The sequence below is a fragment of the Macaca mulatta genome, chromosome Y (genome assembly GCF_049350105.2).
Source record: "Macaca mulatta isolate MMU2019108-1 chromosome Y, T2T-MMU8v2.0, whole genome shotgun sequence".
Classification (NCBI taxonomy): Eukaryota; Metazoa; Chordata; class Mammalia; order Primates; family Cercopithecidae; genus Macaca; species Macaca mulatta.
The window spans coordinates 7,538,960-7,611,048 of record NC_133427.1 but is presented as its reverse complement, the minus strand read 5'-3'; the positions used below and the strand labels follow the sequence as shown (position 1 = coordinate 7,611,048).

The 72,089-nt window shown below is 40.2% G+C and overlaps 1 protein-coding gene across 1 annotated transcript; it reads left to right on the top strand.

The window, feature by feature from the left end:
* Nucleotides 1-22,829: 22,829 nt before the first annotated feature.
* LOC106995380 (BCL-6 corepressor-like) lies at nucleotides 22,830-66,095 on the top strand. The gene is given in 21 exon segments (XM_077989815.1): nucleotides 22,830-22,952; nucleotides 35,386-35,391; nucleotides 36,263-36,461; nucleotides 36,464-36,525; nucleotides 36,527-36,939; nucleotides 36,941-37,054; nucleotides 37,056-37,762; nucleotides 37,765-38,295; nucleotides 38,298-38,635; nucleotides 39,058-39,547; nucleotides 40,552-40,601; nucleotides 40,994-41,177; nucleotides 46,443-46,706; nucleotides 47,178-47,417; nucleotides 47,741-48,066; nucleotides 48,423-48,677; nucleotides 54,328-54,494; nucleotides 62,268-62,413; nucleotides 62,994-63,071; nucleotides 63,283-63,439; nucleotides 64,672-66,095. Coding segments are annotated over 21 exon segments (5,142 nt in total). The 3' UTR covers nucleotides 64,964-66,095.
* The last annotated feature ends 5,994 nt before the right edge of the window (nucleotides 66,096-72,089 follow it).

Below are 72,089 nucleotides of genomic sequence, written 5' to 3'. Positions count from 1 at the left end.
TCCCACCCCTTTTCCTGCTTTTGACCAATAGGGCACCTTGCAGACAACTTTAAGCAACTCCAATTTTGGCAATAAAAGGTCACTGGAAAATCCTCAGTAGGAGAGGGGGAGAAACAGTGTCAAAGGCAAATGATATAGTAAGCTTGTGTTGAGTGCTGTGAGAATATAAAAGTACAGTATATAGTTATAGGAGAAGTGAACGTGCATAAGACTAGACTGAGAGAATGATGCCAAGTGATAAAACTGTTTTGAGCTCTAGGAAAAATAAAATAGTTTACACCTTAGAGAAGACAGAAGCCTCATGCCCAACGGGCAGTACTGATTCCTACTCATGTGACACAATCCTCTCTATGTCAGAGATAACTGAGGGAGAGGCTTCAGAGATTACCAGAGACATGTGAGAATTCCGAATTCAAGGATTAGGCAGGGTAAATGACTTGCCCAAGGTCACACACGGAGGAATCCAGCATTAGAATGTAGATCCTTTGTCCTTTTTTAAATTAATATTTTTATTTTGATTTTTTGAGACAGGGTCTCACTCTGTTGCTCAGCCTAGAGTCCAGTGGTGCAATTACAACTCTCTGCTTAAGAAACCCTCCCAAGTCAGCCTCGTAAGTAGCTGGGACTACAGGCATGTATGACCACATGCAGCTAATTTAAAAAAAAAAAATTATAGAGACTTTTAGTGTAAAATTGGTTTCCATATTAGATTATTAATATATTTAAGGTGTTGAGAACTCTTCTAGGCAGATATAAAGCCCTTAATAATTTATACCTATTGTTTTTCTAAGAGCTAGAAAAAAAAAACTAATGACCCTCCTCATTCAAATTTCAAGAACTTTACAGCTTCAGAAGGGCTGTATGGTGGGTTCTTCCTATATATTTTCTACTCAGCACTAGCTCTTCCCATAAAAAGACCATAAGAAATCTTCATCAAAGTTGAAAACAGAGAAAAAGTATTGCCTAGAATTATATTAAAAAATGTGTTTTATAATCTTCTTGACACTAAGCCATAATTAAGTATTGGTAGAGGGATACACATAAACCCTCTAAACAGGGACAGACAATTTACCTGTTCTGAAAAGGAAGCCCTTATCTTGAACTTCTTGGCTCCATACTTCTCAGGGCTTACCTGAGAGGAAGGCAACTCTTTATATGAATAATACTTCCTTGTGTTCCCATCATGAACATAACAGACCATTTAAGAACTACTAATATGAGAGAAAAATAAACTCCCTCTATAATATTTACTGAAGTAGCAATTTTCCAGGATGACTCAGAAGGACACAACTGGAGAACCTACATAGGATCTGATCCTAGATATAGTTTAGAGTTTGGAGGAACTGTGCATATGCATGGGGTGAAAACAACACATACTATTGAAAAAGTCTTTATTTGGAGTTAGGTAGAATCTCTTCTACATTAGCTATATGTGTTTTGTGTAACTGTAAAAGCTCATTTTTCTCTAATACAAAATGTGAATACTAAGACTTATTCTATAGGATTAGGCAGTATAACTGAGTGACTTAAAACAATAAAGACTCTCAATAAACAATAGGTACTTTTATCATATGAGAATTTTGCAAAATTAAGAAGAGTTTTTTTTTTTTGTTTCTTTTTTTTTTTTTTTTATACCAAAAGCACTGTAGATGTAGAGTTGTTGTTAGTGGTCAAAAGGTATGACATCTTAGTTAAGAGGACAACAGTTGTCCAAGGTCATCTGTGACCAGAACCCTCTCTTCTGGTCTCAGAGAGTCTCAAGGAAAAAGATAGTCTCAGTCTTTTTGCCAGCAAGTAACAAACAAGTGGTTGGCCATGGGCAAGAATTATTGGCTTTTTTCCTCTCTCTCTTGTCTAGGGTATCTCTCTCAAATCTGTTGGGGATGATATTCTCTGACAGCTTGCAAAATAGAACTTCCAAGTCCTCCTGAACAGCATGCACACACACCACTGTCACATAGTAACTCTGGCAGTAGAAAGATCATATACATACACACTGTGCTCTTATGCATCTCTTTTGGGCTTTCCCAGCAGATAATGGGAACTTTGACATTTGCTTTCTGCTTTCTTTCATTTCATTAGAACTACAGATGCTCTACCTGGAAGCACAAGAACTCTCATTTTCCTTTAACACATATCCACAACTAACTTGTGTTCTGAAATGCAGCTTCTCTGAACATGAGTCAACAGAGTAGGCACTATTTAAAGACATGAGTCTTAGTGAGATGATGGTTGGGTGAAGGAAAGGATCAAGGCCCAAGTTAATGTGTTGAGTATAGAGGCGATTAGGGAAGAGAAATGTTAAGAACCCTGAGGAATCAGAATCTAAGACTATCCTATTTGCACATTTTCATCCAATGTTCCTACTTGGATGACTCTTACTTTCCATTTTCCCTCACATGACTTAGACAGATTCACCATCTTCTTTCCTAGATTATTTTCTCCCATTATTATTCTAGTTGATCTCTGCTTTATCCTCCTCTACTGTATCATCCACATCACATCTAGAAAAAAGTCTTCTAAAATCATCAGTCATCATTGTCCTGCTAATTCCCACCTCATTTAGAACATAACCAAAAATCCTTAGCAAATCTTACAATCCCTGCCACTGCTTTGCCTGCCGTGGTGTACCTCACAATCTGAGGGACAGCCACAGATCTGTTGTTATTTCCTTACTAGGCTCTGAGACTTCCTTTGTGGCCAATCATCTCTTCAAGATGGTATGCATCCTCTGTAGGGACATGACTGGTGCATGCTGAAGCCAAGACAATCAAGGGATTTAACTAGGAAGTGGTTATACATGTGGCATGCTTCTAAAAAGCCAAACAAGGAAATAACTGGGAAAAGCTCATTATTCCTGGAAACAAAAAAGTAACTAGTGGTGTTGGCACTTTCTGCAGAATGAGAAATGACAGCATAGTGACTTAAAGATCTCTTCTGTAAAATTATGTGACCAGGCCTGGTGCAGTTGCTCACACCTGTAATCCCAGCACTTTGGGAGGCCGAGACGAGCAGATTATGATGTCAGGAGATCGAGACCATCCTGGCTAACACGGTGAAACCCCGTCCCTACTAAAAACACAAAAATTAGCTGGGCCTGGTGGCGAGCGCCTGTAGTCCCAGCTACTCAGGAGGTTGAGGCAGGAGAAGGGTGTGAATCTGGGAGGCGGAGCTTGCGGTGAACCAAGATGGCACCACAGCCTGGGCAATAGAGTGAGACTCTGTCCTTAAAAAAAAAAAAAAAAAAAAATTTATGAACATTCTCTGAGCCTTGGTAAGGATAAATTTCACACAGGAGATACAAAACAGCAAGTACAGTGGGTTCCTATTTATCAAAAATAGAACAGGGTAGGGGATGCGGGTGAGGAGGGAAAGGAGACATGTGTTTATGCTTGTTTCTGCACTACATATTCAGTGAAGGCTACAAAGAAACCATTGCTGGACCTCCCTTTCTCTGTTTTCTCAACTTTTTGCTTATCCTGACTTTTATACAAATTGTTCTGCCTCTGTATTTTGTTTCATTAGCAATAGACCTTGGGATCATTCCCAAAGAATTAGTTTACAGAGTAGATCATCATTTTTTAAGAAGTAGCTTCAGAATAATTGCATTGTATGAAAACTTCAAGGTCATTGCTGGACATTTAGGTTACTTATAATCTCATGCTACAACAAACAGAGCTGCTCAGAATAACATTATGTGGCCGTCTTAGAATAATTTAAAACTTGTATGAATTTTAGAGTAAATTTGAGATAGGGAAGCAGACTATCCTAAGAAATGCAAGCAATCAGGCTACTGAGGTGGTTCGTTAATATTCAAGCCAGCCCTGAGGGCGCACCGTAACCTAATGAGCCTGGCTGGAAAGATACAAGGAGTTATCAGGGACTTCTGGTAACAACGAAGAGACCTTGGTGGGACTGCCTCCCCTCTCTTCATGAACCCTTTCACTGGCACATTTAAGACTCCCAATACATCTGGGTGCTGCTCCCTTCACAGGCCAGTTAATGATTGATTTACTGGCTCCCTATGGCTAGTGCTCTTCTACTTATTTATCCAAGCTGAGGAGTTCCTGGCAAGCAGTGAAGAGGCAGAGGAGAGCAGCTGTAGCTGGGGAAGGAAAGCTACACTTTGGACAGAAAGGAGTGGCTACTTGATTTGCCCCCATAAGGCACCTCCAGCTGAGTGCAGGGCAAGCCTAGAGAGAGTCCAGTCCAACAGAAGGCAGCATTGGGAAGTGTCACTTGTAAATGTGTTGAGAGCTGCTAATTAGACCTCTTTGTTTTATGTGCAGACATGGATGCTCTGGTGGTCCCTGATCGCCAAAGGATTTGCCTAGAATTTGGTCTTATTTTTCTCAATGGCAACACAAATACCGTAAATCAAATAGCCCCGATAACCAAAGGTACTTCAATAAGGATTCTGAGGCATTTCAATGCATTGAAACACACATTCTATATTTATGCATATGTCACCACATACAGATCCTGCAGATCCTTAAGAGTGGTGGAAAGAGGGATGGTGCTGCTCCACCCACGGGACAATGAGGAGGACAGGATGCTTAGTCTGCATTTGAGAGCCAGCAAGGTCCCCAAGGCAGCTGAGTTCAGTTAACCTCAGCAGGTTGAACAGACCACCTGCCCTGCGCCTGGAGGTCTTCTGTCAGCATCTCCAAAACTATTCTGTCTCCAGGGTGCCTGCAGAGGCAGATGAGGAAAGAAGAAAACTGAACATGTGACTAGTCACAGAGCCTGGGGTCAGAGGACCAAGACCATGTGTGACTGACAGGATAGCCACTGGCTGAGAAAACAGCAGGCCTTGTTTAATGCAGCCTTTAAAATTTGCCACCTTAGCAGCTCTAGTGCTAATGGTTCTGGGAGTGCATGAAGGATTAACATTCCACAGTAAGGGTACTATGCCCCTGCCTGCAGAAAAGAAGTTTGGTATCTTTTGAATGAGAAGCCTGACACTCACCTCTTCTACAATGTAGGGTGGCCCTAATTTGGAGACCAAATGTGGCTGAAAAGGCTGGTAGGGTAGGATCCAGTCTGCAGGTCTAGCTTTCTGATCTTTTCTCTGGGAGTCCACATTCTCTGCTCTTGCCATAATAAAGGAAGCAGTCTCCTGTGTAATGGGTTGAGGGATACCAACAAACCCTTAAAACCACATATCTAAAACACTTTCTTTTTCTTCCCTGTTATTAGATGCAACACCCAAGTGGCCAGGGATCAAGAATAACCAAACTAGTCTTGAAAAGGAATAAGGTTGGAGGTTTCTTCGTTCCTAATTTCAAAACTTACTACATAACTATAACAAACAAAACAATGTGGAACTGTCATGAAGATAGAGATGTGGACCAATGGAATAGAATAGAGCTCACAAATGAGCCAGTGTCAAATGATTAGTGTACCAACACTATTAAACTGGGAAAGAACAGTCTATTAAACAAATGGTGATGGGTCTTGATGCCTCATCAGGGCCATCTATGAAATCCCTTCAGGAGGTTCTTGTGCAGAAAACAATAGGATCTTTTTAAAGCTTTCTGACCGTTGAGTTCTTCTGGGAGTTCTCTGTTTCTGGTGATTTGATGCTTTTTCTATTGCCTAAGACATGAAAATGATTTCAGGTTATTTCTTCTGTTGTAAAGCCAATTCATGCTGACGTAGTTATGAGTTCCAAATGCAAGGGTGAAACACAAACACCCATCTATAATCACAAAAAGTTAAACTTGTCTCCAAACTTGAGGTTGGTTGGAGTATAAATTATCTTCTAGTTTTATTCAGCCTAAGTAAACAATGTCCCCCAAAATGAAAAGACTAAATCTTTGAAGTTTGAGGCAAATTCCCTAATAATTTCCATTCCTCCCTGCCTTTCCACTCTCTCAGCTCTTGAGGTATCAGGAGAGTGAAGGTACAAAGGGAGAAAAGAAGAGGAAAGAATTGTACTCAGCTACAAAGTCTTCAGGTTTTGAGGCCTCCATGGGGTATCTTAGCTTCAAATCCTTAATGACAGTAGAGTGTTTGGGAATGGTGAAGAGGCTGGTCTTGTTCTCTAGCTTTGTGAGTCATTTCTCCCAAATGATATCATCAAATCTGTTTCAGGGCTCGGAGGTGTAAGTAAAAATTTTAAATGTCAGAGATGGGTGAAAAAGTCTCATATTTTAATTTTCAGCAAGTCACATTCAATCCACAATTTAGAGTTTCTCTTAAAATGATATTTCAAAAATCCCACAGAGTTGGAAAATATATTCCTGAGAGATCAAGAAAAACTCTTTTAATTTACTAGTCTATAAAACATATGGTAGATGCAAGTGTAGTTTTTAAAAGAAAGGATAATCTAAAGAGCTAATTATATCAACGGTGAATTTACTGGCCTGTTTTTCTCCAGCACCAATTTTTTCCCCATAGTCAGGCCTCTCTGTATAGCAACACTCTCCTCATTTATTTTAATTCTAGAATTTTAAAGTTAGATGTGCAGATCCCTTTATCTGTGGCTTTAGCAGCCTGCAGACTTACAAAGGCTACAGGTTCCAAGCTCTACTGGGACCTGAATTTCTCTGTGACTCTAGGAAAAGCTTATGGTTGAAAGAAGAATTGAGGAAGACAGGAAGTGGCCCAGCACCAAGCTAATGCCTTCATGGTACAGGCCCAGCATTAGCTGGGAGGCCCTGGCATGTTCTGTGCTAACATGGGCCAATCAGTGCTCCCCTGTAGCCCATAGGAGCATGGAGTCTTCTCACCTGGGGCCACATTCATGGAATTTCCTCACAAATACCTTACTTCAGTCATCTTATTTAAGAATTGTTTGGAATACAAGGATTCACTTAAAAATTGAATGTCACCGTATCACACAACCAGAGTCCCTTCTCCAGTTGTGCCTGTATTCATTCAAATAACTTTTAGTGTCTGGCCCTAAAACATCTTAAAAAAAAAATAGCTTTGCAACATAATAATTCAGGTGTCTTTTTGCTTGTTAACAGAGACTGACAAATATATACATTATCCTTGAGAGCCACTCCCAGAATGACAAGAAAGAAAAATGTCTGCATTCCATTCTGCCTCCTGGCTAGAAGTATGTACAACTGCCTGCACTGGCAGCGTAACGCAACTGTGCATTGCTCTGGAGGCACTTATCTACCTACCTACCTATTATTTGCATAAGTTGTTATAAGCAGTTCTGGAGAATAAAGATTTAGTTGTGCTTTAAATTTAGGATTTTAAAGAGTAAAGATGTGTTAGCCTGAAAGGAAGAAACTTAGGCAAATTAATGTAGAGTTTATTTGGGCCAAGCTTGAGGATTGCATCCTGACAGCACAGATTCAAGTTGTCCTGAATATACATGTGTTACAAGGGAATGTATAAAGGCAAAAACAGGGACAGGGCATAGTGTGATACAAAGCCATTTGTCATGGTTTATAGAAACATTGATTCAGGATTGGCTAGACATTGTAAGCTCTAGTGTATGGATTTTGGTTTCTGGTGCATCATTATTAGGTTAATTCATAGTTGTGTCAAAAGTAAGCAGTTTCAGGAGATGAATTCATAGCTCAAGTGGGGAATAGAACGTGATTTTGGTGTTATTTTTATCTCTCTGGGCCAGATAATTTAAAAGGGTTTTCATTCCTCAGATAAAGGCTCCTTTTTTTTCCCTCAGAAGTTTCACTTTTGTTCTGAAGAACTGTTCTTGCAGTTATGTTGAGAAGCAAACACAAAAAATACAATCCTACCTGGTATCAGTCCTGCAGTCAGTAGTAAGTACAATTTTTTTTTTCTGTTTTTCTTCTTCTTCTTCTTTTTTTTTTTTTTTTTTTTTTTTTTTTTTTTTTTTTTTTTTTTGAGAGAGTATCACTCTGTGGCCCAGGCTGGAGTGCAGTGGCAGGATCTTGGCTTACTGCAAGCTCTGCCTCCCGGGTTCACATCAGTCTCCTGCCTCAGCCTCCCAAGTAGCTGGGACTACAGGCGCCTGCCACCACGCCCGGCTAATTTTTCCTACTTTTAGTAGATACGGGGTTTCACCGTGTTAGCCAGCATGTTCTCGATCTCCTGACCTCGTGATCCACCCGCCTTGGCCTCCCAAAGTGCGTAAGTATAATTTTTAAGGGAGAAAAATGTGTGCTTAGAAGAACTGGCTTTGGTCTTAATATTGACTTAGTAGTAACCAAGACGTGTTGCTGTTTATGATTTTTGGACTGGGGACACTACCAGATAATTTTGTTTGTTTGTTTTTTCACTTGGATTTACATACTACTCCCATTTTGCACTGATCATATGTTGGAGCCTGCATATCTTGTTCTGAGACACAAAGAAACTTCACCTATCCCCTGGCATAAAGAAGACCTTAGTTAGCAACCAAGCGTGAATACTTCTGGTTAGAAGTCCCCAACCATTTTGGTACCAGGGACTGGTTTAGCGGAAGTCAATTTTTCTGCAGACAAGCGGTGGGTAGGGGTAGAAGGCGGCGAGGTGGACACGTTCGACAGGGGGCGTGGGGGCAGGGCCCCGAGGGGCACGGGGTGGAGGGGGGCTTCGGGTTGGAGCAGTGTGACAGGGGGCAAGGGTGAGGCAGCGGCTCTGCGAGAGGGACAGGGAGGGACAGCGGGGGGATAAGGGAGGATAGTTTCCGAATGAAACTGTTCTACCTCAGGTCATACTCTGGCATTACATTCTCATAAGGAGAGCGCCACCTAGATCCGTTGCATGGGCGGTTACAATAGGGCTCCTGCTACTTTGAGAATCCAGTGCCTCGTCTCATTCAACAGGAGGCGGGGCTCAGGCGGAGCGAGCAGTTCACTACCTGTTCTACAGCCGGATTCCTAACACGCCACAGACAGGTACCAATTGGAGGCTATGGTTTGGTGATCTCTGATTTGTACACCTTTTGGGTCTGCAGTCTGGGGATCCCTGATTTTGCACATTTTCTGGGTCTGTAGCCTGGGTGTGCTTAAGATAGAACAGTCATTTCCACTCCCTTCTAGGCCATCTTGGCTCCTTCTCTAGGCTTTAAGCTCCAGGAAGGCCTGAGCCTCCTTTCTTCCCTTCCTCCTCCATAGCTCGCCAGTCCCTGTTTCCCCCACTTCCTACCCGCCAACGTACCCGGTTCCCAAGGTAATTCAGAGTCCACTGGAGAAGTTAAAGAAACTGCTGTGTTTTAGGCTGTACTCTGCTACCCTCACGCACCAATTAACACCGTACAGAGTGAGAATTTTTGGATCCAACAGTGTAGACCAGAAGTCCCCCTGGCAAGTAAAACAAAACGCAAGAACTAACCTCTTGACATCAGGGTATACTCTCCAACTACCTGAGATGCAGACGAAGAAATATTGCAAATCAGTAGAAATTAAGGCGGATCTCCGTTCCTTTGCTATCTTCCCCTCTTGTGTCCCATGAGATGACCCCATTCTAATCGCAATATTTTCTCTAATTCCTCCACGATTGAAATGTCTGGGAGATTCGGACAGAACGACTACTATCTCCTGGAGTGAAGTGCACATCAAGTACATACAGCCTCTTGAAGGCGAGATGCAAAAGGGTTACTCCCAGAGGAAGGAGCGACCAAGGGTCAAGGTGGTTGCAGTCGTGCAGTTCGTATCCTCTGGTTCATCCCAGACGGGACTCGAAGCCGGCAGAGCGAAGTTCCAGTGGTAACAGGCCGCAGACACTGGCGTCTGACAGCTTTGGCTGAGCTTGGTGAGAAGCAATTGCACTTTAAGGTCACGGAAGTCCTCTATCGACCTTGTAGATACCTAGGGAAGTCTCTGTGCGCGGCTGCAAAAGCTGCCCACTTGCCCTGGGATCCGGCTCTTCGGGTAGCCCTTGCTGCCGCCGTCTGAGTCAACGTCTTGTTCGCCCCTGACATGTGCCTCGGGCGGCTGTCGCAGCCAACAAGGTCGGATCCGATGAGGAAAGCCATCGGACGAGGGGGGCGCCATTGCAAACACGCCCAACAGGAAATGGATGGTTCCCAGGAAATTCAGGCCAACTTTTTGCCAGGGAGCCCTGCCGAAAACCGAACACTGAGACGTTGCCGCGGAGGGTGAGCGAACACTGGGGAAGTTCAAACTTGGAAGAGCTGGCGAAGGCGGTTGGTGAGAGACTGCTTACCAAGCGCAGTGCTTGCAGGTGGATGAGAGGTGGCCACTGGGTGGGAGGAAGGAGGGGGGCGAGTTAGGGAGGAGAAGAGGGAGTGGCGGGAACAAGAGAAGAAGATATCCTGTCAGGGTCGTAGTGTTCCGCAACCATCTGACTGAACTAGGTGCCAGGCGGGAAAGGTTCCCTAGCAGTAAGGTAGGTCAGCTTCGCCGAAGTAGGTCGAACTAGACCCGCGTTAGCTTAATCCGCAACGTAGAGCACTAGAGGGGTAGTCGTTTGAGAGAAAGTGACTGAGCCTGCGTGAGCCATCCGCTGTGACGATGGCGCGGGGATATTTCCACCACCTAAAGGCGCGAAGTCCGGTGCATCCGGATAGGGCTCAGCGCGTGCACCTTGATGGGGCTGATTCACGGAGCAGCTGGTTGACAAGAAACAGGCGAAAGATGCCTATGCGGTAGTTGCGGTTGGAGAAGTTAAAGTACTGCCCCTACTTTGCGCTTTCTCAGCAGGGCGCTTCCGCCAGCTAACATCTCTATTCCCATCTACCCTTTCCCCAACAACTCAAGGCACTGCTGCGCTTCCTGTGCTTCTTGTGGCCTTGAGTCAGCTCTAGGAGAATACATAAAAGTAGTGGTTCGTAGGTTCTTTGTGGACTCCCCTGTGGGGTCTGGAATTTCGCATTAGGACCGAAACAACTTTATACCCCTACAGGAAGGCCGGCTTGTGCCCCGGGGGCGGGGGGGGGGGTGCAATTTAGTCCATTTCCTTTCGGTCCACGCTAGCCAGCTCACGACTCGTTTATCCGACTATGCTCGTATATTCCACGAAAAATTCGTTTTCGCACTTTCCTGTGGCTTCTATGTTACTTTTTTTTTTTTTTTTTTTTTTTTTTTTGAGGCAGAGTCTTGCTCTGTCGCCCAGGCTGGAGTGCAGTGGCGCGATCTCGGCTCACAGCAAGCTACGCCTCCCGCGTTCCCGCCATTCTCCTCCCACAGCCTCCCAAGAAGCTGGGACTACAGGCGCCGCCACCGCGCCCGGCTAATTTCTTTTTGTATTTTTAGTAGAGAAAGGGTATCACCGTGTTAGCCAGGATGGTCTTGATCTCTTGACCTCGTGATCCGCCGGCCTTGGCCTCCCAAAGTGGTGGAATTACAGTCGTCGGCCACTGCGCCCGGCCCTATGTTACTTTTTGTCTTTATTTCATTAAAAATGGGGGGATCCTAAGCGGCCGCATGATCATCAGGAAGGAAAGTGTGAGGAAAGGGGCCTGTGGCTTCTAGTGCGGCTGGGTCTCCTAGAGTCATCCGCCCTCCGGGATGCTGGCTGGAAGCTGAGAAACTCTGGTTAGGGTTCGCAAGCCAGCAGAAAGGGGACAGCGACGGGTTTCTGTCTGCTTTTTGGATGGAATGAGGAGAACTAAAAACCTGCGGCTGCCGCTGCAGTCGTCTCCCTTGGCGATCCAGTTCGGATAGTTCTTCCAAATTGCAGCTACCACCAGTGTATACGCTGTGCGTTGTCAGGCGTCACCACGAAACAGAAGAGCTTAACCTGCAGTGGCTGCCATGAACAGAATTTTTCTCGGTTTGCCCCGAATTGTGAATCTCATAGAGTTAGAATAGAGACTCCCACTACCAGGAAATGAGATCGTAAGAGGTTCCAATTGAATTGGACTACCATCGATTTAGATGAGTTAAGTAAACATGAGAGTTCAATCCTCAGCACCTTTTCCCTCCTTCTTCCCCTCTCACACCCGCCGCATTGCTGGTTGTGTTTTACTTTGGACACTCCCAGGACTGGTCACAGAATACGCGTTTGCCGAGGAAGAATGGAGAACGCCGGCTTGCAACGTGGGGCATCAGGATTTGGATTCGGAGGGTATGTTTTGTTCTTGATGGCTTTCCGAAGCTCCTACGTTATAGAGTGTGTACCATAGCAGGTTCTGATTACTGCCCTTTCCTTTGCCAGTTTGTATGCGGAGGCTGTAGAAAGCTTAATTTACTGGTTTCTTCTTCTTTCTTCTCCTTCTTCTTCTCCTTCTCCTTCTTCTTCTTCGTTCTCTGCCGCTTGCTAGACTCTGTGAGGTCCACTGCGCGCTGCAGAGGATGGTGCTTGGGGAATGGAGGAGGTGATAGAAAGGACAAAGAGAATTATCTAAAAGTCTGTGTGTATTTGAATACAAGGAGTAGTGTATTAAATAAATAAATAAATAAATAAATAAATAAATAAATAAATAAATAAAAAACTTTAAAAAACGCTCTTCAAATAGGTAATTCTGTAGACCACTGAAGTGAGCAGCCTTGTTGCTTCCAGACTACACAGCTCCAGAGTTCAGTGGCCTTTTTTTTTCCTGAGAGAAGTTTGAGGGAGGAGTGGTGTTATTTGATTCTAGCTTTTTGGCTTGGGAGTACAAGTGAGAAATAGTCCATCGTAGACGTTCTATTGGTTAGCCAGAACAAACACGCTTCAGTATTTACAGCCATTTAGCACTTGGAGTAGCTCTGAAAATGGATATTAGAGACTGCAGTAAATCTTTACAAAATGTTGGATTCGGTCGCCGACAGGATTTGTGTATAAAGGTCATTTAAACGACCTGTCACAAAATAGTTTAGATTTCTGCATATAAATATCCTGCTTTACTCTTGACCTGTTCTCTTGCCAGGGTTCTGCAGGGCTGGTTCTCGTGAAATTTTGGGCACAGTTTTACCGGAAGCAAAAGTGGAGATAGCGATTTTTATACTGTTCTCGTTTATTTTGAGGCAGGTCTTCAGTGTGCTGGTTTACGTTGCCACACGGCAGGTTTTTCCTAGCCGTTGGGAAGGAGATCCTCCCTGGTTCGGGTGCTCTGCTAGCAGGTCGTTCCTTCCCAGCATTGTCCTTCGAAGTACTATCACCAGTAGGTGACACAGCCACTTAAGTCTTTTTCTGGTTCACAGGGTAGTACGGCTTATTTGCAATTCCTTGCAGCGCTTTTCAGTACCTGTAGGATCTTTGCTTCCCTTGCATGTGATGCTGCCTCCCGCCTAGCTGCCGACGGCGCGTTTGGGAAGTAGAGAGGGCCAGTTCCCACTTCGCAGGGTAGCGCAACACGTATGGCACAGCCGGGTCCTCCATTCTGTTTATGGCCGCGTTAATTGTGCATTCGTCTCGCACCACATTGAGTTCCTATCTGGCTCCTGTTTCTCGCTTCGCTCTTCCGTCTGCTGTTCTCTAAATACGACATTATTACTTTCCGCCCAGTTGGCGATTCAACTAGATTTATAAATTGAAAAACAAAACAAAACAAATACAAGACACAACAACAAAAACGACAAACAAAGCTAAACAGCTCTGCTCGGGAGCTCTGACTGCCTCAGAACCTTCACAAGCGGTGCTGGCCAGAGCTCCAGAAACCAGGAATGGTGAGGACAACTCAAGATTTTCTGTTCTTGCTCTTGAGCGGATGGATATGAGTCCTTTCGTCCCCCACCATACAGGCGCCTTCACCCTGCGCAGGTTCTGTCCGCTATGTACCATGAGGGCCGGAAGACCTGGGTAGGGTCTCTCTGATGTCTCCGATGTTACTAGTCTTCCTGTGACAAATCCTTTTAAAGGCTTTCTTTTGGTTGAAGTAAGGTGGTGGGAGGCTGGGGGCGGGGCAGGAAGGGAGTGGGGGGCGGAGCAGGGAGGGAGTGTGGAGTTGGGGATTGGAGTTTGGAAGCCAGAGTGCTGATGGGATGCAGAGGAAGGTGGAGAAATAGGAGAAGGCTTATGCAGGCGAGCAGATATTGCGCCAGCTAGTTTGTGGTTTCCTATAGAATAAATTGGAGGGAAGAATAGAGAGGTTTTTTTTTTCTTTTCAAATATTTGAACATAGTGTGAATTGTGCAAACGGCAGGGGAAGAGAACAAAGCCTAGAGGGCACAGGAATGTGGGTTTAGGATTTTCTGTTCTCTGTGCACTTCATAGTCTACATCGTGCTTGGTAATTTGGCAAACCCAAAGGAGATGCCACATGGGCTAGTTTGAGCTTATCAGTCTTACTGCGGGAGCTGTGAACAAACATAATGGGCACACTTAAGGAACTAATTTTGGGAGATGTAGATGGAAACCTGTTTTCGGAGAGGCTTCATGCTAGTGCTCAAGTAGAGGAGGGTCTGCTCAGCCTTAACATGTGTACACGCCCTAAGCAAGACATATGCACACTGAGAACATGAGCCTAAAGTGCCATGCCAATGTCTGCAGTTAGGCATTGGAGAGAGCAAACGAGACATAAATAGACACCTTTTGAACTTATGAGGAGACAGAATCAGAAAAATGGAGGGAAAAAGCCTTCATTCAGTAGCAGGAGACTGATGTGTGGATGATTTGGGGTGCCGATAATGGATTGGTCTAAAAACTTAATGACCATGCAGACATTAGTACAGTACTTTGCAGAGCTGCTCATTCATGGATGGATTACAGATCAGACATTGGTGCCCTATAAATGTTACTAATTCGTAAAATTGTTTTTTTTTTTTTTTTTTTTTTTTTTTTTAAAAAGACATGTTCTGGATTATCATGTTATTGGTAGTAGGTAGAACAAGACAATTTGAATAGTTAGGGAGCTGTATGTATCAAGAATGTTCAGCTTAATATGTATGTCAGGCTAACATGCACGAAGACAAATCAAGACACTTGGCACTCAGTTGTCCATAAAGAACTAGAAATGTAAACATTGATAGGCAAATACAAAGACAAAAAGTGTAACTGTATTTGAGAGAAAATATGGGATTTTGCTTAATTTAATACTGGGCAGAAATTTTATAAGATATTGCTAGGGACAAAAGTCTATTTAAAGGTGTGAAGATGGTTACTTGGAAACACAAAAAGTTCCATGAACATCTATCTATCCATGCTTAGGGACACAGGGTGAATGAGAAAATCTCTTCAATGTGTAATGAAGACTTTCCTGATGAGAGAAAACAACACTGTGAAGGAAGCATGGGTTACACAACCACACTCATACATATAATGTTTTTGTTCACAGGGAAATAGTACATCTTTGTGGGATACAGAAACAGGAAACAGAGGGCAAAGCTACATACCTGAATGTGGATGGCCCTCAATTCTTAAAATTTATTCTGGTTATTGTTTCTCCCATTCTGAAGCAGAAAAGACGGTATGTGTTCATTGTGAAGCAAGATTTCTAAGAGATTTTGTTATTGACTTTGAGTGGTTGGATGAGGGTACAAAAAGGGAGGACAATTTTTCCACTTTCTGACACTGGGTAGTGGATATTGCATATTTTGTGGTTCTGTTATCTTAAGTGATGCAGGGTCTTGTGGCTTGGGAAAGACAAAGCCAAAAGAAGAATGCTTTCATTTTTGTATGTTTCCCTCCCCCCACACCCCTCTGGAGAACCATCAGGAAGGCCTGTGTAGGGTAGATTAGTATGAGCCCCCACCAACCCAGACATGCATGTAAATTCTGCCCTGCTTCAAGGATTTTTCACCACCCTGGCATAGCAGGATTTAAGCTGGCAAGACTGCTCTTGGGTGGAGCCCATGTTGGCTGCTGGCTGGGCCTGAATGCCACCAGAACCCCAGGATCACCAGGAGTTCCTTCAGAAGCTCCAGGCAGTCCTGGGAATGCCATCCTGGAGGTTTTGAAAAACATGGGAGGGGCAAGGGGTTTTGTGGGTTTATGCCTGAGGCATGGTGTCTCATACAACAGCCCGTTCTCCACCCCTCTTCCCTACCTCCCACCAGCCCCAGGGCTGAAGGGGCTCAAAAGTCCCTTTCTGTTGTTGGTGTTTGAGATGGAGTCTCATTCTGTTGACCAGGCTGGAGTGCAGGGACCCAATCTCGACTCACTGCATCCTCCACTACACGGGTTTGAATGATTCTCCTATCTCAGTCTCTGAAGTAGCTGGGATCGCAGGCACCCACCATGATGCCCAGCTAATATTTGTAGCTTTAGTAGAGATGGGGATTTTGCCATGTTGGCCAGGCTGGTCTTGAACTCCTGACCTCAGGCGATTTCCCCCAACTTCGGCCTCCCAAAGTGCTGCAATTACAGGCTTAAATCCAAAAGGTCCTTTATTAGGCCTTAGTGTAATTCTCATGTGTGCATGAGTATGTTGAGGTCTCCACATGGGGCAGGTGAGTTCTTTTCTCTGCTGGAGAGGACCCTCTTGCATCAGGACTTCTTGTGCCTCCTGTTATGTCTCAGCCCTGCTAGGGACATAGGCAGAATGGCAGGAGGACAAGTTTGGTACCACTCATACTGACTTTTTTTTCCAGTGTTTTTGGACAGAATTCCCTATTTCCTCTGCAAATTCTGTTCTTTGCTGAGGCACAGGTATCTGAGCCCGGAGAAGACGTTCTGGTCGGAGTGACTGACCTGTTTTGTCAGTCTCTGTGGTGGCCAAATTGCCTTGGTCTACAGCTATCCGGACTGCTTTCAGCAGTTGTCCCTAGTACATTCCTTCCAAGGGATTGTCTGAATATTTGTTGAGTGAGAGTCATTGTGGGTTTTAGTAACGGAGCTGTTCTCCCTTGGTAGCGCCCTGTTACCCCAACTAGCATTGCCACTCTGCACTTAACTTGCTCACTCCTGGCGATTAGATTCGCGGGAAGTCTGTTCCAAGATCTTTAACCCAGCAGAAAATATAACTTGTGATCTCAAAGACGATAGGCGAATGATTAATTTACATCAACACAGGGCAGATAGAGCTTTTAGATTGTACTTGTCATATTGACTTCATGGATACAGAGTTATGCTAAGGTTGAAAACCTGAAGTTAAACTATAAATTTATTTTATATGCATCTAGAGGAACTGCTGGGTAAAGTGTTTCAGATCAGGGTTCCAGGTTAGGGTTCTAGGAGCAGGGCATGTGAGATAACCAAGAGATTCAGAGGTCTCCACATTTGTTTGTTTGTTTGTTTGTTTGTTTGTTTTGAGATAGAGTCTGGCCAGGCTGGAGTGCAGTGGTGCCATTTTGGCTCACTTCAACCTCCGCCTCCCTGGTGCAAGCAATTTTCCTGCCTCAGCCTCCGGGGTAGCTGGGACTACAGGCTCGCAACAGCACACCCAGCTAATTTTCCTATTTTTAGTAGAGACGGGTTTTCACTGTGTTGGTCAGGATGGTCTCGATCTCGTAACCTCGTGATCTACCCGCCTTGGCTTCCCAAAGTGTTGGGATGACAGGCGTGAGCCACCGTGTCCGGCCCCGGGGTTACAACTTTCGAAGTGATATTTGTCCTTGTGAGTTCAGAATGTGGGGAGGAGTACCATTTTAGGTGGCGGAAGGTTATGAAAAGGCACTATTGCATGGTCTTTTAATGCTAATAATAACTGCCATAGAGGTAGATTTATAGGGCCAGTAGGAGTCGCTCCGTACCATTTCTGGCACCTTCCTCCAACACCAATTTGTGTTCTTCGGAGTTCTAGTTATCGTGAGGAGAATACAAAAGACTTTTATCGCAAAAGTTTTTTGTTTTTGTTTTTGTTTTTTTAATTTTTTTTTTTCAAGACAGCCCCCTTCCGCCTTGCTCCCGCCCTGTCCCCCCTCCGGAAGCTGTAGACACTTCCGATAGTGCGCGAACTTGCGGTGCACGTTGCACGCCTGCCGCAGGTAGGACTGGACGGTTGGATTTGTAGGCAGTTTCTGACACCGAGCTCCCGGCCTCGATTGGTAGGCGATCGCTTTGGGAATCCTCCAGCTCCACGAGGACCAAGTAAGCCTGGTTGGGTTAGGGGAAGTCAGCAACGTGAGTTCTGTCTCTCAGTGCCCGGGCGGGACGTCGCCTGTCCGGAGGTGTTGGGATGCTACCAGAGAGATTGAGGAGTGCCCTTTCCACCCCACCCAGAACTCTATAGGGGGTGAGGTCACAACTTTGCCGGATTTTCTAGGCTAGAAAGTCTTTAAAAGGCACTTGCGGAGGGCTGGCCCCCAGGCCAGGGATGCCGGACCATCACGGCGTGCTTGGCTGGCAAAACGAGTTGCCATCACCCCTCTGTCCCTCCTATCGCTAACTACTGGGTCACACGGCGGAGCCATTTCGCACATCTGGAGTTTTGGGGTCAGGAGAAGCAAGCGGTCCACGACTGGGAAACTCGTAGGGGTGGCCGATGATCTGGTGCCCCCCTGCGCGTCCCCACGGAGCCGAGCTGGCGGTAACCCTGGGCATTGGAGCCTCCATGAGAACTAGAAATTGGGAATAGTGTGAGAACAAACATCGGAACGGGCACCGATGTTTGCCACTCCTAAACTTCAGTGGTTTTTTATTTCTAGGGCGAACTTTTGGGGAGAGGAAAGGATGCACCAGTTTGCTTCGTTAATTGGCTTTTTGTGGCAGCGCGAGCGTTGTAGGGGACAGTACCTGGCTTGCAAGCCACTCCTATTAGTTTCTCCCTTCACCTGTTTCCCTTCCTCCTCTCTGCTAGTTTTGTTTCAGCTCTGTGACCAGTGTGAAAATACCTTTTGAAGACATTAGCCCGAGGCAAATAGATTTGTTCACTACGTGGCAAAACTAGAGCGTCAAAGCCTAGTTTCTAACAATAAGTTGGAGACCTGAGAGTAGCCAACCTATTTTTTTTTTTCCCTTCCTATTCTGGGCTCGTGGAAGAAGGGAAAATGGGGTCTTCTGGTGACTAATGACCTTACACTAAGGAGGCCAATTTCATAGTAGAGTGGGATATAAGAAAAAAGTATGAAAGTTTAAAATGTGCTAAAAGATTACTGCAGGTAAGAGAAACTGAGTTCAAGGCTCCTGGTGAATTTAGTTTCTAGTACTGAAATGGTATCTTTTTACTGTTATTTAGGAAGGAATATTAAGGAAGTCTTCCAAACTTACTCAAGGATATGGCGTGAGAAAATAATGATTTCAAGTGGAAAAATTAGACCAGCAATTGCCCTCTCTGTGCACTTCCAGGTTTGAGCTTGAGTGGCTCATTTTAGTTTTGTTATTTAGGGCCCTCAAGCCTCAGTAAGTTTTTCATTTGTTAAGACTGAACAGTCATTGATCTTTAGGACCAAAGAAGAACACTAGGGACATAATTGTCCGAAGGATAAATCATTGCCTTAGCTAACCAGTCACATTCTGTGGATTGCGCCTTCATTTCTTGCTGTTGCTATTCCCTCTAACAGTGATATGCCAGTGTCCTGGGACTGACCAGTTAATACTCCCCACTGAGGTTATTTCTGTGGGTTTCCCTCTTTCCTTTTATGTCAGTTCTTTGTATTTTAAAGGAGTCCATATGAAACGACTAAATCTTTCTTTTCCCCACGAAATAGGATCATTTTATGATTTAGACATTGGTTCCAAAACTCTTATCACTATGCTTTTTGGCAAGTTTTTTTTGTTTTTGTTTTTTGTTTTTGTTTTTTTTGAAACAAGAGTCTTGCTCTGTCACCAAGGCTGGAGTGTTGTGGCATGATCTTGGCTCACTGTGACCTCCGCCTCCCAGGTTCAAGCGATTCTCTTGCCCCAGCCTCCTGAGGAGCTTGGATTAAAGGTGCCCACCACCATGCCCAGCTAATTTTGTAGTTTTAGTAGAGACGGTTTCACCATGTTGGCCAAATTGGTCTCAAACTTCTGACCATAGGTGATCTGCCTGCCTCGGCCTCCAAAAGTGCTGGGATTACGGGATTATACCATGCCTGGCTGGCAAGTTTTTCATAATTATTTTGGGGAAGGGAACAGGAGCTGCTAGAGGAAGGAGACCTGATTGGAACAGGTGAGACAGAAGTGGCCTGCTGCAGAAGCAGAAGTGTGGGATACATTTGATAAGGATTAAATCTGGATGTTATAAGGGCTCAGTGTGGTGTTCAGTAAAGTCGCCCAGGGCTTGCTGTTTTATGTTTTGTGTTTTTAAAAAAGTTTCTAGCATGCGTAGAAAATCAGATCTGCATTTTTTGAAAATTACCTGACAACTGAGGGCAGAGTGTCATGAAAAAAACTGGTTTATGTTTAGAATGGAAGCTGTAACCAGACGCTTTACATCTGCACAGCTTTTCTCCTTTGAGCCACTAGACAAGTGAGAGTGGCTTTTTTTCCTCCAAAAAAAATACCTTTGTTTTCTTTTTGGCCAGTGGAAATACTCCTAAATGCTATTTTTCCTTACCCACCTGAAGACATATCTCCAGCATGACGCTCTTCTGTAGACTACTCTTCCTACCCTTACTGGTTTTCTACCCTTTATTTTGCTCAGAGTCGCAGTGAAACAAAATCAGGCTGTGCTTACTAAATGCTGTATAAAATGCTGTCAATAGAAAAACAAATTATACTGTCAACAGAAAAACACATTACAAAGGTTGAAGGATGTAGATTCATGGGTTTTTGACATGAAATGCCTTGGCACTTGTCATGTGATAATATGACACTTGTCTAGGATTTACATTGTTTGGACATTACATTTCTTTCTTTTCTTTTCTTTTTTTTTTTTTTAAGATGTAGTAGGCCTAGAGCTATTCAAGTTTGCATTTGTACAGAACTGCTGTACAGAACTTGTACAGAACTGCTGGGAGATTTTGTACAGAACTGCTGTACAGAATTTGTACAGAACTGCTGGGAGATTCAAAGCATTTAACAAGGCATTTAACAAGGTTTCTAGACAATAAACCAAGTTTTAATCAGACCAAAAGCTGGAACATACATTTTGACTTGCCCAGTTCCACCACTGCCTCTGTTGTTGAAGAAAACAAAAAGACTTGAAAATAATTTCCTGTCCTTGCACTCCCCACCTTCACCCCTTCTCTGAGTACACTCAGTTAAAGCTATGTTTTGATATAAGCAAGGCCCAAGCTATCTACTTCAAAATAATTGTAGTTGGGTAAATACTGTTTATAAAGCAAGGTGGGCATGGTGGCTCATGCCTATAATCCCAGCACTTTAGGAGGCCAAAATGGGTGGATCACTTGAGGTCAAGAGTTTGAGACCAGCGTGGCCAACCTGGTGAAACCCCATCTGTACTAAAAATACAAAAATTGGTTGGGCGTGGTGGCACACAACTGTAATCCCAGCTACTCGGGAGGCTGAGACAGGAGAATCTCTTGAACCTGGGAGGCAGAGGTTGCAGTGAGCTGAGATCGCACCATTGCACTCCATCCTGGGTGACAACAGTGGAACTCCATCTCAAAAAGAAAGAAACATAAAACAAAAACCAAACCTAAACAACAACAAAAACCAAACCAAAACAACAACAGCAAACAAAACAAAACAAAACAAAAAAACAAGGAGCTAAGATGGGAGGTAAACTGACCTGGTAAATTTAATTGTTCAGTACAATGTCAATTATATATCAAAAATATTCTTTAGAGAGAGACCAAGATTTGTGTCTAGGGCAGTTGTATTTCTAGTGAAAGTTTATGATACAAGGTAATGCCTTTGGTAAACCATATAATGTGCCTCATGTAAGTATTTAGTTGAAGTATATTTAAGGACTGACTAGTCTTGTAATTTGGTCTAATAATGATACTATGAAAATGAAGTTAACCAAATATCATAAAGGAGACATTGAGGTGGCCAATTTACAAAACGAATGCTGTGGGCTATAGGACAGATCAGACCTTTGTGACATGCACAGATACCTGTAGGACTTACTTGCAAAACCTCAGCATGTCCAGGGTAGATCAGCTCCTGCTTTTGCTGAGTGTAGCAATCAATCCTAGAGGTTTGAACAACCTTTATTTCTAGCTGAGGAAATGGGCTGTAGGAATCATGCTTTCTTTTTACCACAAGGAGAAAATTCTGGGAGAGGGCTGATAAACCACACAGAAATCTATAAGAAATGGCAGGGTTCTTTTGCTTATGATGTCTCTGGTGCAGCTGACCAGTATGGGACTTGTTTTGAACTGCCGTTAAGGTTTGATCTGTAGCTGTATCACTAGTCTTGGTTTTGACTTTGATAAGAGGAATACGAAGGCTGTTTACATCAATCATGATTTGTAAATAGTGTAAAAGCTATTGGCAAGGATTAGCACAGTGTCTCTAGTCTTCTTTCCTCAGCACTTATAAAGCCCACAGTATGTAAACCCACAGAGGAAGTGCAGAGATGGCTGCTAGTTTCTGGCCAGAATGTCTTCGACTGAGAAAGCTAAGCTGAACTTCCTTAACACACATCTTTCTGACTTCCCAGAATTGGGATGAGGTGCAAGATGGTTTGTATTTTGTGGTTTAGGGAACTTGTTAGGCGGAGGTGATGGCAGAAGGCGTACAGGGTCATGAGTGTTTCTGCCTGGAGGAGTTTGGCCAGGATCTGTACACCTGGCTTCTCAGCTGCTTGAAACAGAATTTTTAAGATTTGAGAAAATAACTTTTAAGTGGTAAGTAATAAGCCTGCTGTAAAAATTATTAATTTAGTTAAATAAGTATTTAATAATACATTAGTTATGTAATAATAGTCCTGGAAATTGCAGAATACTCTGAAAGTCACTGTTTCCTTCTGAAATGGCCTTGTTATTTCAGACAAGTTGGAAACAGGAGTGTGCTCTGTTCCTTACACTTGACGCTGTTTACCAGATTGGAAATGCAACATTGTAGGGTCCAGGACTCAAAGAGGGTATATTTAGGAAGAAAGAATGCCAGCTGGCTTTTGACAATCTGTATCCCTTATAAGCCTTACCCTTTTCAGAATTATTTTTGCCTTCAATTATAGGATGCAAAAGTGTAGTCTTCAGGTCAGCCTACTGTATCATCCACTCTGTGACTTATTAAACTAGATGTTCATAGTCATAGGCCATTTCCAAGTTCCTGGCACCTCTCCAGGTACTTCAGAGAGGCATCATGTTGGGAAGCAGATCAATTTGCAGTGCTGACTATTCAATGAATCCTTCAAATGCCCAAGTCACCAAAGCAGGCAAAGTGAAGATGATCAGAAATGTGGGTCTGCCTTTTGGCTGGGTTGGGGTAAACTTAGTGTAAAAATTTACCCCTTAGGAACTCTGAAGTTGATAGCTTTTAACCATAGAACCTGGGGTTCAGAGAGTCATTTAGGGCTGACTTAATCTGTATCCTGCCCTTCTACATGACTTTGAATCTTTGGTGAATACCTGCAGGATGCTTGCATTTCTTTGTTACCATTTCCATTTCCCCTCCCTCCAGTCTCCCTAAGTTTTAACATGGGCTTTTACATATACTTAGGATACCTAATGGGGATCACAGAAATGCTTCTGGAGTGATACCTAAACTTCTTGCCAGTTCCATAAATTGGTGTCTTTTTATGACTTATGCTATCTTCTGGAGGACTGTTGCTTCCATTTTACCTGCTTGAGTTTCTTCTGGAGGAAAGGCTTACAGATAAACAAGCCTGTAGTGTGAAAACATTAGAGGCCTTTTCCTGTTTACAGCTGGGCTTGTACTTTCAGATTTGATCTGTGCTTTTGAGGAGGGACTTTGGTTGGCATTTTTCTGAAGTAAATGCAAATTATAGAAAAAATATTTTTAATTGTATGCAATGTATTAGTCACTTTCTATTGTGCTCCAAGGTAGGCCTCATTTGTACTAGCATGCTTACATCTGCTTGATGCTCTTTGGAGGTGATTGAATGTGTTATAGTGTGTATAGTCCCATGGAGCAAGGAGGAGTGACTGAACTCTGATCAACCAGAAAAGTAACCATGGGCAGTTGGTACCCTGAAGTTTTTCTAAGGCTTTCTTTTGTGTTTTTAGACTTCTAAGATTAAGCAGCACCCATGGGTTTCTCTTAGTCCCTTGTAAAGAAAATGGATTCCAACTTTGTGCTCTGGCCCTCATCCTGCTTTCCATGGACTCCCAGACTTTGGATTAAGAGCAAAGAATCTCAGAACTCCTGAGTAAAGTTTCTTTATATTCCCTGTATATACTCATAAATGCTGCCATTAGCTTTATGGTAGAGTTTGTTCTATTTTGTTGGATAGAGGGGCTTACTAAGTACATTATTATTATTATTGTTATTATTATTATTAGAGACAAGGTTTTGTGTTGTCACCCATGCTTGAGTCCATTAGTATGCTCATAGCTGACTACAGCCTCTAACACTTGGACAAATGATCCTCCCACCTCAGCCCCTAGAAGAGCTGGGACTACAGGTGCATACCACCCACTTGGCTAAGTGTTTTATTTTAAGTTTTTGTAGATGTAAGTCTTGCTTTGTTGTGCAGGCTGGTCTCAAACTCCTGGGCTAGAGTGATCCTCCTGTCTTGGCCTCCTACAGTGCTGGGATTACAGGCATGACTTAGAACACCTAGCTCAAGTGCGTTTTTTTCCTATGATACTCTAATGGAGGCAAGTGCTTTGACAGGCACTCAGGGTTTAAATAAATGTTATTGTAGATCTGCCTATTTTGGATCTGTCCCTCCCTAAACAAACCCCTCTCACCCATCACTGTGAGTGGGAACAAGTTCTGTTAGGACCAGATCAAGAAAGTGCTTGTGGGAGAAGAAGTAATGCTAATTCACCATGTTTGATACATATTTCTTCTTTTGTGACCTCTCCTATTGAGGGACCCCAACATTCAAATGCTTCTGCTGTCACATAGGCAAATAACTCCCTAAGGGTTCAGCATGTGGCACAATGTGTAAAAAGTGAGAGGAACAAAAAAGCAGATGTAGTAGCTTGAGAGATTAATGGAGAAGAGAGTCCCTCAGCAAGAGTTGATCTGGGAGAAGCACCTGTCCCAAGATGCTTTTGCATGAGGGGTTCTATGGGGAAGCCTGGATTTGTCCTATACTCTCCTTGCTGATTTACTGGCTAGTTCCTTTTCCTCAGTACTTCCCAGGGCCTGCACTGCCGTCCTCTGCTTTATCCCCAATGGTTGCTTACACCTCACTTGTATCTTTGTAGGGGAGGAAGGGCCAACAATGGGAGGCAAAGCTTCATTCAATTTGGAAGGTTGCCTGAATGACTGTGGAAGTGGAGATGGGGGTGGGTTAAGGTAGAGGGATGGTATCTTCTGTGTCCATTTCCTAGTAAGCTCAGCAGTATTATCAATGAGACTTTTGGTATACTAGAGTCTCCCTGTGGCATGTGGAACTGCACCATTCACCATGTAGTTTCTTTTCATGAAGATTTCGGTGGGGACAGAAGGTACAGGCATGGGAAAAATAAGTTGGATTGCCAAGGCCAATTGGTGTGTAGTAAGTGTTAGAGAACTTTGGTCTACCAAGAGGAAAGGACATTTCTCCTTCTCTCTATATTGCCACTGATGAGAGTCAAGTACTTGGTCACTGAACTTTCTACTCTGAATTTCCAGTTCTCTCCTCTTCTTTCCTCGCTAAGACTCATTTTGTTGTAACTGCAGAACTTGGGAGCGTGGATGTGTGTAGACAAGCAGGAGGGCGATGGCAGCAGATAGCAACAGTGGGTAGTATTTCCCTCTGCAATGCTTCTTATATGATTCTGCTGGCAACCTTGAGGGCATTATTGGAGTCTTCTACTTGATACAGATTAATTTTATGCAAAATGATTTACATGAAAATGATTTTTGTTCTCAGCCTCTCCTTTTCTAGGGACGAGCTCTTTGGTGCTTTCATAAAGAAATGAGAGACATTGATTTGTGTTATATTGGGTGGTTTCTAAGATGCCTTCCATTTTGTCTGTGCTACTTGAGAAGTGTAATGTGTGGACTTTAATAAATCTCAATATTCAGTCTATACAGAGAAGGCAGAGACAGTGGAAGACACCTTGGTGCTAATCATGTCCTCAGTCCAACTTCCTATTTCTTTGTTTCTTTGAGGAAATTTCAGGCTCTTTTCCATTGGGGCTGCAACATTCTTACCCCCCAATAGTTGAGTATTTTCTTTTTTCTTTTTCGGATTTTTTTTTTCTTTCATGTGCTTTAGATTTATTATGGTTATATATACCATATAATATAAAATTTACCATTTTAAGTATAGGTTCTGTGGCATTAGGTACATCTAAATTGTTGTTCAATCATCACTACTCTACATCCTCAGAATTTCTTTATTTTCCCTAACTGAAACTTTAAATCCATTAAAAGCTGTTTCCCCACTCGGCTATATCAACCATATCAACCACAATTCCAATTTGTGTCGACAAATTTCACTATTCTAAGTAACACATGTAAGTTAAATAAAGTGTTTGTTGTTTTGCAAATGGTTTCATTCACTTGCATAGTATCTTAAAGGTTCATTCATGCCATATATATATATATATATACACACACACACACACACACACACACATATACACACACACACACACACAAAACATTTTATTTATTCATTTATCCATCAGTGGACTTTTTTTCACTATTTAGATATTGCAGATAATGCTGCTATGAACACTGGTATACAAAACACTATTCTGGTTTTTGCTTTCAATTCTTCTGTGTTACACCAAAAAGTGGAATCGCTGGACCGGAATGGTAATTATATGTTGAATTTTTGGAAGAAGCAGTATGGTTTTGCAAACCCGTTGTATGATTTTACCTTCCCACCAGCAATTAAAAAGGGTCCCAGTTTTTCCACATCCTCCCCATACTTGTTACATTGTTTCATTTTATTGTTTTGTTTTTGGTAGTAGCCATCCTAATGGGGTAAACCTTAATAGCCATCTTTATGATATCTCATTGTGATTTGGGTTTACATTTTTCCAAAGATTCACGATGTTGAGCACCTTTTTATGTGCTTATTGGTCATTTCTGTACCTTTGTTGGATGCCTGTTTATGTCCTTCACCCATTTTTTTAGTTGGGTTGTTTTGGTGGTGTTATTGAGCTGTTTTACTTTATATGTTGAGAATTTTAATCCTTCATCAGATATATGATTTGCTAATATTTTCTCCCATTTCGTCGTTTGCTTTTTAATTTTCCTGCTAGTGTCCTTCTAACAATTTTTTCGGGGGTTTTAAGCTGTGGTGAAAACCCCATTTATTTACTATCTTAACGACTTTAAGTGTACAGTTCAGTAGAATTACCTACATTCATGTTGTGCAACCAATCTCCAAAATTTATTGTCCAAATCAGAGATATGTGCTTACTGAAGACCACCACCCATTTCTTCCTGCAGTGCCTGACAGCCACTTCCTTTTTGTGTCTGAGTGTTGCTGCTTTAGATATCTTATATATGTGGAATCATATAGTATTCATGACTAGCTTGTTTTCCTTAGCAAAATGTCCTCCAAGTTCATCGACGTAGCATATGATAGCATTTCCTTCTTTTGGTACAGAACTTACACTTAAAAATGGTAAATTTTATATTATATATATTTTGCCACAGTAAAACCAAGGCACATCAAGGCAATGTAAATTTTCATAATAATATTTATGTGCATAATTTTCATAATATTTCATTGTGCATATAGTCCACATTTTCTTTACTCGTCATCCATTGATGGACCCTTCATTTGATTCTATGTCTTGATTATTATGAATAATGCTGCAGTGAACATGAGAGAAGAGAAGTCTCTTCAACATACTGATTTCAATTTCTTTGGAGAGATGCTGTGAAGCAGATTTTCTAGATCATATGGTAGTTCTATATTTAAGTTTTTGAGGAAACTTTATACTATTTTCTATTCTAGCTATACTAATTTGTATTCTCACTGACAGTGTAAAAGGGTTTCCTTTTCTCTGCATCTTTGTCAATATATTTTATCTTTTGTCTTCTTGGTAATAGCCATTGCAACAGATGTGAGGTGATATCTCATTGTGGTACTGCATTGCATTTCCTGATGATTAGTGATGTTGGGCATTTATCCTATACCTATTGGTCATTTGTATGTCTTGTTTTGAGAAATGTATTTTAAGTTATTTGCTATTTTAAAAGTCCTGTTTTCAATTTTTTCATATTGATTGGAAATCCTTATATATTTGGGTATTAATTCAAATTAAAAGCCTTTTGGTTTGCAAAAGGGTCCATTGCCAAAGGATTGGGGACCCTGCCATAGAGGTAAAAAGGAATGTAAGAGAAAACTGTGAAATTTGTACACAAAAAAACTAAATAATCTAGAAGAAACAGTTTCCCAGTCTATAGGATCCCTTTAGTCTGCTGATTGATTGTTTACTATGCAGAGACGTTTTAGTTTGATGCAATTCCATTTTTCTGTTTTTGATTTTGTGGTCATACCCAGGAAATAACTGCGAAATTAAGTGTCATGAACCTTTCTGTTTATGATTTTTTTCTTTCTTTCATGATTTTAGTACTTACATGAGGTCTTTAATCAATCTTGATTTAATTTTTGTGTATGGTGTAAGGGTCAAGTTTATTCTTTTGCTTGTGAGTATCTAGGTTTATTAAACACCATTTGCTGAATGGGCTCTTCTTTCCCCCCTGGGTGGTCTTATCACTTTTATTCCTTTGACCATATAGTTGAGGGTTTATTTCTGGGTTCTCTCTTTGTTTCAGCACCACACTTTTTTGGTTTCTGTAACTTTGTCATATGCTTTGGTGTCATGGAGTTTGAGATCACCAATTTGGTTTTCTTTTTCAAGATTGATTTCATGACTTGGTGTTTCCCAAGATTCCATATTTATTTTAAGATATGTTTTTGTGCTTCTGCAAAACAACCCATTAACATTCTGAGAGATTGTGTTGTAATTTATGTCAACATAGTATTGACATTTTAACAATGTTAGGTCTTCCAGCTTATGAACATAGGATGTCTTTCTCTTTATTTGTATATTAAATTTTTTTCAGCAATGATTTGTTGTTTCAATATGCCACGTTACTATTTGTAAAATTTTCTTATGCATGGAATTTTTGTCAGCCATTTTGGTATATTTTAGCTTACAGAAACACAACTTGATTGCTCTGTGTTCTGTAACTTTGCTGAATTCATTTATTAGTTTTAACTGTTTTTTTTTTTTATTTGTTTGTTTTCCACCAGTGGAATCTTTCAGGTTTTCTAGATATAAAATCGTATCATCTGAAAGGACAGATATTTTTACTTTTTCTTTTCCAGTTTGGATGTTTTTTATTTTATTACTATTTTGTTTTTGCTTATTTGCTTTGGCTAAGACTTGTAGTATCCTGTTGAATATAAGAGTCTGGAGCAAGCATCCTTGTCTTGTAGTTGGTCTTAGAGGAAAAGCTTTTCATCATTTACTGTTGGGTATGATAATAGTTCTAGATTTTCCATATGCAACATTTGTTTTGTTAAGGTAGTTTTCTTATATTTCAAGTCTGCTGAGTATTTTTCTATATCACAAAATGGGGTTAATTTTTGCAAATGCATTTTCTGTATAAATAGAGCTGATATTTTATGTTCCCCCTTCATTCTCTTAGTGAGAATGTATTTTATTGATTGATTTTCAGGTGTTGAACTATTCTTGCATTCCTTTTATTTCTTCATGTTCTGGCATACCCTTGTATTTATGTAGGCGTAAACCCTACATAATTTGGTCATGGTGTATAATGCTTTCAATGTTCTGTTGAACTGTTGGTAGTGTTTTGTTGAGGATTTTCATGTAAATATTATATTGGCCTATAGTTTTCTTCTTAAGCCTTTTCTTTAGTGTTACTATCTGGGCAATATGGAACGAATGAATGTATAAATCTTCACACAATGAATGTGGAACTCTTTCCTCTCTTTACTTTTTTTTGCAAGAGTTTTAGGTTTTAATTCCTTGTTAAGTAGAATTCTCCAGTGAAGCATTCTGATCCTGAGCTTTTCTTTTTTGAAGGTTTTTGATTTCTGATTCAGTCTTTTTACTGTAAGATTTTTCAAATTTTCTCATTCTTTATATTTCATTTTTATTAGATTGTGTGTTTATAGTAATTTACTTATTTTTTCTAGATTATCTAGTTTTTTGGTGTGCAATTTTCACAGCTTTCTCTTACATTCCTTTTTACCTCTATTGTAGGGGTCCCCAATCCCTTGGCAATGGACCCATTTCAATCCATAGCCTGTTAGCAACTAGGCCGCAGAGGAGGAGGTGAGAGGTTGGTGAGTGAGGGTTACTGCCTAAGCTCCACCTCCTGTCAGATCAGCAGTGGCAATGGAGTCTCATAAGAGTGCAAACTTTCTTGTGAACAGTGCATACAATGGATCTAGACTGTGTGCTCCTTATGAGAGTCTAATGCATGATGATCTAATATATAACAGTTTCATCCAGAAACCATACCATCCCCCTCCTCTTTCTGTGGAAAAATTGTCTTTCACTAAACCTATGTCTGATGCAAAAATGCTAGGGGTTGCTGATCTATGGCATCAGTTGTAATGTCCCCTTTTCATCTGATATTAGTTATTTGAATCTATTAGTTATTTGAATCTGACACTAGTTGCTTGAATCTATTTCCTTTTCAAAAACATCTAGCTAAAGTTTTGTCAGTTTTCTTGATCTGTTCAAAGCAATCACCACCTGTTAGTTTGGTGGGTTTTTTTGTATTGTTTTTCTATTTTCCGTTTCCTTTATTTCTACTCTAATTTTCGTTTATTATTCCTCTCTCTACTAGTGTTAGGTTGACTTTGGTATTCCTCTTGTGCTTGTGCTGTAAAGTGAAGTTGTTGATTTGAGATGCTGTCTTTTTTATTGTAAGTGTTTATAGCTATAAATTTCCCTGTTAGCACAACTTTTGCTGCATTCTGTAAGTTTGCAATATACTCATTCTACTACTATAACCACCCCTGCTCTCTTTTGGTTACCATTTGAATGTAATCCACTCATTCATATTTAGCATCATGCCTTAAAGACTCTAAATCAGTCCCTTTGTGGAGCCCATGTTTTATGCATTTAGTCCATTTTTTTTTTTTAATTAAGAAACTTAATTCATTAACTGAAGTAGTTACTGGTAGAGAGGGACCTACATATTGCTGCCATTTTGTTTATTGTTTTTATGTGTGTTGAGTTGTTGTTCCTTTATCTTCACTCTTAATGTCTTCCTTTGTGTTTTGATTTTTTGCTAGTGACATGCTTTGATTCTCTTCTCATTCCCTTTCCTCTTTTTTTTTCTTTTGAAACACAGCTTCACTCTTGTTGCCTGGGCTGGAGTGCAATGGCGCAATATCAGCTCAGCACAATCTTGGCTCACTGCAACCTCTGCCTCCCGTGTTCAAGAGATTCTCCTGTCTCAGCCTCCTGAGCAGCTGGGATTACAGGCATCCACCACAATGCTCAGCTATTTTTCTTTTTTTTTTGGTATTTTTAGTAGAGACAGGGTTTCACCATATTCACCAGGCTAGTCTTGAACTCCCGACCTCAAGTAATCTGCCCTCCTCGGCCTCCTAAAGTGCTGGACTGCTGGTGTGAACCACTGCGCCTGGCCTTTTGCCTGTATTTTGTAGAGATTTCTTTATAGTTAACATGGGGATTATATAGGACATCTTACACTTGCAATAAGCTATTATAAATTGATATTGAATTCAACTACGAATGAAAACCACACGTTTACAGCTTCATTTCCCTCCAACTTTCTGTTATTGATATTGCAAATAATGTCTTTTATTAAAAAAGATTTGGGATCCTGTATGTTGCCTTGGCTATATGTGAATGCCTAACCTCAAGCAATCCTTCTGTTTCAGCCTCTCAACCAGTTAGGACTATAAGCATATGCCACTGCACCCAGCTTAAATCTTTATATGGCATGTATACGGATGTATGGATGTATAATTTTTTAAGGCATTTGTCTTTTAATGCTTTTAAAAGTATTATTCGTCATCAATCTTTCAATAATATAGGACTCTATATTTGACCATATATTTACCTTATCAGAGAACTTTGTGTCTTATAGGGCTTCCTATTGCAGTTTGGCATTCCTTCTTTGAAGTACTCTCTTTAGCATTTCTTGTGAGGGAGGTCTGGTGGGAATAAATGCCTTCAACTTTTGTTTATTTGGGAAAGTCTTCATTTCTACTTCATTTTTTAAGGAATGTTTGCCATGTATTTGTACGTGTATATATGTAATCTTATTTGACAGGTTTTCTTTTCACTGAATTTCTCACTGCCTTCTGGCCTTCAAGGTTTCTGCTTAGAAATTCACTGGTAATTTTTTAAAAGCTTCCTGGTATGTGGCAAGATTTTCTCCTTTTCTTTAAAAATCAACAGTTTGATTGGGTGTGCACTGTGGCACATACCTGTAATCCCAGCACTTTGGAAGGCCGAGGCAGATGGGTCACTTTAGCCCAGGAGTTTAAGACCAGCCTGGATCACATGGCAAATTCCCATCTCTACTAAAAATACAAAAATTAGCTTGATGTGGTGGCAGGTGCCTATAATCCCAGCTATTCAGGAGGCTGAGATAGGAGAACTACATGAACCTCGGAGGCAGAGGTTGTGGTGAACTTAGATTGCACCACTGCCCTCCAAACTAGGGAACAAAAAACCCCCTCACACAAAAAAACAATTTATTATAGTATATCTCTGTATGGGTGTTTTTAAATTCTTAGTGGAATTCGTTAAGTTTTTGAATTTGATACGTTTTCAAATTTGTATGTCTTTTTATCTTTGAATTTGGAAAGATTTTGGTCGTATTCTTCCAATAATGTTTTCTGCCTCTCTCTTACTCTTCCTTTTATGTGACTTTCATAATATGTATATTGATGGTCTCCTCAGTTTATTCTTTTGTTTTCTCTTTTAACTCAATAATTTCAAATAATTTATCTTAAAGTTCACTGATTCTTTCCCACACCTGATCAAGTCTGCTGGTGAGTTTTTAATTTTAGTACTTTGTTTTTCGGCTGTAGATTTTTTTTTTTTTTTTTTGAAAATCGTTTCCATCTCTCTTGATAGTCTCAGTTTTGTTCATGTACTATTTTTCTTATTACATTTAGTTGCTTATGTTTGTTTTGTTTTCTCAGTGAACAGCTAAGACAGTTATTTTAAACCCTTGTGTGGAAATTCTGTGATCTCAGTTTCTTTAGGTTTAGTTTCCAGTGATGTACTCTGTTTTTTGATTTGGCCATTAGGCCATGTTTCCATGTTACTTGCATGTCTTGTGATCTTTCTTGAGATTTTGGCATGTGAGAAACAGCCACCCCTCCATTTTATGTACTGGCTTCACTGAGGGAAAGATCTTTTCTAGTCACCCCAGATAGAGGTTCTGGGACTTCTCATTACCTTTCCTGGGATGCCTCTTGCCTGTATGTGCTTTTATTTTAACACATATAGCTGATTTAACTGTCTTAATTTCCATTATAGGATTGTCCATGCTATTTCTCAGGTGATTTGGTTTTGGTTTCAATCTGGTCTTGGTCTTCATTTGCCAACAATTTCTTACTTCCTCTGGTTCCTGCCTCTGACATTGCAGATTCATTGTTGCCTGATGTGCCCATGTTTTCAGCATACTGCGTCCTGGTATACAAATGATGCTACAGTTTCTTTCAGTACTTCAGATTCAAGTGAGATAGAAACCAGTTTCTTAGGCATCCTGAAGACAAGACAGAACAATGTTGGCAGCAGGGAGGGGTTGCTCTATCCTGAGGGAGGAGTTCCGAATTGGAAGGTTTTCTCCGATCATTCGTCACTATACCAGATAGAGGAAGGGCTAAAGATGAGCAAAATATCATGGACTTGGCTGCTGTTTTTGGTTGCAGTATTTCTTGACAGTGCATTTTACTGGGTGCTGCAGCTTCTTAACGAGTCTACAGAGTAAAATTTGGTTCATATATCCTTATTAAATTGGTGTCTCCGTGGGAGTATGGAGGACTGTAGACCTATCAACTATTTGAATGTTTTTGTTTTTGTTTTTGTTTTTGTTTGAGACGGAGTCTCGCTCTGTCGCCCAGGCTGGAGTGCAGTGGCCGGATCTCAGCTCACTGCAAGCTCCGCCTCCTGGGTTCACGCCATTCTCCTGCCTCAGCCTCCGGAGTAGCTGGGACCACAGGCGCCCGCCACCTCGCCCGGCTAGTTTTTTGTATGTTTTAGTAGAGACGGAGTTTCATCGTGTTAGCCAGGATGGTCTCGATCTCCTGACCTCGTGATCCGCCTGTCTCGGCCTCCCAAAGTGCTGGAATTACAGGCTTGAGCCACCGCGGCTGGCCTGAATGTATTCTTTTAATAACTGACTATTCAGATTCTTTGCCTACTTTCACATTGTTTTATTGTTACTCAGTTGAGTTACTTGTAAATTTTGGAAATTAATGCCTTGTAAGATATACAGTTTGCAAATATGTTCTCTTACTGTATGGGGCATTTCTTCCTTTTTTCCCTTTGCTACACAGAAGCTTTGTAGTCTAATGCCATTTAATTTGATATTTTTACTTTTGTTGCCTGTGTTTTTGGGGTGATATCAAAAAAGTTGTTACCTATTTTGATATTGTTGAGATTTCTAGTAGTTTTTCAGCTTCAGATTATGTATTTGCTTCTTTCATTTATTTTGAATTGATTTTGTATATTGTGTAACAAATATAACAGTCAATTTCATTCATCTGCATGTGGATATTGAGTTTTCCCAGCACCATTGTTTGAAGAACCTGTCCTTTATGTATCCTGAACTCCTTACACTTTTGAAAAAAAGATAACATAAATGTTTGAGTAATTTGTCGGTTTTCTATTATTCTTAATTGGTCGAATATGTCAGTTTTTATGCTAATACCAGGTGCTCCTGTTAGATTTTCTTTGTAATATGTTTAGTAATCAGGTAATATGCTGCCTCTAGCTTTGTTCTTTATGTTTTAGATTGTTTTGGTCATTCAGTGTCTTTTGTGGTTCCATACAAATTTAATGTTTGTGTTTTCTATTTCTGTGAAAAGAGACCTTGGAATTTTGACGGTGATTACATCGAGTTTCTAAAATACTTTGGGTAGAATGGATGTTTTCACAGTATTAATTCTTTGATTTTAGGGACAAATCTTTCTATTTGTGTTTAAGTTTATTGGATCTTTTTTTTTTTTTTTTGTAGTTTTCAGTATACATGTCTTTTATGTCCTTGATTAAATTTATACCCAAGTTTTACATTTGTTTGCTGTTGCTCTTATAAGTGAGATTGTCTTAATTTTCCTTTTTAGTAGTTTGTTGGTATGCAGAAATGATATTGATTTTTACATATTGATTTTTTTGTCCTGTAACTTTATAGAATTTATTTATTGGTTCCAGCAGTTTTCTTTTGGTGCAGCCTTGGGATTTTCTGAACATAAGATCATGTCATCTGCAAGTAGAGACAAATTCATTTCTTTCTTTCTCGATAGGATACCTTTTATTATTATCTGCTGTCTATTCTGGCAAAGACTTCCACTACTATGACAAAAATAAGTGGTAAAGAGTAGTCTTGTCCCTGTTCTTAGGGTAAAATTTTCACCTTTCACCACTGAATCTGATGGTAGCTATGCATCTGTCATATGTAGCCTGTAAATTTCCCCTCTTCTTAACTTGTTGAGAGTTACCATGAAAGGGTGTCAAATTTTATCAAATGCTCTTGCAGTTAATATTACAATGATCGTGTACTTTTCATTTTTTCTTTTTTTCAGTGTGAGGTATTACATTTATTGGATTTGCATATGTTATACTATGTTTCTCAGAGATGAATACCATTTGATCATGGTTAATTATTCTTTTAATGTGTTCTTATATGAAGTTTGCTAGTACTTTTTGATAATTTATTTATGTGTTCATCAGTCATACTAGCCTGTAACTTTCTTTTCTTGTAGGGTCTTCTCTGTCTAAGCAGTAAATAATTAAAGGTGCTCTTCAGGGAAATACCCCAATTTTTTTTTGCTGCATATTGGTGATTTTATCCTGGGGATTTGAAAGATGGCACGAAATATTTACTTACTTTTGAAAACAAGTCCCAGGACAGACAAAGTAGCCTGGCACATATGTGCAGCTTCCTGTTGATACTGTAGCAGCTGATGGTTATGTTATAAAATTGTGTGTCCTCTATAATTTTTAATTTTTTTTTTTTTTGAGACAGAGTCTCACTGTATTTCCCAGGCTGGAGTTTTTGTTGTCCACTGAAGGTTGTTTATTCTGTGAAAAATGCCTTCCTGCACTCAGGAAAAATTAAGTGAATATTCATCTTATCTGAACTTTAACAGGCCTTGTGAGGGTTAGTGTGAGTTCTTTACCCAGTGAGGGTGGTGCTGAGAATTTTGGAGTTGGTAGCTTCTAAGTTGCAGGAAATAGTTTTTGCTGAGAAGGCAAAATTTCCAGAGTGAATAGGCAACTTAATATCCCTTAAATCTGAAAGGATCACTGTGTTATGCTTTTAGAATTACAGTTCAACAGAGGTGTGAAGAAAGTAGGCAGCACAGTGCCCTAAGAAGAAGTCTGCATAAGGGAAAACAGCAGTTCACACAGATACCATCTTTCTTACTTTATCTTTAACCCCTTCTGCTCAGATGTTAGGCTGATGTCATATTGAACTACTTGGCGCTTTATCTTAGGGACTGGTACTGCTGTTTTGCAGGAGTGTCCCAAGTAACATCTGTGTTGTTGCTCTGCCAAGGTGGATGCAAATCGGCTTATCAGATTGACCTCCTGGAAGCACTGATCATAGACCACACAGGCCTGAAACAGGAAGGGCTTCAGTTACCCAGAAACACTGTCTTTCTAGTTTGAGCAGAATGGACTCCAAACAAGATCATGAGGTTGCCATGAACACTGTAGGTAGCCTTGAGTTTTTTTTCAGAAATAAATCCAGAGATGCAGTTCAAACTAAATATACCTGAGATAGTGGAAGATTTTTCTGTCTCTGAAAAACTCCTAGATTGCTTACCTGCTGTATGTAAAACACAACATGGAATACAAAAGAATGCTTTCAGCACAGCAGAAACACTTGCCTTGGACAGGCCTGCAAGCCACAATCAGAAACTTCTCAATATGTTTGATGCTCATTACCTGCAACTACCCTGGGTCAATCCTTACATGGAGAGTGCCACACCAGCCATCCATCCTTCCTTTGATTTGCCAAATATGTATTCACAGAGCATGTTCTTGCTACCTCAGCAGTTCTAAAACTTGGCCCAGCCACTATATTCTCCAGGAAACAGAAACAGGGAGCAATTTTCCTACCTGCCACCACCTCTTGGCATCACCCATGAGGCTTTCGGTGCCTTTCGCCATCTCAGCCATTCTGCCTCTCTTCTGCTGTGCAGACAAAAGCCTACCGTGGAGGATGGCCATCAGTCTCCAGAACCCCCCACAGCTATCCTCATATTCGGAACAGTAAACAACCTAGGATGCCGTCTACCAAGGCAGTTACTAGCGGCTTTCCAGGGGATACAACTCTCATGTTCCCTGCCTCCCCTCAGCCCTCACCCTAGATCCACCTTGCCACCCAGGCTGTTGCAGACACGTTCTCTGAGTTCCATGAGCATTATACCAGGATCTGCACCCCTCCTGCAGTCATGCTGTCAAGGCTATACATGATAGGTAGCGAGTTTCCCACAGCCAAGCTCTCTAATAGCAAATATCCTGAGACCCTGGAAGTGGGTGAAAGTGCTCAGCCAGTCCCCATGTACACCTGTAAGACAGTGGCTCAAGACAGGAAAGATGGAGGCTCACCGCCTCTGTTAGAGAAGCAGAGTATTACCAAAAGCATCTCAAGTAAGCCAGTAGAGTTGTCTTCTAAAGTGATGGAGGTAGATGCTTCCAAAGCTGACCATATGAAAAAGATGGCTTCTATGGGCCTGGTTCACAGCAGGTCTGGAGGTGGCTTAGTGCTCTCCAGAAGTGAGATTCCAAAAGAAACATCTTCTCCAAGAAATGGCTGTGCTATCTATAGATCTGAAATCATTCGCACTGATCCTTCATCCTGGGTAGTACCCAAGCCAAGACCTAATGAAGAGAACAATGGTGAAAGCATGCTGAAAAACCAGATAATAGACTGGATGATAATAAAACAGCAGAGTCTTCATATCTTTGCATGAGTGGTAAAGACACTATGATCCCTAATGTTCTGGGGTCAGTGTCCTGTGCAGGCCACCCCACCTCTGTATTACCTCCATGTTACCAATCTCCAACCCCAGATGGGACAGATGGCACTAGGACCAACAGGAGCTCTGTGGATACCACACTATCCATCATTCAGGAAGTGGGCTAGCCTCCAACCATGCCTGTCAAACAAAGCAGCAACACCAGCAGCAAGGATGCCAAAGCCAGCAACCCAAAACTGAATTTCAAAGCAAATGAGAATGGCCTTCAGCCAAGCCCCATATTTCTGTCTCCAAACGAGGCTTTCAGGCCGCCATCAATTTCCTATCCCAGAAGTTATTTTCCTTACCCAGTATCTAAGGCCACTGCTATAAGACCCTTCTCCTTACATGACAAAGGACCTATCTACCCTCATCCTATTTTGTTGCCCAACAACAGTCTCTTTCCTGGGCACCTTGCCCCAAAGCCTACACTGCCTTATGTGGTGCCTATGGGCTATCCAGAGTTCTGATCTACCAAGATGCCCTCGGATTTGGCATGGTACAACCCATGTTGATACCACACAGGCCCATGGAGATCACTAAAGAGGAGAAACCAGAGAGGAGGTCATGTTCCCAAGAAAGAGCCTGCCACAAAGACCCAACTCTCCAGAATCAGCTTTCTGAGGTGTTGGAAGCTAGCAGTACAGCATTTCATCCAGAAGTCCCCACTGACATTCTAAAACTGAACCCCAGCTGGAATCAAGGGAAGATTGTTATCAAAAGTGATAAAGTTGTTTATGTAGACCATCTCCAAGAAAAACCAGATGTTAAAACTGATGCAAATATGTCTAAACCCAGCTTCACAGTGAAAAATGTCCAGAATGCTGAACCTGCCAGTCCCCCAATTGTCAAGCCATCCCTGCAGCAGCATGGCAATTTCGTCACCCTAAGAGAGAAGCTGGGGCACATTGGTGACTTTCATGAACCTTGTACTAGCAAACAGACTCCAGCCAACAAAGAGAAAAAAGAAGAGAAACCAGAGAGGAGGTCTCATTCCCATGAAACAGCCTGCCACAAAGACCCAACTCTCAGGAATCAGTTTTCTGAGATGTTGGAAGCTAGCAGTACAGAGTTTCATCCAGAAGTCCACACCGACAATCTAAAACTAAACTTCAGCTGGAATCAAGGGAGCACTGTTAGCAGAAATGACAAGATTATTTACGTAGATCTTCCCAGAAGAATCAGATGCCAAAACTGATGCAAACATGTCCAAACTCAGCTTTACAGCAAAAAAATGTTGGTCAGAATGCTGAGCCTGCCAAGCTGCCAGTTGTCAAGCCATCCCTGCAGCAACATGATGATTTTGTCATGCTAAGAGAGGAGTTGGGGCACATTGGTGACTTGCCTGAGGCTTATACTCTCAAACAGACTCCAGCCAACAAAGAGAACCTAGGGATGCCAGTTTCAACACCATTGCTGGAGCCAGCTTTAGTGAGTGATGGTCACGCTGTAACTTTTGGTAAAATCCAAGAGAATTCCAAACCATATAGCCTTGGCAGTGCCCCACTAAGTATGGACATAATCTCTATTTACACCAAAGATGGAGCCAATGAGGCCAAATCAAATGATGGCAAACTTCTGAAACCAAAGTCATCTAAGCTGGTAAAGAGAATCGCTACCTCAGCAGGTTACATGGGTGACGGATTCGACAGTGTCACTACTGAACTGTATGCAGATTCTAGTCAGCTCAGGTGGAAGCAACGGGCATTGAAGATGAGCCTCTCCACCCAAATTTTCACAACTTTACCAGTTGTTACAGTTTAAATCTGTAAAGAGGACTGGGTGAGTATGGTAGGACATGGCACTAGGCAGATTGGACTAATGAAGCTTATGGTAATTTGAATGTATGTATTATGTCCAGTAAGGGAATGTGAATAGTAGTACTTAGGATGTACATGTGTCTGGATACTTTAAGTTGTGCTGTAAGTTATGAGAGAACATCACCTGAATGCAGTTACAGGTTGAGCATCTATAATCCAAAAATTCAAAATCTGATTTGCTACAGAATCTGAAACGTTTTGAATGTCAACATCATGCCCCAAGTGGAAAAACCTACACACAAGTACTTAACACAAACTTTTTTACATATGCAAAATTATTAAAAATACGGAATAAAATTACTTTTAGGCTATGTGTATAAAGTGTATGTGAAACATAAATGAATTTTTTTGTTTAGACTTGGTTCTCATCCTCAAGATACCTTATTATGTATGTGCACATATTCTAAAATCTGATAAAAATTAAAATACTTGTCCCAAGTATTTACATAAAGAGATGCTCAACCTGTAACAGAAGTTTTAATTATTGTGAATAATTTCTAAAAAATGCATGGCATTTACCTAGCAGTTGATTTTATTTTTCTGTTGATAAAATAACCAATATATCTAGAAGTGCTGCTCAGAATACCTTACTTGATACTTGCTTGAGAAGATGTGTAGCAGCTGCGGGTCTGCAGGATGGTTCAACTTACACACACACACACACACACACACACAGACACACACACTCACTCCCCTACCTCTTGCAGAATGGGATATAGCATATATTTACCTTGATAGTTAATTATGATACATGTTGTATAGGAATTTTCTAAGATTTTTACTTTCATTTCAAAGATGATAGGCCATTTTTTTTTGAATGTTAAGAAGAATTTATCTTTACAAAAAGGAATGAAGTTATTTAAATGACCCCCTTGAGTGCCCATTTTAATTACATGACTAGAAGAATTACAAAAGGACAATATTTTATGTCTGCCTAGTGCTTACTGTGAGGTCAGTTCTTCAAATTTCTGTTTTTCATATTATTGTTATTACAATATTATATAAGCCTTTAAAGTTAAATTTTATTTCTAAATACTCAAAAGTTAGTTTATAGCCTATATTCCTTGTGATTTTTTTTCTGCTATTTCTATTTTGTTTTGATTGTGTGTTGTGTTCTTATTCCAAAAGAGAATGTGCACAAAAATGTGTTCACTGATATACACGCTTATAGCTTATGTATCTAGATATATTAAACTCCTTGAAAACAGTGTGGTTAAAGAGTTTATCTCTGTGATTAGTTTTGGGCAAATATTTGTTTGAAAATATTTTTCTTTAATGTAAGACAAAATAACTTTTACGATAAGTTGTTGTTTTCATCCCTCTTTTCTTCTTCTTTTTTCTAGCTTGCAATGATGCGCTTCTCAGAGTTGCAGGTGAGTGAGAAAAAAGGTGGCCATTCAGAAACTAAAGACTCCAAGGCATACAAATTCAGCACAGCTGACTCAGAGAGATGGAAAGGAAATCGGGACAAAAAGCCAAAATGTGTTCTGGAGGAGGATATTGCCAGCCAGAATAACCGTGAGAGATGTAAGTACAGCTGAGCCACCTGCTTGTGTGGCTCAATTACCACATTGGTGGCAACAGGGTGATCCTGCCCCCAGAGCCCAGGGAGTTGAGATAAATCAATTCACATACAAGATTCTGACTTCTGTATGGTGTCTTCTTAGAATAATGGGCTGTTTTTGCCATCTGTGGAGTGAAGGACTGATTGTCTTTTTAATCATTGTGGCAATCAGGAATGAATTATCTGTGAAAGATTATTTCCTTTTAATAATCTGTGAAATATTATTTTACTTTAGAAAAGGGACACATCTCCTTTTCTAAAAGAGGCCTAGCCCTATAGTTAGAAACAGTACACTTTTCAGTTTTTTAAATTATTGATTTATTTTTGTTGATGCATAGTAGGTGTACATATTAGCCCCTCCTTCTTGAATGTGGGTTTCCTTTTCTTCTGCCAGCCACTCCACTGAAGCAGACCTAGAGTGTGTTCGGTCGCAGTGCCTGAGCAGGAGTTATGAGTTATTGGCTCAGAAACTTCTCTTCCAGGAGAATATGCCTGAATGCTTTGTAGACTACATTGGATTAGGATCAGAGAAAGTTGATGCCTATGGTGGAGGAGGCATAAGTTATAACAAGGTTAGCCTCAGCTGTGGTGGTACAGTTGCTTACAAAGGAAATGGACCATGGGAAACCCTCAAAAGTCTCAGTCCTCTCCTATCTTGTTAAGGCTCAGCATCTGTGGCACCAACAGTGGCAAAATTTATTTTTGAGGTGGAGACTTGTAAATGTTGCCATGGAAATAATTCTATGAGGTTCTACTTTGACACAACTGTGACAAATTATAGAATGTATGTGCTGTGTCTTACAAGACCATGCTGCAGGGAGCAGGTGGTAGACCTCAAATAACAGAGTCACATTCTTATCTATCAAGGGCACATGGTTTTCTGCTTTTTAGAAGGGCTGAAAATAGCAGCAGTGATAGAGTCTAATGGTTAGGACCCCTGCATCTCTTAATTTATATCCTTTGCCCTGTGATTAATGCTGTGGGTGATGATTGAAATAGTCTAATTTGAGAACATCCAGGTTGAGATGTGCAGCAAAGGAACATAGAGCCTCTCATCTCTATAGCTGATAACCTGTGTTTCTTGGGCTGTCACTGTGGGCGGGATTATTACTGGCCTTTGTAAGGTTGTGTAATATCTTGTGAGGGGAGTAGCAGGAGCTTATTTAGAGGAATGAGAATCTTTGACCTAAGAGATAATAGTGAAAATACCTCAGTTCTTTGAAGTTATTGTCCCTTTTTGTAATGACTTGGAGAATTTGGGAAAGGGTGAATGGAACCAGTTTTGGGGAAAAGTCCTTTTAAGAAGTAGGGAAACTCTATGCGTGTAAATGTGATTGCAGTGAACCCCAAATTTAGCAATGGAGGGTTCTTGATAATAGTTCAGGGTGAGGTCATGGTCCCCTGGGTTTCCTGGTATTATGTGGAGAGTTGGGAGAATGCCCATGAGATGAGTTACAACCTTCCAAGGCACAGTTGTGTAGCAGGCTGGCCATCCTTTCCTGGCTGGACTCCTCATGAAGTGGGGAGCAAGAGGTTGTATGTGAAAGGGAGACCTCCCTACCCTCACTGGGTAGCTTTTACCATATGGGAAATTTTGGAGTAGACAGAGTTGGCCAGGGCTGTCTTATAGAGGTAGTGCCATTCACTGAGCAGAGAGATGAGGTTACCAGTCAGTCATTGCCCACTAACTTCACCTTGTGAAATACTCATCACAACTCTTCCAGTAAAATATGCTCTCAGTTTGGGCAAAAGGTCAGGTGGGTGAGAGATAATTTTGCAGTGGGGATAAAACTTAATTGGAAAACCATTTCCTCAAGAAAGAAGCCTTAGACAATTGAGAGTGTTAGAGATACAGATGACTGTATGCAACCTGTAGTTCAGATATAAGGGACAAAAGTAGAATCTAAAACACTCAGGTTAAGAACTTCTTAGTCTGATACTTGATGTGGGAAAGGAAGTTCATTCTGGGTTGGGTCCCACACTAGCTAAGCCACTGCCTGATTGTGACTCTCAAACACATTGTGACACCATGCAATCACTTTTTTCAAAACATGTTTTCTATCTTAAAGGAGTTAGGGAGAGGAGACAGTACAATTTAAAAGTTTAAAAGTATACTTTTCCATTTGCACATGGCATTTCCTAAGGCAATACTTACATTTTTACTCTGCATCCTTAGTCCCTCCCATAGTACTTTCAGGAGAGACTAATTGGATCAAAGAAGTTGAATGGACTAACTGGAAGAATTCATGTCTTAGTATGTTTTCTACTGGTATAAACAGGGTAATTTATAGTTAACAGAAATGTATTTGCTCATAGTTCTGGAGGCCAAGAAGTACGAGGGCCTTCTCTGGTGAGCTCCATCTTCCAGTTGCATCCCATGATGGAAGGCAGATGGGCAAGAGAGCACAAGGGAAAGAGAAGAAGGGGACTAAACTCATTTATTTTAATTATGAACCCAATTCCACAATAATGAACTCACTCCCACAGCAATGACATTAATTAATGTCCATGGTCATGACCTAATTACCTCTTACAGGTCCCAGTTCTCAACATTGTTGCACTGGGGACTGGGTTTCGAACACTTGACCATTGGGAAACATTCAAACCATAGCATTCCATCTGTGGTCTCCAAAATTCATGTCCTTCTCATATGCCGAATGTATTCATTCTGTCCTAATAGCCCCACAATCTTAACTCATTCCAGCATCAACTCAAAAGTCCAAAATCTAGAGTCTCTTCTTAATCAGATATGAATGGGACACAAGACATAATTTACTATATGGCAAATTTCTCTTCTACTGTGAGCCTGTGAAGTTATGTGCTTCTGAAATGCCATGGTGGAACAGGCGTAGGAAAGACATTCCCATTTAAAAATGGAGAATAGGCAAGAAGAAAGGAGTAACTGGTTCCAGATAACCCCAAAATACAAAAGGGGGAGAAAAACAACAACAATGAGTTTTTTTGTTTGTTGGTTTGTTTTGTTTCTTTCTCTTTTTTTCTTTTTCTTTTTCTTTTTCTTTTTTTTTTTTTGAGACAGAGTCTTTTCTGTTGCCAGGATGGAGTGCAGTGGCGCAATCTCAGCTCACTGCAACCTCTGCCTCCCTGGTTCAGGTGATTCTCCTGCTTCAGCCTCCCAAATTGCTGGGACTACAGGCATATGCCACCATGCCCAGCTAAATTTTTGTATTTTTAGTAGAGGTGGGGTTTCACCATTTTGGCCAGAGAGGTCTTGATCTCTTGACCTCGTGATCCATCTGCCTCAACCTCCCAAAGTGTTGGGGTTACAGGCATGAGCCAGCCCACCCAGCCAACACTGAGTTATAAAGCTGGACAATCATATCTTTTGATTTCATGTCGTACATTTATGCACACGGTGGTAAGAGTTCAGCCCTCAAGGCCTAGGCATTCCTGCCTGCATGGTTTTGCTGGGCTTTAGTCCACCCAGAAACTCTCATGGTTTGGAGTTACATTCCTATATCTCTCCCAGGCTGAAGGTACACTCTGGTAGTTCTACAGTTCTGGGCTCTTGGAGATGGCTTCAGATTCACAGCTCCACAAAGCATTACTGTAGTGAGAATCTGGCTATCCCCCTGTGACATGACTCTTCCTGAAGCCCCAGGCTATCCAAAACATCCTTTATAATGCAGGTGAATGTGGCCCTGGCTCAGGGATTATATATACCTGTAGAATCAGAACCATATGGATATCATTGTAGATTAAGGCGTATCCCCTCTGGCAGTGTGACATGAGGCACATCTGGGTCAGCTTGAGCCATCACTGGGGTAGCCAAAGATCACTGCAACAAAATGCAAGGAATAGATACTTGAGGTGGTGTACTTGCCTACAAGGCAATATCTTTCCTCCAAGATCTCTCAAATTCCTTCAGGCTCATTCTCCCATAGTCTTGATGAATAGCACCTGTTTTCCTTATATCTGAACTATCTCTTTAGCAAATGATAGCTTTGCTATATGTTGTTTTTATTCTCTTGAAACCACTTTTTTTTCTTTACTTGATATACAGAGTTTGCCAAATATGTTCATAATGCTTTTTAATTACAAATTTTGTCTTTAAATCATTTCTCTTTTCTCTCATTTTGCTGGTAAGTTGCCAAGGAAGCCATACAGTACCATGAATGTTTTAAGACTTAGTATGCTTGTAGATATCCTAGTTCGTTGCTCTTAAGCCTTGCCTTTCACAACATCTTTGGACATGAAGGCAATTCTGCCAAGTTCCTTGAACTTGTTTTAGGAAGGGTATCCTTTCATCCAGTTTCTGGTGACATATTCTTCATTTTCATCCAAAACCTTATGCTGTCCATAGTTCTACAAACATTTGATTAGTCCCAGCTGGTGTGACCAGTGTCCTCATTGTGGTCCTCCTATGTTGAACAGGAAATGGAAGCTCCTTGGTTCCAGTGAAAAGCTTTTCCCTCCACATGTGTTCAACCAGCAGACTGAGTTTTGAAGTTGTCTCTGAAATTGTGCATGTGCTGTCAAACCTTGTCTTTGGCTTTTCCCAGACTCCTCTTTGCCACATCTTGGGTCTGCCCGGGGGTTCTCAACCTTCCTCCAGCAGCTGCTTCCCTCTGCTGATTTTGCAGACAGCTGCCATGTCCTGGACCATGGGCCCTACGGGAGAGATGATTACTTGTGCCCAATAAGGCTCAAGGTTTATTTTGACATGCTGTCTCCCTTCCCTCCTTCTTCATGATCTCTGCTGTTGGCCCAAGTGAATATTGGTGTTACCCCTTCAGTAGATGACATTTTGGGCATATTTTTTGTCTTAATCTCATCAGTCTTTTGTTTATTTCAAAATTATGACCTCAGCAAATATTACTGTAGAGATATTTATGCCAGTCCTAGCTTGATTGGATCCTGCTGCTGAAAGAAAGGACTGTAGTTTTTTGTTTTTTTTTTTAAAGATAACATTGATATCTCGTCTTCTTTCTTATGTCTCATTTCCCTAATATACAAAGGTGAAAGGAGAGAATTATGAGTGGGGTATGTGCCTAACTCTCTGCTTTGCTTGCTGCTCATCTTCAGTGTACCCTTCCTTTGGAGAAGTCTATTTATGAGATTTTGATATTAACAACGTGAGAACTCCAGTTTCTAAAGAAGCATCTGTCAACAGCAGATTACCTTGACATGGTCCCAGCTGTTCCCTGAATCCTGCCTTCTCATAGTGATTTTTGAATTCATTTATGTATTCCGGTTTTCTCTCATGCTAGGCAAGTATAGTCCTGGAAACAAACAGCACAATCCCTTTAAAGCCCTAAAGGATGAAGATCTTCCTGTAGAGAAGTATTTAATGGAAAGGCAGCCTGTGGGTGAGTTAGCTACAGACCAGGTAGCTATGGATGTGCTGCACAGCCCCATCCTCCAGCTAGAAAAGAAATGCAAAGTCTCAAGTGACAGCAGCCAGACTGAGACTACTCCAGAGAAGTTGCCAGAGGACTCTTTCCTAAAAAACAAGCAAAAACAGGTTTATATAGGTGAGTTTTGTCACTTTTACCTGCCTGCTCAGGGGGCCTGTGCATACAGCCACAGTGGATAGACATGGAATATGGATATATGGCATGCAGCCCCCATAAACAGAATCAGTGAAGGGAAGCCATGACACACAGCAGTGAAGAGTTTTTATTCCCACTCCTCTTCCATAAGATTTCCACCCTGGAGCCCCTGCTTCACAGCCAGATGCAGGCACTCAAGCCCAGAGAGGGTCAAAAACAATTAGGTTCTCTCCCAAAAGCAGAGATGGTAACCACCCTCCTTTCCCTTCTCCCTTCACACTACTAGTGATGCATAAAGTCATTTGTTCCTTTCAAGGCAGCATTTTTGTTAATGTGTAGTTATTTATTCATTAGGTAACTGGCCCTAGAGGGAAGTGACAAATTCCTCTATCCACTTAGAAGACCCACATTATAGTGAGCTGACCAACCTTAAGGTGTATATTACATTTACAGGGTTTCATCCTAAGAAACACCACTTGATGCACCTTAGAGAACAGTGGGAGCAGCAGGTGTTGGCAGCAGAGAGCAAACCCGGTCTGCAAGGCAGGAAGGAAGTGACCCAGACAGTTCAGCCTGAGGTCACTGCCTGGGATTATGATATCATGAAAGAGAAACTCTGCAGGAAAAGGGCAGAGGCCAAAGGCAATAGAAGCTGGTTGGAAGAATCTCTCAAACCCAGTGGCAATGAAGAAGGTATGTAGAGGCCACTTCTTGACTACCCTATACCCACTTCCTTGTGGAATGTAGAGAGAGTTGGCTTTCTGTTCTCTTGTCTGAGCACTTTGAAGAAACTTGCTACTTGCAGTTTGATGTGTTAACCTATTTTCCATTTGTATGAGGGATAATTATGTCTGAAAACTTAATTTTAAAACTGAAGTTGCTCCCAGGTAAGAGTTAACAGTGGTATTTTCTTTCTGCATGGGCTACAACTAAGTAATGCCTCCTTTTTTTGCCCTTTTCCCCGTGTCTCTTGCCTGCTAGCTACTCTGCCACCATGCTGCACCCTCTATATTTAGCCTTGCCTATGTTCTCAGGCCCTCCACCAAAGAAGAAGCTTTTATCCAACAATGCAAGCCGCCAAAAGCTGTCTCACCCACGCTGCATACCATCGGTGAGGCTCCCTGATAAGCAGCAGAAAGTTAGAGAGAGCGTTAAGACAGATATGCTGTGCACAAACAAGGAAGAGGATTGCCCTGCTACCTCCCTGCTGGAGAAATACACCAACAACAGTGAGAAGCCATCTGGGAAGAGACAGTGCAAAACTAAGCACTTGATACCTCAGGACCTGAGGCAGGGGTTCCTGCTAACAGGGGACTGCTACATTGAGAATGCTGATGGCAAGGTACCTCTTAGCACTTGTTTTCTCCTTAGGCTTATGTAGGGGTTATTTCCTCTCACCCCAACATTCCCCACCTGCCTGCTTTTCTCAAGGATGTAAAGCCTTTCTTTTATTGTACTCCTAACTTCCCTGTCTTGGAGGCATAGTCTTCCTTGATGGTGATAAAATTGGAAACTATTAAAATTTAAATTCATACCCCAGTCTGTAACACTTTTCCTTTGATATTCCACCTCAAAGGAAGGAAAGGAAGCTGCCTTCCCCATGCAGATTTGTCTTGTAGGAAGGAGGAGGGGAAGCAGTGGATGTGGAAAGGATGTAGTCTTAATCTTAACTGTGTATACTAACTCGTTTTGTCATAGTCAGCTGTCCCAAGATTCATAAAGCGGCTTGAACCCAGTTCCAACTATGATCTGACATTATCCAAGCAGGAGCTGAAGCCCTTCAACTGCTTGCAAGAGTTGCTACCAGCTTCCCAGGCCATGAAGTTGCCACACTCATGTTTCCCTCAAGAAACCAACCAATCTCGCCCAATGCTGCTGAGAGCAAAGAGAATTATTGTCGATAGGCATGCTGGTGAGACTCTCCTGCAGCGGGCAGCATGGCTTGGCTATGAGGTGAGTGTCCTGGTGAGCACTCCTAGAGCAGCTGCTGCTTCCAGCTAGAGGGCAGGTCATGCTAGCTAGGATGGGATAGTGGGAGGTACTTGGACAGCAGAGCTCAGCCCCTTCACATCAGGGGATTGGGCTGGTGTTACAGTAGCATGTTTGTGTTAGCCCCAGTCTGCCTTCTGTCTTGGTGGCTTGTGCAGTCACAGTGTGCAAACAGGCATGCAGTCAGGCAGGCTGCTTCAGCATCCTCCAGTCTGGCTAACTTATTTCTGCTATAAAATTTGACAAAATTCAAGGCTTGGTGACTTGGGGAAATTTAATGAGCCCTTTTGGATTCTGATTAGCAAGAGGAAGAGGTGTTATTAGCTCTATCTAGTGTTGCTTGTGCTATGGTGGCCCTGTGTGGAGAGCAGGCAGGAAGTGGCAATGCAGGTTAGGCACAGGTGTTCAGATATGAGGGTGTGGAGCAGACCTGAGTGGTCTCTTTCTGAGACAGGGTAAGGTGGCCCTAGGGCTGAGCAATGGAGGAAGGATTCAGACTCAGGGTTTCTCCCCAAGTCACTACTCCTTCATCACCCCTCACTCCTGACCCCTACACCCATACTCCTCCAAGGATGGGTGATGACAGTGTTGGCGAATGTAAGCTCAGCACTGGGCTGAGTGCTCTTTCTAAGCTCACATGATCTGGACTAACTCATTTTACTCTTTCATCAGCTTTGCCAACTAGTATCACTGTTTTCATGTGAGGAAACTAACTCCCAGAAGTGTTAAAATGACTTGGATAGGTAATAACCTAGGAATAGTTTCAGTTTTAGTTGTTTGTATAGAGCTGATGGATGTGAGGCCTATACCAATGAACAGCTTCAGTGAATTCCACATCTATACATCTTTAGGTCACAAAGCTTTTGATGGCACATGTGGTTTTGAGATTGTTTTTGTTTGTGTAAGGACGGCTGACTTTGTTGCTTTAGATTTCTGGTATTTGGATAACTAAAATTTCTAGACTGCCACTTGGATGGTTAGAAAAATAGTAACTTTTTCAGATATTCAGTGAATTTGCAACATGTAAATTAAATAGATCACAAGTTTTTAGTTAAAAAACCTTCTTTTTTCTGAGGCAGGGTCTTGCTGTGTCACCCAGGCTAGAGTGCAGTGGTGTGATCTCAGTTTACTACAGCCTCTGCCTCCTGGGCAGAGTGATCCTTCCACCTCAGATTCCTGAGTAGCTGGGACTACAGGCATGCACCACTACACCCAGCTAATTTTTGTTTTTTGTAGATACAAGGTTTTGCCATGTTGCCCAGGCTGCTGTCAAACTCATGAGTTCAAGTGACCTACCTGCCTCAGCCTTCCAAAGTGTTGGGATTACAAGCACGAGTCACCGTTCCCTGCCTATATGTGATATTTTGATACATCCATACAATTTGTAATGATCCAGTCAGGCTATTTAGTATATTCATTACATCAAACATTTACTATTTCTTTGTTTTGGGAATATTTCAAACCTTCTCTTCTAGATATTTTGAAATATACAATACTCTTGTTAATTATAGTCTCCCTTCTCTACTATTAAACATTAGAACTTATGCCTTTGATATACCTGTATACTTGTACCCTAAATTAACCAACTCCTATTTATCTTGCCCACAACTACACTGGCTTCCAAGCTTCTGGAGACTATTATCTTATACTCTACCTTCATGACATCAACTTTTCCAGCTCCTACATATGAGTGAGAATATGTGATATATCTTTTGCTATGCTTGACTTATTTTACTTAAAATAATGACCTTCAATTCCCTCCATGTTGTTGCAAATGACAGCATTTGATTCATTTATATGGCTTAAAATATTATATTGTGTATGTATACCACATTTTCTTTGTCCTTTCATTCACTGATGGACATTTAGGCTGATTTCATGTTTGCCTATCGGGATTCGCTTTTTTTCTTTTTCATTAGCCTGAGTAGTCAGATTGCTGGATTATATGGTAGCTCTAATTTTAGTTTTCAAAGAAACCTCCATATTGTTTTCCATATTGGTTGTACTAATTTACATTCCCAAGAGTTTGTTAAACAACCTTTTATCCAAACCCTTGGCAGAATTTATTTTTTTGTCTTTTTAAATAATATCCATTCTGACTAGAGTAATACGGTACCTGAGAGTGGTTTTGATTTGTATTTCTCTGATGATTAATGATGTTGAACATTTTTACATATATGATGGCCATTTATATGTCTTCCTTTGAGAACTGTTTATTCAGATCCTTTGCCTACTTTTTATTGTCTTTTTTTTTTTTTTTTTTTGCTGTTGAGCTGAGTTCCCTATATATTAGTCCCTTCTTGGATATGAACAGTTTGCAAATATATTGTCCCATTTTACAGATTGTCTTTTCACTCCTGTTGATCGTTTTGCAGAGGTTGTAGTTCAATTTCCCTGTTTTTGTTTGTGTTATCCATGCTTTTAAAGTCTTAAACATAAAGTCTTAGCCTAGAGTAATGTCCTGAAGCATTTCCCCTGTTTTTGTCTAGTACGTTTGTATTTTGGGTCTTACATTTAAGTCTTTTATTTGAGTTGATATTATTGTCTGGTGAGGTTTTGGGATCTAGTTTCATTCTTCATATGGACATCCAGTTTCCTCAGCACCATTTAGTAAATAGGGTGTCCTTTCCCTAATGTGTGTTATTGGTGTCTTTGTCAGAAATTAGTGGGCTGGTAGGAAAGAAGTAGGCAAAGAAATTTTTGTGTTTTTTATATATATATACAGCAAATATTCTCCTTTTTCTTTTGAGGTAGGATCTCACTGTGTCTCCCAGGCTGGAGTGGAGGCTGCAGCCTCCAGTCTTCTGGGCTCAAGTGATCCTCTCATGTCCGAATAGTGGGGACTACAGGCGTGCGACATCATTCCCAACTGTTTTTTGTATTTTTGTAGAGATGGGGATTTCTGCATATTCCCCAGGCTGGTCTTGAATTCCTGGTCACAAGTGATTCACCTGCCTCGGCCTCCCAAAGTGCTGGCATTACAGGCATGACCCACTGTGCTAAGCCAAATAAATGGTTGTCTTCAACACAGCTTTGTAATAACTCGGTAATACAGGCATGACCCACTGTGCTCAGCCCAACAAAAGTTGTCTTAAACACAACTTTCTAATAACTTGAAGTTCAAAAAGCCAAATAAAAACTTTCAAAACTCTAATAAAAAAACTTATAAATTTATAAGACTTATAATATAAATTTATAATATAAATAATAAATTTATAAGACATAAATAAATTTATAAAATCAAAGTCAAAACAAAAATGAAAAACAAAATTAATAACAGAAACATTATAAACTTTACTTAAAATATTCTAAAATTATTTTTCCAATTAAAAAATGTCTTTTAAAGTATAACTTATAGTTTAATAAAATATACTTCTATAAGCAAAAATAAAATTTGTTCTTTTAATTTCTCCAAAATTTAAAATATATTTTATTTATAACAAAATATATTTTATTTATAACAAAATATAATTAAAAACATTGATTATGTCACCAAAACTTTAACTGTCAGATTTTAAAATACTCATAAAATAACTTCAAGGGTTTCCAGCCTTACAATAAATTAATAATGTAAAACTCTCACTTCCTGACAGCTCCCAAACCTTAAGGCCATAAGTAAAATCTGAAGTTGGCCTTACGTTAGCTATCTAGTCTCAGAAATCAGTCTTTAAATACAGAGTACATAGTTATGCAGTATAATAAAGTTACATTTCCTAAAAAAAGGTATCATACACTTTTTAAAGTGTAATGCTATACATTATTTTGTAAATTCTTTTAGGTCCTTCCAACCCAACTTTTTTCCATAAAATTGCTAAACTAAAATTTCATTTTTCCCAAAGCTATTAACTAAAACCAAATAAATATTTTTAAATGAATCTTTTTGCTAACATATGAGCCACACAAAAAGTTTGCCAAAATGTCTAATACCATAATCAAAAGCATTCACACTACAAACCAAAGAAAAAAACATTTTCTACATTATAATTGACTTTTACAAGGTATCAGAACAAAACTGCATATCATAATCACACTTTTACCTCCTTAATGCCTACATTTTCACTTGAGAAATAATACTGTAATTACAATTTCAAAATCAATAACTGCTATAAATAACTTGACAAAACCTAACTTAAAAATATCCTTGTAGTGTGCCTAGTGGTAAACTCTCACAATATCCTTAACACAATTTTTTGTTCAAAATTAGACATGTGATCACTTTTATAGAGTTAACATTCTCTGCTTTAATTCAACCCAGTGATAAAACATCACTTAGTAATGACAGCATGTTTTATACAGTGCTCCTAATTTATTTGGTTGATTAACATAGGTTTAAATTGTCAATTCAAAACTATTATACAAACTAAATTTGTTGTATTGTTGTTATTTTCCCCTTGTTTCTATATAGTGTCAGTTATTTTAATTATAGTGTTTAAATTTTATTATTATTGCCTGTCTAATCTGTATGAAGCCTGCCCTCTCAACAAAATAATGTTACTTAACACTTCAAAATAATTACTAATACCTGTAAAACTAATAAACTGAGTGTAATTTCAAAATATTTTCAAAAAAAATTTTTTTCTGACTTGTTTGTTACTGAAACGTGACTCTAGTCTCTGACATTTATCCACATACCTTTCCCTTAACTTTAAACAAAGACAGGCAAAACAAGTCCCTCTGAATACCAAAACACAACTATGTCTAATTTTAAGATAGTTGCTCCCAGATAAAGTAAAGCAGTGTTCTCAGAGAAGGATCTTAGATTAAAAAATTGTGAAAGTTGATCATATGAACTGGGTCATTCTTGCTACACCTCGCTAAAACAGTTGAGAGTCCAGAAGGAAAAAATATTTGGATCACATACTATTTCTCTAAGAATGTAACTCTCTGCTATCCTGGCTTCTGAAACTGCCTGCTGTAATGTGAGTCCAGTTTTATTTAATAGCTAGTAAAACAACCTGCTGAAATTTTTACATTAATTCTTCATCACCATCAGTTACCAGTAAGAGCTTGCAGCTCCCTAAAACTTTACTAAGTGCCAATGAACTTTCTTAAAGAGCAATATGTAACATTTCTTTCTACCTTCTATCTCTTTTTTTAAATGAAATCTTCAAGTTTCTTTTTGTTCCTCAGACATACTGAAGACTCCATGATCTCAGTGTATGTCTTGCATTGCAATTCTTGCTTCTCAAAGGGTTTTAAATTTAGAGATCTCTATCTTTATTTTGTTTTATTTGAATTTGACACAGGCATTGGGTTAAGGGCTTTTGTAGTTGTCTACTTGAATGGTCCAAACAGCCAGTCTGTATAGCCTTTTGTTTTTAAAGAGGAGGATATGGAGAGTTGGAGAAGATGAAGTCTGACTTACTGAGAGCCAGACAGCTGGGTAGCAGAGCCAGGTTTCACAGTGTCACCAACCTGCAGAGGCATGGACTACACTGTCTATATCACAAGCCCTTCACACATGTGTTGGCCTTTTACCAAGGTCTCCATGTCTTGGGTAACCTACAGTGGGTTCTTGGGCATAAGAGTATGTATTTTTTAAAGTGGACACTACCAAGCTAGAACAGCCCCATTACAAAATTCATTGTGCAGTGACATGTTTTCTTCCCTACAGGATTTGGTCTTGTACTGCCTGGAGAACAAGCATTGTGATGTGAATCATCAAGACAATGCAGGTTATTGTGCTCTACATGAAGCTTGTGCACGTGGATGGCTCCATATTGTGCAGCACCTTCTTAGATATGGTGCTGATGTTAACTGCAGTGCCCAAGATGGAACCAGGTTAGTGGTATATTTTACTCTCAACCTTGTGGCTCAATTTAGGGGACAGACAATATTTTTCAGGGTATGCAGGAATTCCTGGAGAAAACATGAGTGAGGAGCACATGAATGGTAGAATCATCTAGAACTAAATCAGGCAATTCTGCCAAAGTAAATATAACATGAAAAGTTAATGACATGAGAGGGAAATAGGCAGAATAGCACCAGTAAAGACTTCCTATCTAGACAATTACATTGGCAGAATTTGTATGTTTTAACTATTTTGAAACTCTAAAGTCTGTTCAAATCTTATAACTTCCAGGGAAATTGCAGTTAATATTATTATATTAGCTGTCTTAGCAGTTCTTAGCTTCCTTAGGGTACCTTCCCTCCACACCGGACCAAGGGTAGGTAGCCCTGTACACATTTCTGAAGTCCCTTGCATAAAGTTGCAGAAGCCAGGGTAAAAAAGCATCCTGTCCACCAAATATTGGAGATCTATGTTCTGATCACTGATTGTTGCTTCTCATCACAGACAGGAGATGCAGACACTGAGACAGGCAAATATTGTTATCAGCTTCTCTTTTGGATGAAATTACTTCCAGTGGATTTACCATTGTCTTTTTTCCTGCTTTTTATTCATTTTTCTCTTTTGGCAGCTAGACTTATAAATAGTTAAGACATTCAAAACAATCACAAAATAGAAACAGCTTATTCAAAGGGCACAACGTTTAACTTATGCGGGATGCATAAGTCTGGAGATCTGATGTACAGTATGGTAACTACAGTGAATAATAATGTATACTCAAAATTTGCCTATCGGGTACATCTTAAATATTCTTACCATATGTATGTGAAAAATTAACTGTGTGAAGTGATGGAAATGTTAATTAGCTTCATTGTGGTAATCATTTGGCAGTATATAGATACAACCAAAACATCACATTTTACACTTTTTGTATGTCAGTTATAATCCAATAAAGTATTGAAGAAATAAAGCAAACTGAACAAAACTGACCACATGTACAAGGGGCCTCAGAAAGTCATGGGCTCAGAAGAGAACTGAGAAATCTATACTTCAAATTGATGCTTGGCACAGAGACACTCTGCAATAGTTTTAAAAAAATTATTGTAACTATTTTGAAACTCTAAAGTCTGTTAACCACACTGTAAGACTCAAATGTCAGCTGGGTGCAGTGGCTGATGTCTGTAATCCTAATGATTTGGGAGGCTAAGTTGGGAGGATCACTTGAGGCTAGTAGTTCATGATAAGCCCGGACAATATAGTGAGATTCTGGCTACACAATAGAAAAGAAGTAGAAATAAAAAATTGAAATGTCCCTGATTCAACCAAAAGAGAATCACAAAACATAAAAAGGAAACAGAAGTATGTTTCATTCAAGGAAAAATAAACAGAAATTGCCCCAAAGACCAGTTGGTGGACTTACTACACCAACACTTTAAAATGACTACGTTAAAGGAACTCAGACACACAAAGAAAGATGTGAAAGATGTGAAGTCAATAAAATGATGTATTCGTGATGTGGAAATAGCAATAAAGAGATAACATATAAAAAGGAACTGAAAATATCTTGGAGCAGAAAGTAAAACCGAAATGAAAACTTCACTAGAAGAATTCAGAGGAGACTTGGATTGGCAGAAGAATTAGAAAACTTGAAAAATAGGGCAATTGAAACTATTGAGTCTTGGGAAAAGAAATAAAAATGATAGATATGAACAGAGCTTATGGGAACTGTGAAACATCATCAGGCAGACCAACATATGCATGTACAAGTCCCTGATGAAGAAAATATACAGATAGAAGGAGATAAGTTATTTGAATAAATACTAGCAGAAAGATTTCCAGATTTAATGAAATACATAAATGTAAACATCCAAGAAGCTTGATAAACTATAAAGAGATAAAGTTTGAGAGCAACAAGAAAGAAGGAATTCCTAAAGGGATTCTTATCAGAAACTTTGGATGCCAGAGGGCTTTTTGCAATCTACTCATCTGACAAGGGGCTAATGTCCAGAACCTACAAAGAACTCAAACAAATTTACAAGAAAAAAACAAACAACCCCATCAAAAAGTGGGCAAGGGATGTGGACAGACATTTCTCAAAAGAAGACATTCATACAGCCAACAGATGCATGAAAAAATGCTCATCATCGCTGGCCATCAGAGAAGTGCAAATCAAAACCACAATGAGATACCATCTCACACCAGTTAGAATGGCGATCATAAAAAAGTCAGGAAACAACAGGTGCTGGAGAGGATGTGAAGAAATAGGAACACTTTTGCACTGTTGGTGGGATTGTAAACTAGTTCAACCATTGTGGAAAACAGTGTGGCGATTCCTCAAGGATCTAGAACTAGATGTACCATATGACCCAGCCATCCCATTACTGGGTATATACCCAAGGGATTATAAATTATGCTGCTATAAAGACACATGCACACGTATGTTTATTGCAGCACTGTTCACAATAGCAAAGACTTGGAGTCGGCCCAGGTGTCCATCAGTGACAGATTGGATTGAGAGGGTGTGGCACATGTACACCATGGAATACTATGCAGCCATGGGGAAGGATGGGTTTGTGTCCTTTGTAGGGACATGGATGCAGCTGGAGGCCATCATTCTTAGCAAATTATCGTGGGGACGGAAAGCCAAACACCGCATGTTCTCACTCATAGGTGGGAACTGAGCGGTGGGATCGCTTGGACTCGGGAAGGGGAACATCGCACACCGGGGCCTGTCATGGGGAGGGGGGAGGGGGGAGGGATTGCATTGGGAGTTATGCCTGATGTAAATGACGAGTTGATGGGTGCAGCACACCAACATGGCACAAGTATACATGTGTGACAGACCTGCACGTTATGCACATGTACCCTACAACTTAGAGTATAATAATAATTAATAAATTTAAAAAAATTATCTATCTATCTATCCATGCATCCCAATGTACATAGAGATATGGAAATCTATACACATAAAGATCTATATGTGTGTCTATAGAGCTATCTATATATAGAAATATCTGTTGGTCTGTATATAGATCTATATGTAGAGAGAGAGAGAAGAGGTATAAAATTCATATGCTGAAACCCATTCACATATTGTTCCTCTCAGTCTAATTGTATCTGGAGATAGGATATTTAGAAGGTAATTAAAGTTAAATGAAGTCATATTGATGAAGGCTTACACTGATAGGATCACGTCCTTATTTATAAGAAGAGAGAGATATCTCTTTATGTCATGTGAATATGTAATGAAAAGACATCTGACTGCAAGCTACAAAGATGACCTTCATATGAAACTGGATTGGCCAGAGTCTTTATTTCAATTGGCTAGGACCTATGTCTTGGAAATGCAACCTCCAGAATTTTGAGAAATAATTTTTCTGTTTTTTTTTTAGTCCACCTAGTATTTTGTCGTGGCAGCCTGAGCTGACCAAGAGACCATCTGAAGAGTACCTTCAGCATTCTGAGTCAGGCAGACAGGAACCAGTCTCTCAGAGATGCCGTGCGGGAAGCTAGATGTTGAATGCACACACTCTTGTTCTCTACCTAGGGAGAAGCTGGAAGGAAGAGTTTTCTTCCTGTTGCTCTGCATTGTGCTAGATGTGGGAGGATAATCATGGGTAAACTTTGTGTCAGTAAAGCTCTTCTTGATGTTGGGCTTTCTTAGGGTACTTCAAATTAACTGATTTCTCAAGTTGTTGTTAAGACTTTTTCTCCCTGAGACTGTGAGGCTTCCCTTACTACCGTCTTGCTAATGTCACATTTTTCTACAGTCTTAATGCAATTTCTATTATATTTCAACAGTATATATAGCAGAAATAGAAAACTCTATAATAAAATTCATATGGAATCTCAAGAAAATCTGAATAGCTAAGACAATCTGATCAAGAAAAACAAGTATATAGAAATTCAAACCTCATGGGTTTAAAATATTCTTCAAAATAGCATACGGTCCTAAAGACAGATGTAGACCGAAGGAGCAGAATAGAGATCCTAGAAATAAATCCTCATGTATGTGGTCAAATGGTGTCTAACAAGTGTGCTAAGACTACATCATGGGGAAAGGGCAGTCTGTCCAACCACAAGTGTGAGGAAAACTGGGTATCTACATGTAGAGGAATGTACTTCTTTACACCATATGCGAAAAAGAATTCAGAATGGTTAGAGACCTAAAAGTAAGATGTAAGACTATAAAACTGACAGAAGAAAAGGTCAGGGTCGTGCTTCATAACATTTGGTTTGGTATTGATTTCTTGACTATGTTATCAGAAGCACAGGCAATAAAAGCGAAAGTAGATAAGTAAGACATCAAACTTTAAAACTTTCTGTGCATCAAAATATGCAGTCAGCAGAATGAAAAGTAAGCATATGGAATGAGACAAAACATTTGTTAATTATGTATCTGATAATGGTTAATATCTAAAATATATGAACTCCTGTAAGTCAACATCAAGAAAAACCTAAATACCCAAATTAAAAAAAATGAGCAAATGACTTTAATAGATATGTCTTCAAAGAAGAAACACAAATGGTCCACAAGGAACTGAGCATCTTTAATTATCAAGCAGATGCAAATCATAACCACAATGAAATATCAACTCACACCTGTTAGAATAGATGGAGTGTTTTTTAAAAACACAAACAGAAAATAGCAAATGTTGGTGATAATGTGAAGAAATTGGAACTCTTCTACACTGCTGCTAGTAGTGTAGAATAGTGCAGTCATTATAGAAAACAGAATGGAGGTTCCTCAAAAATTAGTAACAGAACCAGCATATGATCCAGCAGTCTGACTTCTGGGTATGTGTATACTGAAAAGAATTGAAAGCAGGCAGCCAAGAAGTAATAACTACTCAAATGTTAATCATTAGATGAATGGATAAGCAAAATTTGCTAGGTATCTATAAATGAATTCTATTTATTTATTTAAGATGGAGCTGCCCAGGCCAGAGTACAGTGGCACGTTCTCAGCTCACTGCAACCTCTGCCTCCCGGGTTCAAGTGATTCTTCTGCTGCAGCCTCCTGAGTAGCTGGGACTACAGGCACCCAACAATATGCCTGGCTAATTTTTATATTTTTAGGAGATACGGGGTTTCACCATGTTGGTCAGACTGGTTTCGAACCCCTGACCTCGTGATCTGCCCACCTCAGCCTCTCAAAGTACTGGGATTATGAGAGTGAGCCACCACACCCGTCCGAAATATTATTTATTTTTAAAAGGAAGGAATTTCTGACATGCCATAACAGGGATGAACCTTGAGGAGGTTCATTTATGCTAAGTGAAATATACATATCATAAAATGACAAATACTTTACTATTCCACTCATGCAACATGCTAAGAGAAGTCAAAATCACAGAGACTGAAAGTAGAATGGTGGTTGCCTGGGTTGCTAGGAAAGGTGAATAGGGTTACCATTTAGTGGGTACAGAGCTTGTTGAAAGTTCTGCAGATGAATGATGGTGATAGTTACACAATAATGTGAAAGATTTAATGGCCATGAACTGAATACTTAAAAATGGTTAAGATGGTAAATATACATTACATATATTTTTGCCACAAGTAAAAAAATCAGTGCTTCAAATTTAACAAGAGTTAGGATATAACCTTCGTAAATGTTCAGCCTCATTTTAGTTACTCCTTTTCCACACTGCTACTTTAAAATGTTATCACTATAACCTCTACATTGTTAGAATGATAATACTGAAAAAAGAACCACACATGGGGCTGGGCGTGGTGGCTCATGCCTGTAATCCCAGCACCTTGAGAAGCCAAAGGAGCAAATCACTTGAGCCCAGGAGTTTAAGCCCAGATTGGATGACATGGTGAAACCCTGTTTCTACAAGAGAGAAAAGAAAGAAAGGAAGAAAGAAAGAGAGAGAGAGAGAGAGAGAGAGAGGGAGGGAGGGAGGAAAAGAGGGAGGAAGGGAAGAAGGGACAAAGGGAGGAAGTGATTAACCAGGAATGGTGGCACACACCTGTAATCTCAGCTACTCAGGAGACATGTGAGAGGATCACCCTAGCCCAGTGAGGTTGAGGCTGTAGTGAGGCAGGATTGCACCATTGCACTCCAGCCTGGCAGACAGAGTTGAGATACTGTCTCAAAATAAGCAAACAAAAATCTTGTGGTTACCTTGGTAGGATTAATTCTGATTTTTAAGTTACGGTGTGTATATATATTTATACACATGTATATGTGTGTGTATGTGTAAGATGTGTGTGTGTGTGTTTCCCTGCACCAGATAGGGTTTATTTCAGTATTAGGGTCACATTAATTTTCTTGTTGTGGTTTTATAATAGTGTTGTTTTTAAAAAAAAAAAAAAACTAACCATTTTTTTTCTAATTTTCTTTTTAATTTTCTTTTCTCTCCAAAAGTCAGTGACCAAGTCATTCTTGTACTCAAAAGCAAGAACACAAATGGCATTTGGTTGAGATAGGGTAGTGAGATTATTATTTTGACCATTTTTTCCTTGAATTGGCATAACTTTCCTTCATGGCCCAACAGAACAAGTTTTCTGCTTCATGAGGCCTTGTGCAGCTTCAAAAATCCTTTTTCATACCTCGTGTATGGTCTCCCAGAGAGTCCAAGCTCAAACTCCTCATTGCCTTCAACCTTCACTTTCAGGGCCTTTCTTGGCCATTGGATGGCATTTGGAGCCTTATTTCTTCCTATTCCTGTGTGTGTAGGTTTATATCTTTCTCTCAGTTGGTAAGTAGTGAGGGCATGGAGTGTTGGACTGTTCTTCAATGTTCTCAGTGGCAAAAGCCCCTGAAAATGTCAATAATTAGTGGTGAATAATTAGTGAATAATTAGTGGTGTTGCTTGGTAAGACTCTGCACTCTTTATTGTGACTATATGCAAAACGTATATTTGAGTATACGTTTGAGTCCTCAGAGTACAGATGTCCCACAGCTGGTTCAGAAGGACCTGTCATCACCATCCACATCCCCAGACGTGGACTTCATCCTGCTTTTGACCTTAGTTTATTGGTCAGAAACCAAGATTTGTCTGTTGTGGAATCCTCTGGTGGTATAAATGTGGTGGCTGCCTGAGGACTGGGTATTAGGGTTTGCTAATAGTTAAAAAAAAAAAAACGAAAATGTATTTTGGTTTTTCACACATTCCAAACAGCATTCCATCAGGAGGGCACTGTTGGCAGTGTTCCATCTTCCAGTAGACATGGGTGAGAGAACTTTGTATTTTTTCGGATCTCATCCTGATTCTAACCACCCTGGTTCTGAGCCACAAGTTTGATCACAGATCTCTGAAAGGTAACAAGAGAGGCTTTTAGGAGAGTCTAAACTCACCATTTATCTTTGCACACAGGTTCTTTATATAAACAAACAGGCATATTTAAAAATTTTTTTAACAGTTGTTTGTTGTATTAGCTTTCATAATGGTAATTTTTTTTTTTAGTTATGTTTTTATATCCTGTCCCTGCTTCCTTCAAAACTTTTAAAATATTTATTCTGTCTTCAGTTTTTCAGGCCTTGGATTGAGATAGATTTTCATTTGAGAGTTAGTCCTGAAATAGTCCCTGCATGGGTACTGTTAAAAGGATTATGTGTATAATAACAATAATTTGTCATTTGATGATGGGTCAGTAATTTTACTATCTGTGCATGGCAGTGACATTCTTCATCAGTTGAATATTGTGTCTGTGAGGCTCACATGTTACACATATATCCAATTTTGCCTATTGTTAAAGAAAAGTCAAGAAATGAGCAAGTGTGCATGAGTTTAATCCCACTGCACATCTCTTACTAGGCCTCTCCATGGTGCAGTTGAAAATGATTGTTTGGAAATTGTCCGCCTGCTCCTTTCCTATGGCGCTGACCCCACTTTGGCCACCTACGCAGGCAGAACCATTATGAAAATGACCCACAGCAAAGTTATGGAAATATTTCTAACAGGTAGGTCACATTAAGGAACAGGAATAACAAAGTTCAAGATATGTTCTTTATTCATATATTAGATGGGGACTAGGTTATTGAGATTTGAGTTTTACTGGGTACAAATTAAAAAGCTTGAGACTTTAAAACAGCAGCAATGTGGCTTTTTTTGTATTGCATAATACAGTAGTCTAGTGAAGCTAATTATTTCAGTGAGTAGCCATTGATTCTATATTTCCTTTGATCTGTTTCTACCACTAACACTGTAAAAGATTTCCCCAATTATTTGGATTTCCTACCAAGAATTTTTAAACAAATAAATATTTTTACATCTTGATTCTGGATAATGGAAACCTCAAACTTCCCATAGTAGAGGTTATTTAGAGTCGTCTGTGTAACTCAGTGAAGAACTTATCATGCAAGCCCCAGGCATTACTAGACTACATTTCCATACACAAGTATGGAAATGGATTACTTCCATACACTAGTATGGAAATATAACTGTTTTTTTGTATGTTGATTTAGTATCCTGCAAATTTGCTGGAATTACTCATCTTAACTTTTCTTAAAAAGCTGATCTTTTTTTTTCCTCTCTCTCCAGATTACTTAAATGACCTACAGGGTTGCAGTGACAATAAGCTGAATAGCTCTTGGGAGTTCTATGGCAGCTCTGTCTGTGGTGAGCAATATTATTCTTTTTAATTCAGTGAAAAATAGAGAGGACATTTTTCTTTGGTGTGGGTGAGGGAAGATAGGTTGTGCATGCTATAAAACAGACTGTGTTGGAAAGGAATCTATTTTTATATTTTTATTTAGAGTTCTTCATTTCATGACAGCTGAAATTCCACTATTGCTTACTAACACCTTTATCTCTTTCTTTTCTCCATTAGAACCAGATAATGAAGGGGGATCCAGTGTTTTGGCAAACCCCCCAGGACAAGAGGACCAGGATGATGACAATGAGGCTTGCAGTGATGTGTTTGAATTTGAATTTTCAGATAGCCCTCTCTTACCTTGTTATAACATTCAAGTTTCATCTTTGCAGGGGTGAGCATGGCTGCCATGTCACTGAAAATTGGCCGAGCTGCTTTTGTGGGTAGTAGCAGGACTTAAAGCGCTTTTGAAGTAGATGAGGGTGGGTGAGTGCTAAATGCCCAAGGGTTTTACCTGATGTAGCAAATATGTTTTTTCTTAGAAGATTGATTATACTCAGCTAATTAATTGGTTTTATAGTATAGTATAAATTATCCTCAAAAGAACACCACCAATGCAAGTAAGGCTCCAGAACCCGAAGCACAGAAGTTTCTTTTACTAAATTCTTTGGAAGGAGTCCTAGGAATGCTTCAACAGATCATTACAAGGGCTTCTTGGGAAGCAAATATCAGGATTCAAGTTATTTTTTGGTGGACTAGCACTCCATTATGTAAATATATTCCATTTTAAAATCCACTTGTCTGCTGATGAACACTTAGGTTGATTCCATGTCATGGTTATTGTGAAGAGTGCTGCAGTAGATATGAGAGCGCAGATATCTTACTGACATGCTGATTTGATTTTTTGGGATATATACCTAACCATGAGATTGCTGAATCACATGCTAATTTTATTTTTAGTTTTTGAGGAATTCACTAACAGCATACACACATTCTCTTTTCTCTGCATTCTCACCAACATAATGTTATTTTTGTCTTTTGATGATAGGCATCCTAACTAAGAGAAGATGATATGTGGTTTCGATTTGAAGTTTATTAGAAATAGAAATAGTAAAGTTGTGTTGCAGAGTGTGTGAAAGGAATGGACTTGGGGAAGAAGAAAGATCAAAGAGGTGTTTGTAGTTATCCTTTTGGGTTGGGGTACAGACTCACTTATCTCGGTAAGCCTAGTGAGACATATTAAGAGTCATTACCCAAATTATGGTGAGAGCTGAGTCAACAGGAGTTTAATATTTTTTCATCAGCAGTGAAAGCAGTGGAGTAGGTGTTATGATAAATCTCACTAAGGTGTTTCCCTTGCTTTGTATAATTCAGTTTGCTCTTCTACAAATGTCCAATAACCAGATGAATCCAGAGTTACCCTGATTAGAAGTAGATACTTACCCTTACCTTGAAAGAAGAATGTTGGTCTATGAGTGGATATGGTGAGAAATGGCAGGGGTGTTGAAGTGAAAGTAAGTGACTCCTGTTAGGCCTACAAGGTAGTTTTTTCAAGATGATAATTAATGGTTGGGGGAACTCTTATTTTTGCCAGAAATTGGAACTACTTTTCTTTTTATTTTGCAGACAACGAAACTGGTTATTGCTTTCAGATGTACTTAAGAAACTGAAAATGTCATCCTGCATATTTCGCTGTAATTTTCCACATCTGAAAATTATCCCAATTGCAGAGGCAGAGTTTTACAGACAGGTTTCAGCAAGTATCTTGTTCTCTTCCTCCAAAGACTTGGAAGCCTTCAATCCAGAAAGCAATGAACTACTAGATTTACTAGAATTTACAAATGAACTTCAGATTCTTCTTGGCTCCTTTCTGGAATGCTTAAATCCCAGGGATGTGGCCTTAGAGAAGGACCACTGAGGAGAAGTCAAGTCCCACTGTATACTGTGTGTTGTAGTGTTCATCCTTGTTTATGTTTCTCAAAGTACAACTATTTCTTTGGAAAAGGGACATTATGACATATGACAATATTTCAGCTTTATGTAAGATGAGCACTCTAGCTAGAAGACCTAGAAAGATGTCTTTTTATTTTAAACTTTTGTTACGAAATTACTGAAATGTTTCTTTAATTTTAAATGTATGGAAACTGCTTTGAATAAATTTGTTTACATTTGGAACATCTTTTAAAAGGAAACTAGAATAAGGAAAAAGAGCCTTATGTGTTCACTTTTTTCCACACAAAGCTCTGATGACAGAGATCATTAACATTTATAAATAATGTCATCAAAATTGAGAAAGTGTTTGGGATAATAAATTTGGTAAAAGCATTTGATATTGTAACTTTTTTGTTTTGTTTACTGTATATCTTCTCATGCCAGGTATAGGCTATTGGGTATATTTCAACTTAAAATTACATTGAAACACAACTAATTATATGAAATTTATAACCTAACTTAAAGGTTATAAATTAATTTCTATGAACCAAACTCAAATATTTTATGATCTTTTAATGAAGAAACTTCGATTTATTTTTCTCCTCCTCCTCTTCCTTCTTGTTTTCCTTTTTTTTCTTTTCTTTCTTTTTGAGACAATGTCTCACTGTTATCCAGCCTGGAGTGCAGAGGCGCAGTCAGAGCTCACTGCAGCCTCTACATCCCTGGACTCAGTTGTCCTCTCATAATCAGCCTCTGGAGAAGCTAGGACTATAGGACTATGTCAACATGCCTTGCTAATTTATTTATTTTTATTTTTATTTTTTTGTAGAGACAGTGTTTAGCCATGTTGCCCAGGTTGTTCTAAAACACCTGGGCTCAAGTGATCCGCCTGCCTCTACCTCCCAAAGTGCTGCGATGACAGACGTGAGCCACCATACCCAGCCTGTTTTTCTATTCACTATAAAATTATGAAAATTAATGACAGTTGAGTTTGCTTGAAAACGTAAATATTTTAATTCTGTGCTTATAATTTCTTTCAACTTTGTTAGATTTATGCTTTTGTAACACTGTTACAGAAATTTTCTGAAGATGCAATAAAACTGTTGAGGAAATGAAAATATTGAACTGTCCTGTGTCCTATGTGATCCTAAAACATATTGTTACTTTTTTTTTTTAAGTTGACAAATTTCCTTGGTGGCTTAATTTCAATTATTTAAAACTTTTTATTTCAATAACTTCTAGGGGTACAAGTGGTTTTTTGTTACGTGAGTGAATAATATAGTGACAAATTCTGAGATTTTAGTGCATCTGTTACTCGAATAGTATCTATAGTACCTAATGTGTAGTTCTTTCATCCCTGGCCCCACATCACTCTTTACCTCCTGCATCTCAAGTTCACTGTATCACTCCGCATGACTTGTGTACTCATAGCTTAACTCCCACATGTGAGAACATGGTTTTTGGTTTTTCACTCCTGTGTTATTTCACTTAGAATAATGGCCTTTAGCTCTAAGTTGCTGTGAAATACATTATTTTATTTTTTTTGTTTGTTTTATTTATTTTTTTTTTTTTGAGATGGAGTCTCGCTCTGTCGCCAGGCTGGAGTGCAGTGGCGCGATCTCGGCTCACTGCAAGCTCCGCCTCCTGGGTTCAAGCCATTCTCCTGCCTCAGCCTCCTGAGTAGCTGGGACTACAGGCGCCCGCCACCATGCCCGGCTAATTTTTTGTATTTTTTAATAGAGATGGGGTTTCACCGTGGTCTCGATCTCCTGACCTTGTGATCCGCCCGCCTCGGCCTCCCAAAGTGCTGGGATTACAGGCGTGAGCCACCGCGCCCGGCCTTATTTTTTTTTTATAGCTGAATAGTATTCCATTGTGTATATACACCACATTTTCTTTATCCAGGATTAGTCAATGTGTAGCATATACATTGATCCCTGATCTTTGCAAGTGTGAATTATGCTTCTATAAACATACATGTGCAAATGTCGTTTTTATATAACAACTTCTTTTTCTTTGGGTACACACTCAATAGCGGATTGCTGGATCAAATGTTAGTTCTACTTCTAGTTCCTTAAGGAATCTCCACACTGCTTTCCATAGAGGTTGTACTAATTTACATTTCCTCTGACACAGAGTATAAGTGTTCCCTTTTCCCCCCATCCATACCAATGTCTGTTGTTTGTTGACTTTTCAATAATGTCCATTGTTGCAGGAGTAAGGTGGTATCTCATTGTGGTTTTAATTTGCATTTCTCTGATGATTGGTTATGTTGAGCATTTTTTTGCAAATTAATATTTGTTGGCCATTTATGTATCTTCTTCTGAGAAATGCCTGTTCATGTCTTTTGCCCATATTTTGATGAGAATATTTGATTTTTTCTTACTGATTTGTTTGAGTTCCTTGTTGATTCTGGATACCCTTACTGTTAGATATGTAGCTTGCGAACATTTTCTCCTATGGCATATTTGCTGATTATTTCTTTTGCTGTGCAGAAGATTTATAGTTTAATTAGGACCAATTTGTTTACTTCATTCTTTTTGCATTTAGTTTTGAGATATTAGTCATAAATTCTTTGTCTAGGTTAATGTCTAGAAACTTTTCCTACATTGTCTCTAGAATTTTTATAGTTTCCAGTCTTAGATTTAAGTTTTTTGATCTATCTTGTGTTGATTTTCGTATTAGTTGGGAGATACAGATCCAGTTTCATTCTTCTACATGTGGCTTGCTAGTTTTCCCATAACTTTATTTTATAGGGTATTCATTCCCCAAACTATGTTCTTGTATGTTTTGTTGAAGATCAGTTTACAGTACGTATTTGGCTTTATTTCTGTGTTTCTCTTGTGTTCCATTAATCTGCATGCCAATTTTTATACTAGTATTATACTGTTTGGTAACTGTTCAGCAGTGCAAAGGCTCCAGATTTATTCTTTTCCCTTAGGATTGCTACTGATTCATGAATCAAAACTGTAGCATTCAGCAGTTTCTATTGCTCTTCCTAGGAACTTAGAGAAGCCAATTTCAAGATTGCAAAAGTTTTTAACTGCTTAGGAAAAAAAATTTAGTGCCATCACATGGGCCCCAAAATTCCTGTCCTCTGGATGGTGGAAACTCCTGCCTTCTGGATGGTGGAAATTAAAGTGTCCCCACAGGGTCACAAGGTTAAACTCTTAAGAAGACAAAACAAGATAGAGAAATTTCATACAATATTGGTTTCAGGGACCCATAGCAAAGTTTGTACCTCATCAGCTTGCTGAACTGGCTTAAAAAGTAGGCTCATAGGAATGCTAAATCCACATTTCATTCCATGATATGCCATCATTCCATGATATGAGAGTCAAAGGATCCATGAGGGTCATTTCTTCTTTTACAATTTTCTTTTTGATCATGTTGACAGTATGCTAGGGTGAAAGGGATGTCCAATTGGACTAGGGCACAAGTGTCACTCCAGTTACTTGCAGAGTGTACAGGAAGGGTCCACCACAATACCACCATGTATCTGCTCCAGGATGAACAAGGGCGGATTGGTAAGCTCTTGGAAGAGCTGTAGTTCACTGGAACCCTTTAGGTTTCCAAGAAATGCCAAATTTTCCCCTTGTTATGAGAAATATGAGATAAAATTGGTGTCAGGAGACAGAGGCTGAATGGCTCTTGGGGCCTGCCCCCAGGGTGTTGGACTTTAGGGAGTAGTGGAGAGAACGTTTGGCAGGATTTATTGCCCCAAACTGTGGGATCTTGGAAAAGAGCTACATACCTGGTTAGCTGGAAGACCATCCAAGTGGAGAGGGGACAACCTGCACCTCTGGTCTACCATATGAACAAGCATAACAATCGCTTTTGTTTAGAGTTCAAATGGAATATTTAATCCATTCCAACCAAGCATTTGCATCTTGATATCCTATTTTGATGGCTACAGTTTGTTTTAAATCCTTAACTTGTATAATAGCCACTTTGGTTTCATCATTGTGTGGAGGAAGAATTGTAGTTTCATAGGGGTATAGTGTAGAAGGAAGTGTAGGAGGTGAAGGAGTAATAAAACATATCTTGAAAGATCCAGTAAGATTTGTCCCTAACATTTCAGCTCCCATACCATACAAGTGACTTAAGGTAAGTTTAGGGTTGGGAGAAGTGGGAGCAAGATAGAAATTCACACTGGATTAGATTGGTTATACTGGCAGTTAAGGGTGGGGTGCTTCCTTTAGCAAAGTGAATGTACAGTTTTAAGGACATACAACCAGCTGTTGATGAGGTCCAGCCTTGATATTTGGTTGTTCACATAACGTCATTTTCCCTATTTCAGACTTGTTTTCCTGCATTTGTAATAGGACAGGGGTCTTGAGAGGGAGAGTCTTTTGTCTTAAAGGAGAAGAGATCCTTCTGTGAGGCTGTTGCCTTTGACTTTGGAGATTTCCACAGGGTATAATAATACAAGCATCAAAGATAATAGTTTGGGGTGAGCTTGACCTGATTACATTAATAAGGAGAGGACAAGCAATAGCAAGGGAAAAGAAAGAAATATAAGATCAAACCTTTAACTTGGTTGGAGTTGACCCTGGAACAACTGCCTGGAGGGCCACCCCTCGAACTTCTAGTTCACCACACCAGTCCAGAGACTATGCTTTCTTCAAAGGTTGGAAAGATGGGAAGTTCGATCCTACCTGGGAGGGACCCTATTTGGTCCAAATTCTGGAAGACGTGGTGCTCCTTCGATCTGAGTGTGATGAATCCATCCCATTTTGGTGGCACGGATGGCTATCTTGGTTGTTAGAAGCACCAAATAGGTTCCCTCCCAGGTGGGATCGAACTTCCCATCTTTCCAACCTTTTAAGAGAGCATGGTCTCTGGACTGGTGTGGTGAACTAGAAGTTCAAGGGGTGGCATCTGTGCTAAGAGTCCTTTGGTCCTGAGGGAAGAGAAAGTCAGGGATATACCAAATATATAGTTTTTGAGGAACTGATCCTTTGTTTTGAACGTTGGGATGTCAGCACTGGAGTGTAGAGAAGAGAACCCACACAGCATTTCATAAGGGGATAAGCCAATACCTTTCTGAGGGACAGTTCAGATTTTTAACGTGGTGATGGGAAGGCATTTAGTCCATGGCAACCGAGTCGTTAGGACTGATTTAGTTAGGCAGTTTTTGAAAGTCTAGTTCATTCTTTTTACTCTTCCTGTTGAAGGTGGGCCCCAGGGCATATGGCAGTTCCAGGTTATATCTAGTATTTGAGCTAGTTTTTTAATGACATATGCAGTGAAATGAATCCCATTATCTGAATTGATATTTTCTATTAATCCAAACCTGGGTATAATATTTTAAACTAATGTCTTGACTACATTATTAGCAGTTGCACTTGAAAAGGGAATAGATTTTATCCAATGAGGAAGGTGATCTACTGTCATTAATAAATATTTTAAGTGGCCGACTGGGGGCATTTCGAGGTAATCAACTTGGACACTTTGAAACAGCTTAATCCTGGATTTCTCCCTCCAGGAGATAGTTTTCTGAGGGTTTGCTTATTAATCTTTTTACGTACAAGTCAGCTATTTGTAAATTGTTTTGCTAAAGTATAAATTAGTGTACATCCATGAACCCTGAGGGCTGCATCATCCATAGCTTGAGGTCCCCAGTTAGTTCCCTGATGCAAATAAGAAAGAACTTCTCTCATGAGGGGTTTGGATAACATTTCTCTTTGGTCTGGTAATACCTGTAAAGGTTGTCTAACAGTAGCTTGAGCTCTCTTTTTAAGTTTGGATGTTCGAGTTGGTTAAAGGAGCATTTATAAAACCAATGCCTCCTCCTCCTATGGGCACCTCTTTTAAGGAGAAGAGAGCTAGAGCTGATTCTCCTGAGGTAGAGGGGAAAGGGAAGTTCTGAATATGTATTTTTTACATTGCTCTATCTCATGTTGAAGTCCTTTCAGAGAAGGGTACTTAGGCTGGTAGTGAACAGGCTCTTGGGATGATTTCCAAGAGGCAGGGTTATAAGGAGGGGGGACAATATGAGTAGGAGAAGGGTCTGAGACAACTGCCTCTGCTTGACGGGAGGGTAAATTAGGGTTAGGAGCATTGGATGGGGCAAGTTTGTCTAGCAGGGTTCCATGTGTTGGTGGGCTGTCTAGGAATAGGCACTTTATCTTTTTCAGAGGAATTAGTCTCTGACTTTCTCCAGTCTTTAGAGTATAAAGGAGGACTGGTCCTTGCTGCCAACATAGGGCATAATTTTTCTCCTCCTGGTAGACAAGGCTTTTGTCATTAAGTTCTATTAAAAACTGACAAATCTAATCCTCATTTGACCCAAACTTTGGCCAGAAAACTCAGGGTTTGAAGATTGGTTCCTGGTTCCAAATGACACAACAATATTTTATCCTCTGTTGCTTTTTCTTGTGTTTAGTCCTTTCATTGTCTTTCCAATATTTTAGCATGAGTTATTGGGGACTATCAGGGGGAATGTTATTGCTGCTAGTTTTATCCTTTTTACCCTCTACCTTATTTGGGGTATTTCCCATCTTGATGGTTTTGAGGTGAGGCTCAATCTCCCCTATTGGAAATGTCTTGCCTTCTCTATTACCAGATGTTTGTGTTAGGCTCAATCCCCCTACTGGAGATTTCTCGCCTTTCTTATCCTAGAGGCTCAACTCCCACTGCTGGAGGTATCTTACACTCTTTTCCTTCTGCTTTGTCCTCTCTGGCAACTTCCCCAGAGGGAATTTAGGTTCCTTTTAATATTGGCAGGTCAGTATAAACCCCTGACAGGACCCCCAAAGGGGTGCCATAGCAAACCTCAGATTGCACTCACTCACTCCACACTCAGTGTAATTGAATCTCAATCACACTCTTTCAACCTCCAAGATACCCTGACCACTAAGGAAGGACTTTGTTGCTTTTGTGATGCTTGCTACCTTGGTCTGTACACAGAGTTACCTGGTTGCCAAGGTACGTGCGGATCCTTTCTCCCAAGTTGTTGACCCATTTCTTTCCATGTTGCTGAGAGTCCAGGTTTATTTGTCACACTGAGTGGGTCTCAACCTGTCACCTTGGGGCCACCACAATAAGGCAGTAGGATGTGTCTCCTCATGAAAGGTGACCAGAGACCTTTTCTCTGGAGGAGAATGGGA